The 72,089-nt window shown below is 38.0% G+C and overlaps 4 protein-coding genes, 2 long non-coding RNA genes and 1 pseudogene across 7 annotated transcripts in view; 3 read left to right on the top strand and 4 right to left on the bottom strand.

Moving 5' to 3' along the window:
- LOC147518294 (glutamate receptor 3.1 pseudogene) overlaps positions 1 to 50 on the bottom strand; it is a 4,343-nt pseudogene extending 4,293 nt beyond the window's left edge. Inside the window, exon 1 of the transcript XR_015213112.1 lies at positions 1 to 50. This exon is cut by the window's left edge and continues 88 nt beyond it. The product of XR_015213112.1 is annotated as a glutamate receptor 3.1 pseudogene (transcript).
- A 15,181-nt stretch (positions 51 to 15,231) lies between these two features.
- Positions 15,232 to 15,879, top strand: LOC147518293 (protein FAR-RED IMPAIRED RESPONSE 1-like). Its single transcript, XM_086593883.1, has one exon. The coding sequence runs from the start codon at positions 15,232 to 15,234 to the stop codon at positions 15,877 to 15,879; it is 648 nt and encodes a 215-aa protein (XP_086450009.1).
- A 4,153-nt stretch (positions 15,880 to 20,032) lies between these two features.
- LOC147518292 (protein FAR1-RELATED SEQUENCE 5-like) lies at positions 20,033 to 20,785 on the top strand. The gene has a single exon (XM_086593881.1). It carries the CDS (start codon positions 20,033 to 20,035, stop codon positions 20,783 to 20,785), a length of 753 nt encoding a protein of 250 aa, XP_086450007.1.
- Positions 20,786 to 36,826: 16,041 nt separating this feature from the next.
- LOC147518291 (uncharacterized) lies at positions 36,827 to 37,997 on the bottom strand. The gene is made up of 3 exons (XR_015214030.1): positions 37,966 to 37,997; positions 37,710 to 37,829; positions 36,827 to 37,139 (listed from the first exon to the last, which is right to left on the bottom strand). It is a non-coding gene; the product is annotated as an uncharacterized LOC147518291 (long non-coding RNA).
- A 3,393-nt stretch (positions 37,998 to 41,390) lies between these two features.
- On the bottom strand, positions 41,391 to 45,940 carry LOC147518290 (uncharacterized). Its single transcript, XR_015214029.1, has 3 exons — positions 45,808 to 45,940; positions 45,638 to 45,718; positions 41,391 to 41,449 (listed from the first exon to the last, which is right to left on the bottom strand). It is a non-coding gene; the product is annotated as an uncharacterized LOC147518290 (long non-coding RNA).
- A 5,185-nt stretch (positions 45,941 to 51,125) lies between these two features.
- LOC147518289 (uncharacterized) lies at positions 51,126 to 53,593 on the top strand. The gene is made up of 3 exons (XM_086593880.1): positions 51,126 to 51,795; positions 51,897 to 52,576; positions 53,477 to 53,593. Exons 1-3 carry the CDS (start codon positions 51,126 to 51,128, stop codon positions 53,591 to 53,593), a joined length of 1,467 nt encoding a protein of 488 aa, XP_086450006.1.
- Positions 53,594 to 67,811: 14,218 nt separating this feature from the next.
- LOC147518288 (uncharacterized) lies at positions 67,812 to 68,736 on the bottom strand. Its single transcript, XM_086593879.1, has 2 exons — positions 68,369 to 68,736; positions 67,812 to 68,283 (listed from the first exon to the last, which is right to left on the bottom strand). The coding sequence occupies exons 1-2, from the start codon at positions 68,734 to 68,736 to the stop codon at positions 67,812 to 67,814; spliced, it is 840 nt and encodes a 279-aa protein (XP_086450005.1).
- Between the last annotated feature and the right edge of the window lie 3,353 nt (positions 68,737 to 72,089).

Raw genomic sequence — 72,089 nt, 5'->3', positions numbered from 1 at the left:
TACATCATTAACAGCAGCTTCCATAGTGATTTTTGAAACTTGTCCATTGATTGTACTTGTCACAGTCCAAATTTCTAAACAATTAAAAAAAATGAATATTTGAAATATAAATATCTCAAACATCACTTGGTTCAATTGTCTAAAAACTCAGGCTATGACGGGGGTGGATACAACACATGTCAAAACCTAAAACCCACATCATAAAGAATCTTAACAACAAAAATAATCTCCAAAATTCTCTTAATTACTTTATAAAAAGTCTATCTTCCGTCCCAATAAAACATCAAACCACTCTAAGAATAACAAGTCTTCAACATCATATTTTCATGTCATATGAAAAGAAAACTACGTTATTACATACTTCCAAAAGATCAGACCTAATAAAAGAACTAACGGACTGCTCTAGATCAAATCCAAATCAAACGCCGCGGTTCCACTGCATTCCACCTATGTTCCCAAGAACACACCCACGTTGCCAAAACAAAGCAAACATGAGTCAGCAAAAATGAAATTTGCTGGTATGAGTAGACTAACCATATGTAAACCATTATCATACTTTGATTATCCAAACAATCACTTTATATTTTCCCATAACTTAATCATTCTCAGCTTGGAAGACAGGTAGTTCCGTCATTTCAACCGGCATAGTTTCTTCCCAAGCAAAACTTCCATTATATTAACTCATTCTAATAACTCGTTTTAATATCTAAACCATTGAATTTAAAACTTACCGATATCCACTGCTGTATAAGGGTAGGACCGCGTCCCTGCACAAAATATTATTAAGTCCTACCCTCATGCAAAAGAAAGTTAGAACTTCTATATAACATATGTAGATATTATATTAGGTATTCAAAAGTAAACCCAAACACTCGCATAATCAAAGAATACAACTAACCCGCAAGACGAATACCTTAGTTCCTCTCTAGGGCAGTCCAAACAATCTGGTCATTCATGGCACATTCAATGAATACCCAGGTCATTCATGACACATTCAATGAATACCTCTATATAACGCTAACGGGCCATTTATGGCACATTCAATAAATACCCACCTAACATATGACATCAACAGTCATAAAACTCAATTCCAAAACTTGAGGCGTGAAAAGTTCTAAAAGAGGTGGTAAATTGGTTTACGCATTATTGAACTTTATTGTATATATCATTTCAGAGAACGAAAAAGTATCTTGATTCATGTATTTGGTTTATGCGTTATTAATTAGATTAATGTCTAAGTGTCATAACGTTACATATCATAAAAATTGAAATATCACATAGTAGTTAATACACATACACACGTATATATAACGGTCTTAGCCTAAAGCTAAACATGCTAATAGCCCTAGACCTATCCTAATAACCCAAATCATAATTCGAGTTAAAAGGTCAAATTGGGTCAACTGGTCAAAGTCAACCCTGGTCAAAAGTCAACTATGGTCCTAAACCGATTAGCTAAACTGACCAGGTTAAATAACTTAAGCCTTAACCCGGCCCATAAACTGGTTAGGCCCACCTTGAAATATCTATCATCAAAACGGATACTATGGACCCGACCAATTAAAACTTAAAATCGGCCCAAAACAAAAGTTGAATTTCGGCCCAACAAAAAAATGAACAGGACGTTCTCCTTCTTCTTCTTCCTCACCGCTCGTCAACTCCACCTATTTGGCCATCACAAACCACCAACCTAACTTCAATTTAAAACCCACGGTTTCACTCCTTAGAAAAAACCCAAACTGCCGATACCTTAAATTCTCAATTTCGTTATACTGTAAAAATCTCGATCGACGCCATTAATGTCTGTAAAAGCTTCCTTTCACACTCTCCACTACCCAATCTCCCTTCAACAATCAACAATCAAAGCTACAGCCTAACCTTACAACAAAACCAACAAACCAAATTATTCAAACAATCAAAATCATGACGATTTGGTTTTGTTTAGACGCCATTACTGCTCCTCCGGAGCTTCAAATGTTCCATATATCAGCGACAACAACAAATCATCACCGATAGACCACCAACACTTTCCAATCAAAACAAAAAGGAGTTCAAACTAAAACAATTTTCGACAATTTACTTCTGTTGGCTTGACGACGCCATTAATAGCCTCGTCCGAGCTTTAACAGAGTAAACTTCCTAGTTTCACTAGTCAACTTCTAACAGTGCACTTTAAAATCTCAGAGTTCAACAAGGTTAACAATTCACTTCAGAGTTAACAAACACTTCACTTTCAAAGTTTCACGGTTTAATATCAATCGAGCAATATCCTAGCATTTAACAAGTTTTAACGATACAACGACAGTAACAAGGATAATAGCAGAATGGCAGTAAAATGCGTAGAAACTATAGACAGCAAAATTATTTCTTTATACATGTCAAAACTCTAGATTCAGTGAAATAGAAAAACTACTCACTGTTTATAAACCGAACAACGAGAAAAATCCTGAAAGACCGAAGTCAACTGTTGCGCGAAAGGACGATCTTCCTTGTTCAACACCTTTTCTTCTTTCAGTAAAACTCCATTTTTTTTTCTAAAACTCTCGCTGTGTTTTTCCCCAAAAACTCTATTCTGTTTCCTTTCTGTTAAAAACAAAACCCCCGAAATAGGGAAGAAAGTTTATCCCATAAACCCACGTCTCCTATTTCCATTAACACTTATCCTATTTTATTTTATCTATTATCTATTATTATTATTAGGAAAATAAAAGAAATAAAACACGGGGTGTTATAGTACTAAGGGTGAAAATAGCTCCAATGTTAACAACAACAGGTCTTGAAGCCCCATTTGAGAACTCCCCAAATGAGAGTATTGATAATGCTAAAAGCCACCAAAATGGATTCATTGCAAAGGGCAGAGCTATGCTGCCTCATATAAAATTTGTTTCAATTCATTATTTGAAAACCCATCCTATAAAATTTCAAGTGAAAGCTAACTAACCAAGATTTCCCTATAAACTTAACATACCAACCAAACTTAGAGCCCCAGAAATTGTACTATCAGCAGAACTTAATAATAAAAGTATACGACTTACTCTGAAAGCAAATTAACTACTTATTAAACATGAAAGAAAAATAAATTTTCTTCAAGTAAAATATGGACATAAACTACCATCCCACAATAAAATATGCAATATGACGCAAAACTTAACACTTATCATATGATCCTAACGTTAACAACACAATCATCACATTGCATCCGCAACAACCCACTAGCACTAATGGATTATGGTGGACTTGAACCACCATCTCTTAAGATGTAGTGGAGATCCACTAGCATTCTCAAACGCTCTACTGTTTGAGCTAAATTCCATAACACACAGGACCAAAAATATCCAAATAACGAAAATTATGTGTTGATACGTGAACTCGTCACCCTTAAGTTCAACACCAAAACTATATAGTACAAAGTATAAAAATTTCTAGACACTAACCGTCACAGGCTCTCTTGGATTAATAAACTCAACTGAAGCCACCCCCATAGGTGTCTGAATTTCCCCAGTTACAATATGCTAGAAACAATTAAACATTAAAAATGTAAGTCCCAAGTCCAAACAAATAACAATATAAAACATTTGACCCATGACACGAATGAACAAAATTTATCAACTCACCAGCCAAATAGAGCACTCTCACCCACGACCCACGACACACTAAGAAGTTTGATAGTTTGTTCTTATTCTCTTCAGCCATTATACCAACTTGTTCAAAACTCACAGAAGTAGATATTCTACTACAGAAGCAAAACAAAGCTTAAAAATTAGCAGAAACAGAGAAATCGAACCCATTTCATTAAAATCGAAAATAAAAAATTCAAAATCAACAAAATACATACCTTCTTCCAATTTGTGCTTGATTTTCTCAATTTGGAGAAAGGAGAAGGGCAAATCTAGCTTTTCGGTTTGAATTTGGGGTGTTTTGGTGTTGAATTTGGAGGTGTTGGGTTTGGATTCAGAGAAAATTGGAGACAGGAATAGGAGAGAGAAAACCCTTCGTGAAAGGTGTTTAGATATATTTTGGTGTTTTGATTTTTTTTATTTAAACGTGATCCAACGGTTTAATTTTGATCTGATTTGTTTTGATCCAATGACCAAAATTTTGTTGTCTACCTACAACCAATATATATATATATATAACGTCGACATACAAAATTGACATACTAAATTCACATACGCATTCCAAAAGCAGATTTGCATATTGAACTAAGGGCGGATTTTTTGGTAGAGATGACTTACCTACTATGGATAGTATCTCGACAAAAAATCACCTCAATCGGATATGTCTAGTCTTGTCAAAAGAGTGTTAAAATTCTGGACCGTTAGATAAATTTCTAATTTGAACTCAATTTTTGGTAGGATTTGAAATGTTCAAAGGAGTTGATTTTTTGTGGAGATGATCTCCATGTTCTAGAGATCACATCCCCAGAAAATAAGTTTTTAGTTCATCATGTAGATATGTAGGATTGTGTATGTCAATTTAGTATGTCGATGTAGCGACGAGCCCGTATATATACGGGCTCGCTCTTAGAAGTACATACTTATTTTAAAGTTAAAATAGTACGTAAGTAAAACATTACCTAAAAAAAATGAATTCAACTCTAAATTTTTGTGGGTATTACCTACATACCATAAAGATCATCTCCACAAAATTTGAGCTCATTTGAAAACCTCTAACCTAGCTAAAAATTATTGTCATCTTTAAAAAGAAATCTAAATGTCTAGAAAATAGTATTTTTGCAATCATCTTTTGCCTAAGTTAGAGATTTCCAAATGAGTTGAAATTTTGTAGAGATGATGTTTATGGTGAGTAGATGATATCCACAAAAAATTAGGTTTGAATTTATTTTTTAGGTGAAGTTTTACTTACGTACTTGGTTATATACAGGCCGGATCTTAGAAGTGCATACTTATTTAAAGTTAAAATAAGTACAATTCATCTTTTATATGCGTATAATACTGAAAAAAATCGGATATATTAGGTTGCATTACAGTTTTGAAGGTAATTTTTCATTTATATTTATTTGCTAACACTTTAATTCTTTGATATTCTTTAGGTATGAAAGGTTCTAACTTAAGTGGATTTTCAAAACCTTCTATTTTGAAGTCGCATCATACCTTTTATAAGTATGTTTTTTTCATTTAAAAAATACAAATTTTATTATTCGGCAATTATAAGTCTGGATCATAAAATTCATATATTAATCCCTAGGTTGGAACGTTCGCCTTATTATTCATATTATACGTAAAAATGTATAAACAGTGTATAAAACTAGTATTAAACATGAATTTACTATCTATGCAATGAACATCATCTGCAATGGCATATAGGTCCTCCCATCTTTAATGACCACATTTAAAACTTTGTTCTAACAAATAAAATAAAATGAGAAGTTGTAATCGTTCTTGTTGTGGACCACTTTTTCATGCCTATACAGTTAACTTGGTTAGATATTCTTCAGCTAAGGATAGTGTCGGTTCGTCCATAAGGTGAGTTAGGCGGTTGCCTAAGGCCACGAATTAGGAAAGGCCTCAGAGTTTCTAAATTAGCCTCAGTTTGTCCATTAATTTCTATTTTCAAAGTGTTAAATCAAGTAATAACAAAAGATATAAATGTCATTTATGGAAACTAACTAAATCCTTTTTCACTCCACGCACTAGATTTCGGAGATAATTAATTACCCATGGGTACACAATCTAGTGGTCTTCTATCAAATGCTAATCTCGAAGTTTATCAATAATCCAATGATCAAAAGTAAATCATTGGCTTAGTATGTTGTGAGTGTGTCCTTAGTTAATCAAAATTCTTTCTCCAAAAAAAAATGAGAAGAAAGAAGAACAAACCAAAGAGTCCACGTTCAATTCTTCACCAATCTCCATATTCCCCATAGCTCTTCTTCACTTCTCTCCTCTCTTTCTATAATCCTTCGTCTCTTTGTACTATCGTTCACTTTCATTCTCCATATTTTGAGTTCATATGATCATTTTCAAACAAGTAAAATAGTTTTTTGTATAATATTTCTTTTTGGATCTAATCTTATATGGTAGATTCCGTGTTTTATTTTCATCTATATATAACCATTAGAAAGTTGGAGCTAGTTATTTGGTAATTCAAATGTTTATATAATGAAATATGGTATTTTTCTCTATTTAAGGCCACACCTTTTGTTTTCGCCTAAGACCTCACTTTGCCTTGAGCTGGCCCTGAATAACGAGTAATGAATTAATGACATTGCAATTGCAAGGGGCTCCACAATTCTACAATAAAATTCGCTTATTGCATGGAGGGGAAAGATGCTAGAGAGTTGCAACAATGTTTCAAGTGACAACTAAAGTGGTTTTAGTGTCAAATAAGTTAACTAGACGTCCAATTGCCAAAAAATTGTTATGCATGTTTGCTATACATGGCAATAGAGAAATAAATAAGAGTCCAGAGGACCAATTTTGAGACAAAGTAACTCTACAGGACACAATTTTTTTTAGTAACTCACAAAGACAAATTCCAACATTAAGTAATAACCCAAAAACTAACAATTTCAATTTTAGTAACCCTCAAGGACAAACTAAGTTGGCCCAACCTTTTATTTTTTTTAAAAATACCAGTTTTACCCCTCTGTGTTATTATAGATATAAAACATAATTTTTTTTATTTTTTTCAAATACAAGTTTCACCCCTCTGTGTTATGTTTACAAAACAAAGAAATTTAGTGATTGTTCATATCCAAATAGGTGAACATACCTCATACACTATGTTGATGATACCCCAAATATGTATGAACATTGATTGTTCATACTTTAATAGATATTTTTACTAATCATATATTATATTGAGGTATGAACAGTGATTGTGTATAACTCATGTTTGAAGTATGAACAGTGTTGATGTATGAACAATAATTGTTCATACCCTAAATAGGTGTTCTTACTGATAATACATTATGTTGGAGTATGAATAATAATTGTTCACAACTCATGTTGAGGCATGAACAGTGATTGTGCATAACTCATGTTGAAGTATGAACAATGACTGTTCATACGAGTTCATGTTCATAGCTCATGTTTGATGTATGAACAGTATTGATGTATAAACAGTAATTGTACATACCCCAAATAGGTGTTCTTATTGATCATACATTATGTTGATGTATGAACAGTGATTGTGTATAGTTCATATTGAAGTATGAACAGTGTTGATGTATGAATAGTGATTGTTCATACTCCAATAAGTATTCTTACTGATCATACATTATGTTGAGGTATGAACAATGATTATTCATAATTTATGTTGAGGTATGAACAATGATACACCGGATCGTTTCGGTTAGGTCGGGTCGTTTATTATTTCGCGTTAGCGGTATACTTGACATTTCATCTACCCGAATCATTTTTTATTTCGCATCAATAGTATACTTGACCTTTCATCTATTCAGTTACTGTGAGCAATTTAAAAAGAAAAAGTGGTGATGAGAGTTACTTTTTCGCATTTTGCTCTTGAGTGTCACTCCCTCAATAACATTTTCCATTTATCCATCATTAGTTTCACTCGACCAAGAAATTGAAATTCGTTCAGAAACTTTTTTGAGGGCCGAGCAGATTTGTCATCACCCAAAACTGTCGAATGTAGGATCGTTCTTTGGCTGGCTCTATATATATAGTTCTCTTTTTGTCCATTTGTTCTAGAATTGCGAATAAAGCAGCCATGTGAGTAAAAGTTTGTCTAGAGGATCTATAATTTGAAGAGGATCTGTTTGCCGAGACAATCATGCCTACTCAAATCACGTGGGCATAAAGTGGAGCTGACGCTCAATTCCAAAACCAGGTCTAAAAAGGCTGGCAAAAAGAAATCACTCGGAAGTCACAAGAACCAAACAAGGCCTACTATTATTTTCGAAAGAAAAAGCTACTGCTAAAATACCTACACTTCAGGGAAATATGAGCATTTGAAATTTCGGGTCTCCTTGGGGAGTTGGGGGATATATTCGCTCAGCGAGACGGGCTCGGGTGCCTTATTTCTGAACTGTACGTCTATTTTGAAAGTCAAATATGACAAAATGTAGGTATTGGACCCTTACTCACCAGATCGTTGTGCGAGAGCGAGAGTGAAAATAGGAGCGCAAAAACGCTCAAGTTGAGAAGCTCCGTGATTGCAAAAGCGCCCAAATTGAGAAGTTTTATGATCTAGAGCGTCCGCGGAGCGGCATTTAATTTGTATAAAAATATATATTTTTTACATCAAACATATATATTTTTGTCCAAAAAATAATACAATAATAAAACTTTACCAATAAATGAATAAACCTTTTGAATCCTAATTCCCATATAATCCAAATGGAAGCAAACAACAAAGTTTAGATGGGTACATCAAGTAATTACAAAGTAAAATCCATTGGTCTGAACCAAAACCACTTTCTCAATTGATCAAAACCCTGCAGCTCTTTCTTCAATTCAATTGCTCAAATGATTCAACCCGTAGTAGATCGCAATGTCATCAACCTTACTAATGCTTAACTTTTTAATCGTTAGTACTAATTCTGTCTTTGCAATCTTAGAACAATGAGGATATGGGGTTATGTTATTGTTTTTCTTGTGGTTAATCAACAGACAACATATTTCACTTGATTAATTTTGCTTTTTGAACAGTCTACACCATTTTGATGGTTGAATCTTTAAACTTTCCGTGCCAAATCTATCTTGACAAGACTGCAAAGACAAGAGTTAGGTTTGCAAAGGTAGTTTGATCAAGATTATTTTAGAACAAATTTCGAGAGCGTGGTTTTGAAAAATGAAGATCGCGGTTTTATAAAGTTTTCGCTTCAAAACCGCAAAAGCGCAGTTTGAGATCGGAAAACGGAAGGGGTAGACCACAGTTTGGGTGACTAAGACTCGACCATGAAAAAAGGTTAACAAATGTCATCTGAATCATATTTCCGTTTCAGGTGTAGTAGCAACCACCACCCCTGTTTCTTAATGACTTCAAAAAGTTTAGTACACTTGCTTTGCTTTTGATTGCTGAGAGTTATGTGCAAGACCATAGAGGCAAGGGTGTGAACTGATCAACTGAAGGAGAATCTCCAACCTAAATCAACTTTATTGCAGTCAAAATATCTGAAAAGACACGGTATGATTAACTGAAAAGACCATAGAGGCAAGGGTGTGAACTGATCAACTGAAGGAGAATCTCCAACCTAAATCAACTTTATTGCAGTCAAAATATCTCTTTACAATGGGTAGATGGATACACCAGGCATGGACTGGGACATGTAAAGTGAATGCGTCCCACAGAATGGGCCATTACCAGAGAAGATTGCACTGGTTTATTGACGTTGTATGATTCATGAGTATTTATTTGGAAGTATGGATAGATAGATGGAATAAATGAAATGGGCCAGCACGAGCTCTATAGTCAAACTAGATTTTTGGATCCATTCAACGAACGGAGACCCATTTTATAAATTTTATTATTATGTATCAAAAATGTTATTTCCAAAGTATATTGAAACTCATTTAGTAAATTTATTGATAAAAATATTATTTTCAAAGTATATTGAAACTCATACAGTAAATTTATTTATCATAGACTAAAATGATGTTTTTTTTATTCAATAGGTCTTATAGTGTATTAAGATGTCCAAATTTTGTAGTGTATTTTAATTTTAATTTTTTTAATTCTTAGTCCATTAGTATACTTAACACATGTTGTCACTTTAACCACTTGCATCTCTAATTTCCACATGTGTATTCTCACTCTTATTTTTTTAAGATATCAAATGGGTTAATCTATCTCTTGAGTATTCTTCTTCAATTGACTTTAGTGAATAAATAAATTTAGTCGCTTTTAAAAGTGTTGATTTTCTGTTTGGGATTTACAGAATAAAATTTACGTGATGTAACCAATTCGTACCCGTTCGCTGAACGGGTGCCGGTAAATGAAATAACTTTGCCATCTAAAATTTTGCTATCATTTGTATTTAACATAGACTCTAATAATTAAACATAGCGTGAATAAGATTATTCTTCTTTTGAAAGGCAGTGAATCTCTTTTTGATAATCAAAATTAATCGTCTTCTCTTCTTTGATAAAACACACCTAAAAATAAATAATCAAGATGAAACCACAATGATACAACTATGGTTGATGAGTGAAAAGAAATAGCTAATCTAACTTAACATAATTAGTATATACCACATTTCTTACTTTCCATTAGTTTACACTTTACAACACACGCAACTTGTGCAATTTTTTATCTTGCAATCAATAAAGCTTTTCTTGAGTTAACTATTTTCTGGTAGCCCATTTGATAGAAAAATATTTAGTATAACACTCCTAAAAATATGATGGTTTCTGTTGCAACCTGACAAAGCAATCCCCACCGCAATCAGAGAAATAACAGACTCCCTGGGAGTAGTTTTCTATACCTACATAGCCACCACCACTCCAGTTATTGAAAAGCAAAAGCAAGAAGGCAATATTACATAAAATATCCCATCAAAAGTGTAATATGTCGTTTAAGGGAGTAAATTTCCATCAAATCAAAATACAAACTTTATTTTAAATAATAAAACTAATAATTGTTGTTATAGTTCGTTTCTAACCAAAATGATACAGAATATATATATATATATATATATTCTTTTAAATGTAGGTACTTAAGATAATAACTAACGGAGTAAACCTCACAAGATATCCCACGAGATTTAGTCAATTCTAAAATTAAAAAACCCCACTCGTATCTCTCTTTCTCTTTTTCTCTTTGTAACGCCCGTATTTAAAATACGTATTTATCTATTAATTAATTAATTTATTTAAAATTGTCTGGATTTGGATTTGGGATATGTGGGCCTGATTTATGGGCCCGAGTCTGTGTTGGGCTTGGGTTTCAAACCCAACTATATAATCACATTGTTCTAGAGAATAGGGTTCTTAGATAATAAAAAAAAAATAATAAAAATGGAGGCGGCTTGTTTGCTCGAGTATTGGAGTGCGACGACTCGGACTAGGAGGAATTCGTAGGAGCTGTTAATACAGGTGAGTAGATTAATTTTATATTTTACGGTCTAATTATACTGTCCAAGGTTTACACTCATGTTTTCTATGCATTCTTTTGTCGATATTATTATTGTAAATGTCGTGGTTAAAACTTGTTAAATGGTAGCATTACTAAAACACTGGAGGTTGATTTGTTGAAACTGTTCGAACTCTAGAGGTTGTGAATGGCGGCACTAAGAACTCGCCAGTAACCATTTATGGGTGGACTGTTATTGTTGTTTTTTGTTGATTGAAGATTGGTGGTAGGAAGGGGATGAATGTTGGGTTTAGAATCGTTGATGGGTGCTGTTGGAAGCTTGAAGCTTTGACAAGCGGTAATGGCGTCGCCAGACTGAAATAGAGAAAACGTCTTGATTGTTTGGTTATAACTTTTTGTTGTGATGGTTAGGATGTTGTTGCGTTGGGTTGGATTTATGTTTGGTGCTGTGGGGAGCTTTTGAAGGGTGTTAATGGTGCTGTCGAAGCTCCCAATTGGTTAGTTAATGGCGGTGACCAGAAATCGCCCAGTTTAAATTAAACTTTGTTGTTTGGGTATTTGAATGGGTTGTTGGTGATGGGATTAGGAGGATTGATTGAGGGGATGAGGGCTACGAATGAGGGCTGTGGGGAGCTTGAATAGCCGGCAATGGCGGTCGAGATCTGTTGGAGAGTGATCTCGACAGTTGCCAAAAATCGTGTTGGTGTTAATTAAAGGTGTTGGGTTTTTCAAAATGAGTCAAACCGATGTGATGAAGTTGGAGGAGGAGAACTCGGTGGTGGCTGGTGGTGGAGGCTGCTGGAGGAAGAAGATGACCGGTTTGGGCCTGGGGCTTGGGCCTTAGATGGTTGCTGGGTTGAATTCTATTTTAGTTGGTTTGGGCCATTTTCATTTTAAGTCTTTGGGCCAATTTTCTTTTAAGTCTTTGGGCTGGAACTTAGATTGTTTTGGTTGGGCCGGTTCTGATTTCCGTTTTTGGGCCTAAACACTAATTAGTGGTTGGGCCGGATTAATCTTGAGTTTTGGACCAGTTTAGTTTAAGTTTGGGCCGGAACTAACTAGTGTTTTCTTTGGGCCAGTTTCTATTTTGTTTGGGATATGTTGGTCCGTATAACTTAAGATAGATCTAAATGGGTCTTTCAACTTTTAGACTTTTGGGTTCTAAGGTTTGGGTTTGGGCTTGGCTAGTGGGTCCGAACCATGACCTTAGCAATGAGCCCATGAACCATGCACCTTTGCCCTTAGCCATGAACCATGGCTATGACCCTGAATCCCGAACATGAAATATGGAAATGACAGTTTGACTTTGACAATGACGGTTGACTTTGACTTTGACCGTTGACCGTTGGTTTTTTTTGTTCACGCTTTTTCTTTTTTTTTTCCATATTTAAGAATATAGACAAATGTAGTAATAAAATATTGTCGAATCTTGTATAAATTTGGTTGTCAGTATCTAGGAAAGATTTGACGTTGATATTGTGTATATTTTGACACGTGACGAGATAGAAACTTTAGGAGATATAATATTCCTAAAACGCTATAAAAATGTTATGCGATATGTTTGAAGCTATTGTGACATTATATAATATGTTGGGATATATATATTAAATGCAATAGTTTTGGAGGAATAAATGGATATAAACGCTCCATTATTATATATGTGAGATGCTACTATGAGGTAGTATAGTATGTGTGGATATTTTTCCACGGGATTGTGGCTTAGTGCAATAATATATTGGCACGTGAAAGAATTAAAATTGTTATGAGATGTATTGAGATAATTTCTAAATATTGTGGCTTAGTGCAATAATATATTGGCACGTGAAAGAATTAAAATTGTTATGAGATGTATTGAGATAATTTCTAAATATTGTGGCTTAGTGCAATAAGGTATTTGACCTGTACGTGATATAGTGGAATTATTATGAGTCATAAATGTAAGACACTTGAATAAACTACGTAATAAAAATCCTAGAACCTAGCTACCACAACTCATGTGATTTGGCCTTAGTCATGGGCGTATGTGATATGATTGGCCCTTCGGGCGTTTCAGTGAATCTGAATGACCCTTCTGGCGTAAGTAATGTGATTGGCCCTTCTAGCGTTTCAGTGAAGCTGAATGGCCTTTCTGGCGTAGTTGAATAGTGGCTTGATTATTCCATTCGCAAAATTAGAACGAGACGCGCGATATTTTTATGCCGAATAGTGGCTCACATAATGACTTTCGTGTGAGGGTTACCTGGTATGCAATATCCCGTTTAGGGTAACTACGCACGGAGTGGTTCATTATGTGAGGGGAGGTATGTGGATGTACATATTCGGCGTTGGGAAGCGATTGTGGTAGCCAGGGAAACTAGGTAAGATATAGATACGACGTGATTTTAGGGACATGCAAAGAAAGCCTTAATTAATATAATTATGGTAATATGTTGGTTAAAAATATATCTTTAGATAGAGGATTATATATGGTTTTGCATAAAGGTGGGTCAAACTAATTACTTGTGCAGAGACGACCCACTCTGTAATTGAGCATGAAATGCAGTAAGTATAGAATATGTTTGACTGGTTATTAGTTTAGTTAGAACCTAAGGCGCCTCGTGGAGGAACTAAATGCCTTTGTATTATTGTCGGGAAGTTAAGGCGCCTCAGTGGAGGAACTACCTGCTTAAATTATGGTACTTAAGGATGTTGTATTATTCGTTGGATGTTAAGGCGCCTCGGTGGAGGAACTAATTGCCTTATTTAGCGTGTAAATATATGTATAAATCTATATTGTATTTTAGGGCTACTCACACCAGCATTGTTTATAATGCTGACCCGATTTGCATATTTGCTTATCGGGTGTGTTCATTAAATGAACATAGTTGATAAGTCTTGACATGTTTAGTGTTGAAGAAGGTTGGTTGTTGCTTGTGGTTGGCGTTAGCGTTGCATTTCAAGATAGATTTTGTTTTCCCTTGAGGTGATATAGATTTTCAGTTGAGACAATGTTATTTGTATTTTTATTTGTAATTTTAAATAAAGAGTTATTGAAAAGAGATTTGTAACCTAATCTTATTTGTAAATTTTTGTAATGAAGAGGACTTTTGTTTAAGTTAAAATTTTATTGGTTTTTAATTATCCGCATATTTAAACTGTTTATGGGTTTTTGGGAGTTGAGAGTTCGTCACACCTCGAAGATCGAGGAGTCGGGAACAAATATTGTTTTTCCGAATTCTGTTGAAATTCGGGGTGTGACACTCTTTTTCTCTCCCTATTTTCTCTCTCCCATTTCATGAATCTCTCCTTCTCTCTTTCCCTCCCTATTTTCTCTCTCCCATTCCGTGAATCTCTTCCCCTCCAACTTTTCTCTCTCACAGTTCTCCCTCGTTTCTCTCATGTTTCTCTCTCTTCCAACAAAAAAAAACCCATTCATATCTCTCTCCATTACTTTTTCTAGGAGAAATTTTTTCTTTACTATTTAAAAGTATGAGTTACTACTTATGCCTCATTAACAATATTATATTGAAGTGGCACTAGAATATTTTGTCTATAGAATGTAGGGTATTTCTATTTGTTGTATGACTTGTTTTAGTTTAATATTCCGTTGGTTTTAACTATTTTGGTTTGAAGGGAGTCTGCAACAAATATAATTATTCATTGTTTTGCTAATTGAAGAATGGTGTCATGTCATTTATCTACTAACTCTGCTGAATTTTTTTAACATATTTAAAAGATACAATACAGACAGATGGAAATATATAACCATAGGAGTAATTTATGTAGAGTAGCTACAACTTTCCCAAAGTACTTGAGCAGCAGAAAGAGTTGCTTGTTCATGAGAATATACTTTGTGGTGCGTTGCCTCATGTTTTAGAGTCTAGAAAGAGTGCTCAAACCATTATCTCTTCCTTTGAAATATGTATTAAAATAAGAAATACATTGACAGACTTAGTATTTTTTTCAATCTGAAGTCTAACAAAAGTCGACAAGTCAAGTAAACTTACTTAAAGATAAAGCTTGTGTGATAATTAAGGGATCATTCTGTTCAATTCCTTTAACCCCATGCTCTTCAATTGCATTAATTAAGGGATCATTATGTTCAATTAGGTTTTGTAGTTCCTTAATTTTATAGTTATTAGTAGGTGCTATACTAAAAGAAATAATTAATTATTACTATATGGTGTTTTTTGGTAATAAGTTTAATATTTTCTTATGTGTTAGGTTATAGTGATGGAGAATTCGGAACTCGATGGAGAGAGTGGGAGCTTAGGTGCTGAAAATTGTGAGATCTATACTCCTCAAGAATCAAATGACGTGAAGCCAAAAGTAGGTCAAGAATTTGAATCATTGGATGACGTTTACAACTTTTACAACTTTTACAACGCATATGCAAAAATAGCTGGATTTAGTATACGTAGTTGGACTCAACAGAAGAAGGATGGTGTAACAGTAAGAAAGGAATATGTTTGCTATAAACAAGGAAAAAGTTTACTAGTAGCCGTTGTTGGGCAAAAAAGGCGTCGGGGTAAAATAAAAGAAGATTGTAAAGCAAAAGTAGCAGTGACGAAGACAAAATCCGGTGCATTTGTAGTTAGTATGTTCATTGAGGGGAATACTCACTCGTTGTCAACTCCAAGTAGAGTACACTTTTTGAGATCTCACAGTGGCTTTTCTAATGCCCAAAAATGTTCAACACAACAACTTAGCATGGTTAATATACCACAACATCAACAATTCAGCTTGCTTGGAGTGCAGTCAGGTGGGATAGAAAACATTGGTTTTATACAGAAGGATTTATATAACCAGAAAAGGAACAAGCGTAATGAGATGAAGGGCCACGATGGAGATATGTTTCACGAGTATTTAAAATTGGAATAAAGAAAGAATCCTTTTTTCACTTTTAAAATTGAGGCTGATGCTAAACAAAGAATTACTCGTTGTTTTTGGACAGATGCAATGTAACGCCCGTATTTTGTAAATACGTATTTTTCTATTTATTAATTAATTAAATTATTTATTTTCAAAATTCGTCGGATTGGACTCGGGATACGTGGGCCTGGTTTCTGGGCCCGAGTCTGTGTTGGGCTTGGGTTTCGGACCCAAGTATATAAACACATTGTTCTGGAAAATAGGGTTCAGAGAAAAAATAAAATAATGAAAATGGAGGCAGAGATTGAAGCTTGTTTGCTCGAGCGTTGGAGCGCGACGATTCGGACTACGAGGAATTCATCGAGCTGTTAGTTAAAGTGAGTAGCTATTTTGCTATTTCACCGGATTTGTAGTTTACATATATCGGCGTATACTGTGTTTCTGGTTTTTTTTTATACTACTCATTTTTCCTGTTGTATTGGACTTCGTGCCATTTGTAGTTATTAAACTTTGTTAAATTCGGATTGGTATTAAACTGTCGAAACTTTGTTGATTTGGGTAAACTGTTCGAACTCTGGAGGTTTTAATGGCGGCGCTGAGAACTCGCCAGTAACCCTTTATGGGTGGACTGTTAGTGTTGGAATAACGAACTTAGTTGGTTGTTGGGGTTGGAGTGGTGGTGGTGGGGCTTTGGGAGCCTTGAATAGGCGTCAATGGCTATAACGCGTCTTGCCATCTTGTGGTTGGAACTTTTGAAATTTTGTTTGTTTGGTTTTGTTGGTTTGAGGAATCGTTGGTGGTGGTTGTTTGATTGAGTGTTTAGGAGTGGTGGTCGATCTTTGCCAAAGCTTGGTTTGGAGGCGTTAATGGCGGTGGACGAACCGGGTGGTTGGGCTGTTTTTGGTTTTAAATTGGTTGTTGTGTTTTGTGGTGATGTGTTGTGAGGTTGGTTAGTGGTGTTTGAGTGTGTGTGAGGGGCTGAAAATGTTTGTCGATTGGAGCTTGAAACAAGCTTTAATGGAGGTCGAATTTTAGATCTAGGTTGATATATAAATGGGGATTGAATGATTGGAGTTTTTGTTTTCATTAAAGTTGGTTGGGTTTGGATGGGGAGTCTAACCGACTTAATGGAATGGGAGTGGGTGGCCGGCGCATTTTGGTGGCTGGTGGAGGAGAAAATTTGGGGAAGAAGATGCACTGTAGCTGTGGTTGGGCCTTGGGCCGAATCCACTTGCTATATGGGCCGACCTTGTTTTGTTTGCTTGGGCCGAGTTCAGTTTTTGGGGCCTTGGTAATTAGTTGGGCCCGATTATGTTCTAAAGTGTTGGGCCAGTTCATTTCTATTTTGTTTGGGCCCTTTTTCTATTAGTTGTTAACTTGTTATGGGCCAGTTCTAATTTTTGTAATTGTGGGCCGGTTTTCTCTTATTTTGTGGACCTGTTTAATTTAAAGTTTTCGGGCCGAACTCAGTTGTGTTTTGGGCGATTCGAGATAAGTTTTGGGCCCGTTTCTAATATTGCTTGGGGCATCCATAGGACTTAAAATAGATCTAATTAGGTCTTTAAATGTTTGGACTTTTCGGTTATAAGGTTTGGGCTTGGCGGTTGGGTCCGAACCATGACTTTGGTCATGAGCCCATGAGCCATGCACCTTTGACCTTAGCCATGAACCAGGGCTATGACCCTGAACATGTTGAACGTGGAAACGATAGTTTGACCTTGACCATGACGTGTTGACTTTGACTTTGACTGTGGAATGTTGACTTTTCCCGTTTTTCAGATATTTGATTATATGGATAAATATAGTAATAATATATTGTCGAACATTATATAACATTATTTGTCATTATCTAATTAAGATTTGACGTGAGTAGTGTGTAAAACATATATATATTGGGCTTTGATTGTGGACTGTGGACTGTTTAATTGTGCTGCATTTTATGTTGTAAATTGTATAAATTTGGTGGTCATTATCTAATTAAGATTTGACGTGGATATTGTAATATGTTGGGATATATATATATATATATATATATATATATATATATATATATATATATATATATATATATATATATATATATATATATAGTGCAATATGTTTGGGAGAAATAAATGTATAAACACTCCATTAGTATATATGTGAGATGCTACTATGAGGTAATAATATTGGTGAATATTTGCCCACGGGAGTGTGGCATAGTGCAATAATATATTGGTACGTGAAAGAATGAAAGTGGTTATGAGATATAATTGAGATATTTTCTAAATATTGTGGTTTAGTGCAATAAGGTATTTGACCTGCATGTGATATAGTGGAATGTTTATGAGTCATTAATGTATGACACCTGAATAAATTACATAATGAAAATCCTAGAACCTGACTACCACAACTCATGTAATTGGCCCTTCTGGCGTTTCAATTAATCTGAATGGCCTTCGGGCGTAAGTAATGTGATTGGCCCTTCTGGCGTTTCAGTTAATCTGAATGGCCTTCGGGCGTAAGTAATGTGATTGGCCCTTCCGGGCGTTTCAGTTAATCCAAATGGCCTTCGGCGTAAGTAATGTGATTGGCCCTCCGGCGTTTCATAAAATTTGAATGGCCCTTCGCATAGCCGAATAGTGGCTTGATTATTCCGTTCGCAAAATAGAACGATGACGCGATATTTTATGCCGAATAGTGGCGATTTACATAGATTTGGCTTCCGTGTGAGGATTTACGGTGTCGCGCATCCCGCCGGGGTAGTTACGCATGGAGTGGCTCATTATGTAAGGGGAGGCATGTGGATGTACATGTTCGGCGTTGGGTAGCGATTGTGGTAGCCAGGGAAACTAGGTAAGACATAGATACGACGTGAATTTTAGGGACACGCAAAGAAAGCCTGAAATAATCTAATTATGGTAATATGCTTGGTTGGTTATTTGTTTAGTTAGAACCTAAGGCGCCTCGATGGAGAAACTACATGCCTTATTTATGATGCGTATAGTTTGTTGTGTGGTTAGTGGGAAGTTAAGGCGCCTCAATGGAGGAACTACCTGCCTTAATTATTGTACTTGAGTATGTCATATTAGTCGTTGAAAGTTAAGGCGCCTCGGTGGAGGAACTAAGCGTCATTATGGATTATGTATATATTTGTATAAGTATATGTTGTTTTTAGAGCTACTCACACCAAAGCATTTTATAATGTCAACCCGATTTGCATGTTTGCTTATCGGGTGTGTTCATTCAATGAACATAGTTGATAAGTTTTGACAGTTTAGTGTTGAAGAAGAGTGGTTGCTTTGCTTGTGGTTTTGCGTTAAGCGTTGCATCTCGTGATTTTGTTTTGTTTTCCTCGAGGTGATATAGATTTTTAGTTGAGACAAAGTTATTTGTATTTTCATTTGTAATTTTAAATAAAGAGTTATTGGAAAGAGATTTGTAACTTAATCTTATTTGTGAAGTTTTGTAATGAAGAGGACATTTGTATAATACAAATTTTTATTGGTTTTTAATTATCCGCATATTTTAAACTGTTTATGGGTTTTTGGAAGTGGAGAGTGCGTCACACCTCGGAGATCGAAGAGTCGGGGACAAATAATGTTTTTCCGAATTCTGTCGAAATTCGGGGTGTGACATGCAACCTCTAGGCGAGCATACAAGTTTTTTTGGAGATGTGGTTATTTTTGATACTACCTATAATACCAATCGATATGGATTGATTTTTGCACCATTATTTGGGGTTAATAATCATGGCCAGACTATTTTATTTGCTTGTGCTTTTTTATGTGATGAGACCACAGTGTCGTTTTGTTGGTTATTCGACCAATTTTAAGAAGCTATGCCAAGCGATGCGCCGAAGAAGATTATATTAGATCAGGATCCAGCAATGACAAAAGCCATTTCTCAAGTTCTTTCAACTACTTATCACATGTATTGTATTTTTTTTTTTTTTTTTTTTTTTTAGCATACTAAAGATTTGGGTACTCATCCACGTGTAATCTTGCTTGTTGTTGGCACATATTCACGAAATTTTCCGAGATTAGATATAGTTAAGTATACTGAGTACTATGGTGAGTTTTCAAGTTGCATATGGAGATGTGAGACGAAGGACGAGTTTGACTCCAAATGGAATGATCTTATTCAAAGGAGTGGTTTACGTGAAAACAAATGGCTACAGTCAATGTACGATATCCGTTCACAGTGGGTGCCTGCATATGTGAATCATATTTTCTCTGCTGGTATGTCAAGTAGCCAGCGAGCGGAAAGTGCTCATTCATTCTACAAGAGGTATGTTTCAAAGAAAAATTCTTTAGTAGATTTTATGATTCAATTTGGTAGGGGAATTATGCACCAACGCCATGAAGACTTAATGGCTAATAACAAAGGTATGATTGAGAAGCCTAAATTGAAAGTGCCCCATAAGTTTTTGGTACATATGGCTGATGTTTATACACTTGAGTTGTTTTTTAAATTTCAAGATGAGTTGTGGGAGAGCTTGAACTATAGATTTGAGCTTCTTAGTGACGATGACAATTGTTGTGTTTATAAAGTTGAATGGAAAATCTTGGGGAAGAAAGTGGTGGAAACGTATAGAGTACGGAAAGTTCATTATAAAAAAGATTTGGATTTGGCTTCATGTAGTTGCAAAATGTTTGAAAGCGCGGGGGTCATTTTTAGACATATTTTGGCATATTTGAACAAGATGCATGATTTTGATAAATTGCCGAACCAATACATTTTAAAGAGATGGTGTAAAACTGCAAAATTAGAGACATTCATTGATGATTATGGAATGGAGATAAAAGATAATCAATTATACCTTTTGATGAGAAATGAACTGATTCAAATGTCTACAGTTGTAGTTGATGAAGCTCTTAGAAGTAAAGAAGCAGCAATTAAATTGTATACAGATGCTTTTATGCAGTGCACTTGAAGAGATTAAGAAGTTAGTTGATTGTGGTACAAGTGTCGCAGCAACAGGCGATAAAAATATTTTTCCTATAAATAAGAGTTCTAATCTGGAAAATAATTATATTAAACCGAGTCAAGCAAGGTCAAAAGGTTGTGGAAAAAGGCTTAAGAGAGGAAAAAAGAAGGCACTCAGAAAGGGGAAGCAAAGTAAAGGCAGGCGGTGCAATGGTTGTAATAAGGTTGGAGTATCTCATGACAAAAGGAATTGTCCAATACTTAACAATGGGTAAGAAATGCCAATTTATTATTTCTTCATTTTTAATCCTAAAAGTGCATTTCACATATTCTTTGTTATGTTAATTTCCTTGCAGCGAACAAGCTTCACAAATTTTTTCATGTGACGAGGAGGATGAAACTAATACAAATTCTAATAGTGATGATGATTCTTATTCTGCCTCGGGTACACTTATTTTTTGTATTATTTTTTTACCTTTTAGATAGTATTGTATTGCTTTTACTCTTTGTTGTATTGAATTTTTGCTTGATATTAGGTGATGGAGCTTTGCATTGATATGCATAAAGTACATGGCAAAGGGATTTGGTCTTAGCTGCTTGTGTCATACACAATCATATTAGACGCGAAGAGAAACATGATTGGTTATTCTATGCCAGACAGAGTAAAGCTTTAGAAGAATTGCATGATCTTGATGATCAACTTGAGGCTCAATGCACTTTTATGATGCAAGATCAGACTGCATATTTGCTACGTAACTCAATTGCTGGATCAATGTGGAATAACTTTATGAATGAATGGGAGACATGGTAATTAGATATTGTCAGTGTTTGAGCTCATTGTAGAGACTTGTGTATGTCAGCATAGAGAATGATCTTTTTCTTTTCAGACGATCAATATTTTGTCAACATTTTTAGCTTTTACTTTATTCTGCATTAAATTGACATTTGTGGTTTAGTTGTTGTTGGTGGTACCATGATTGAATTACATTGAATCCTCAAATCACTTGACCGGCAAAAATGTTCTAAGTGTGTAGTAACTTTTTTTTTTTGGATAGTGAAGCATTTGTACTCTAAGGGCACAAGTGTGTAGTAACTAAGTGAATGGCAGGGAGCTCAATTACTCTTTTGCGATGGCTATTGCGCGCTTGAACTGCATTGTTATCTTCCTTTACTTTTGCTTCATGCTGATTGCTGTCTTGAGGTAAATTTACTCTGATATGTCCCCGAATTGACAAGATATTATCTTTGAGCCACTTGAGCTCATAAACTTTTCTATCGAAACCCACCTAAATAATGCATCTAACAGTATGGTCCTAGAAACTAGAAGCAGACTTGTTAAAGATAAACTAGAAGCAGATTTATTAAGATTAACTATGATGGGAGTAAATCCAATTTCGGTTTCATTTGCTTGCAGCTCTTAAGTGCAGTTAAGAGAGCTCATAATAAGCTTTCCAGTGGGTTCATGGACAACTCAGTTCAAGACCTCACTGTTCTCAATGCTTTTAGTGTCCAATGTAAACTCAGAAGAGTGCCAAAGATACTAGAATGCTACTGGAGCAGACCACCACTAGGAATCACAAAAGCTAATAGGGATGGTTCTTCAAGGGGAAACCTCACACGGTCATTACTTACAAAGGTCCTTACAGCCTTACTCACTGCACATCTCTGACAAAATTATCACTTAGCAACTGGTTCGTGATGACTGTGTGATGATTTTTCCTAATCTAGAAATACAAATATTTTGTTGATGATCAAAGAACAATGAGAAGTATTAGATCAAGAAGAAGAAGAGATGTAGAAGATGATGAGTTGAACCACGTTCTTTAATGGCTGCCTACGTATCCTGTCAATAGGAATCAAACTCAAAGCGTAGTTCAACTATTCTATTTATAAGAATAGATGAGGTTTCCCAATTAGTGTTTAACTAGGAGACCGTCTCTTGTTAAGTATCATCTTGATGAATAGATGAGGTTTCCCAATTAGTGTTTAACTAGGAGACTGTCTCTTGTTAAGTCTCATCTTGACTCTTCTAGAAGCCCATGTTTCCCAAGTCAAATAGGTCTCCTTTATTGACTTAAACAACAGAAAAACATGTTTAGGTTCGGAGTAGTAGTTAGAGCTCCGAGCCTAGTAGTTTAGTTCCGGATTTGGAGTTCATAGTTAGGAGTTGGTTATACGAACCTACTACTCCAACTAGTTCCAAAGCCCATGAACCTGCTCCGAACCTAGTAGTTGAGTTCCGGATTTGGAGTTCATAGTTAGGAGTTGGTTATACGAACCTACAACTCCAACTAGTTCCAAAGCCCACGAACCTGTTCCGGACCTAGTAGTTGAGTTCCGGATTTGGAGTTCATAGTTAGGAGTTGGTTATACGGACCTACTACTCCAACTAGTTCCAAAGCCCACGAATCTCCTCTTCTTATCTCACTTCCGAACCTAGGAAGTGTCTTACTTCCGAACCTAGGAAGTAAGAGGATTTGGACTTGAGATATGTTCTGGTACTTTCTACCCATACCAAGACCGTATCCGAGACTTAAGAAGATACTGCCACGTGTTGCATATCTATTTGCTAAAATATGGACACACAGATGCCCCCCTTTTTTTATTCATGGGTTGTGAATCAAACCCTTAAGGAAAAAGGCCCGGTAAAAATGGACGCGACGTCTTATGCGTCGACTTTCTCTGTGGAATGTATCGGCAAAATTTCGCATTACTTCAGTACATGGAATTGTAAATTTGGACCTGCCCTGACCATGCCCCGAACCTTGTATATTAAGCCGAACTTGCTGAAAACTGGTCCTGCCATGCATTGTGATGGTCCGGATTTGGACATGAGGAACCTGGTGAAATCCGGACATGCAATATATTGTGATGATCCGGACGTGGTCAGATCAACCCGACCCATGTTTCACAAAGATCGGGACTTCTTGGTAGTACATTCCGGAACTAAATTCTGTGAAAGCCGGACTTGACATCACCATGCCCCGAACCTTGTATATTAGGCCGAACCTAGTATATGAGGAGCTAAGCACAAGGAATCGAAATTTGTCAAGTCTGGACATCCCAGGTATTATAAAGATCCGGACTTAGATAGATTTGAACCAAATCACCTTGACTCGGAAGTGCAACCCGGAACTTTAAGTGATCCGGAATTGGGCCTGGCGGAACTTGAAATGGGCCTTGCGAAATTGAGCTGTTGAACATAACCCAAAAAGATACCCTTCGCTACCTAATTGCTTGAAACCCTTTCTTCTTCCTTCTTCCAAAATTCAAGATTCAAAATTGTTCCAACATCTCTTCTAAAATTCAAGATTCAAAATTGTTCCAACAGCTCCAACAGCTCCCACAGCACCCACAGATTCAAAATTCCTATTTTCTTTCGGGTTCATGGAATTGAACACAGAATTCACAGCTTCAAAACCAACAAAGCATTGATCAGTAATACCACCAACTACTGACAGTTCATGAAACGATCAACCGCAAGGTATCCGGCAACCGTAACCTCGAACAAACTTCACCAAAACGTGCTTCTAAAATCAAACAAATCTGTTTCTCAAACATTGATCGCCATTGACAAGATTGAAGAGTTGTGAGATATCAAAAGAAGGTAAGTAAACCGTCGGTTCTTTTTATTTACTTTGATTGAAACCCAAAATTTACTTTCAACTGTTTGCTTAGTTTAAATTATCTTATTTTATTTTCAGCAGTCAATTCCGATTTCCATCAGTTCTGGTGTTGGTTGTTGGTTGGTATTGTTGTATCGGGTTTTCTAGCGAGGCTACACCTCCAGGTTGATCAAGTCAGTATCGCGTGTTGCTACTGCGTATACTATGTCTCATCAATCACTGCTGAGTTCCATAAGTAGTGAGGCGTTGTCGGATCTGATACCCACCACCGTAGTTCCGGATGATTCAGGTTGTTGAAGCAATAACGATCTTGGTTCTGAGCAGTTATAGATGCTACACCTCGGTTGTGCCCAAAGCTAAAATTCCCACAATAGATTGGAACGCTATTCCTTTTGGGGATATATCTAACTTAGAAAAGATCCGTAATGCATTTTCAATTCCGGAGGAAATCAACATCGTATATCCACAAACTACTGACCTTGGGACTGATGAACATCCCTTAATATATCTTGGATTATTGAAAGCTGGACTCCGTCTCCCATTGCCTTCGTTTATGGCAGATGCCCTCGAGTATTTCCAAGTCTCAATCAACAGAGTAATACCGTGGTTCGTTCGTAATGTCACGTATATGCACATATTTGGCCGAAAACACAATATAGCTGTGACTTGTGGGGTTATTGCCCACTTTTTTAAACTGTTGAGTTATAATAATGGAGATGCTATTCTTTCTGCTAAACCCGGAGGTGAACGTATCATATGTTACGAAGGTAAAAATAATGATGACCACTGGCGGAAATATGCTATCCGCGTGACTGGAGGCGAGTGGAGTAATGTTACCCTTGATGATAGTCGAAAGATAATCCGGTCTGGCTTTATATTATCAAAAGATAGAGTTGATGTTGAACTGCCGTCTCTAACTACTGAAGAGCTAAATGCCGTGACGGTTCTTATTGCACTCCCAATCTCTATGAAACGTCCTGCTTCCATAGTTCCAGATCCGTTGTTAATCTCTGAGTACCTTACTATGTCCCCAACGGAGTTGCGAACGTTGGAACCCGGAGTTGGGTATATGGGAGGGAATCCCGGAACTGCTATTACTTTGTACCCAAAGGAGGCCCTTGTGCCAAAGGAGATCCTTGCTCTTATGTCCAAGCCCGATCCGAACTTGAAGAAGAGAGCTCCGAAAAAACCCAATAAACCCCCTCTTGAAGTTGTCAGGTATGCAAGAGTTAGTAAGCCGAAGGTGACTGAGGCTACGAAAAAGCGTCTCACTGCAAGAGAAAGGGTAGGAGAAGTTCCAGGAACTGGGGGGTCTTCTGATGCGATCATTATATACGAAGGTGAAGACCTCAATGGGACTAAAAGTCTAGACGGTATTCCATCCTCAAGAACCAAGATTACGATGGAGACACCCAATTTGCAACTTCCTCTTCATGAGCCTGATGTGGAAACGGGCATTGACACCACGGGGGAAGAGAATAATGATATTTTTCTCTTGACCGATATTGAGAGTTTGGACCTCGTGCAATCCGATCCGGTTGAAAGTATGATATCTAATGCCAATCAAGGTCCGTCCATGAAGTCAAACAAAAGGAGGGATCCAATTACTCAAGATGTTGACGTTCGGGTGGGGAAAAAGAGCAAAACAACATCTTCCAACACTGGAACAGGTCCAAAACCATTCGTTCCAGTTCCTAGAGTACTGGGATTATCAGATCATCCATTGATTACTGACCAAGATACGCTTAAGGATCCTGGCGTTGCTATAGGATTGATTGAATTGATGACGCTACCCAAAGAGAAAGCTAAACATAAAAGAATACTCCGCGCAACAGCGGGCCTGGAACGAATGTGTCGGCATATGATGAAGGTAATTCACAATAACTCTTCATTGTCTGTTTCCGCATCCATATGCGAGTTCCGGATACTAACTATAGTATTCTCAACACTGCAGGCTAGCATGGATGTATCTACAACTTTTGCTCTGGTGCGTAAGAACCAAGATGAAATGGATAAATTCACAAAAGAGAAAGCTGACCTGACCAAGGAACTCCTCATTTCTAAACAAACGATTAAAAGATTGGAGTGTGATAATGATATTATGAAGAGCAAGAATGAGAGTCAAGCCAATGAAATTGCACAGGTCAGAGCTGTCGAGAAAGAGATGAGGAAGACCAGATATAAGAACAAGAGTCTCGCAGAAGACCTCGAATTTACTAAACTCGAACACCAGGAGGTCCTTAAAGTAAAAAACAATCTGATTGAATGAGCTGCCCATTTCGATGGTCTCCGCGAGGCATGGCAATCTGACCGAAGTCGTTTGAACGGTGAGATTGCTACGTTGAAGAATCTAAAGATGCATTATGAGGACAAAGCCACAGCCTTGCAAGGAGAAATGAACCCTCTGAAGTTCGAACTATCCGAAGCTTGTAAAAAGGTAGCATTGGCAGAATTGGAGCTGACCCACTCTCGATTGGTGAATACGGAGTTAGGAGAATCACTTAATCAAGCGAATGCGGAGTTGGAGCTGTTGAGAGCTCGACTTCCCTCATCCTCCAAATCTGTGACTGCTCTAGTGCCGATTCCCGAAGCTCCTGAAGGGAGTGCGAAGGAGATAACCGAGTTTTACACCGAACTAGTTGATGTAGTCAGTACCGAAGCATACAAGAATGGCATCTCTTCCGCCTGTCGCGTGTTTGACATTCCTGAATTAGAATATGACAAGCGGTATGATGAAAAACTTGGAAAAGCTTGGGCATCCGGAACCATCTCTCCTGATGATGACGTTTTGTATCCCAATCTGGAGGTAGATGTCGACGTATTGTAGGTGAAGTTGGAGAACGATCTAGCCTTGCAAAAGTATCAACAAGGGTCGGAAGTGGAAGGTTCAGAAGGGGAAGGTCCGGGAGAGGAACATGGTGTTGAAGCATATGGAGAGGAGGAATTGGCAGAGGTATCAGGAACTGTAGTGCCGTCCTTGGCAACACTCGGATCAACACCCGAAGGAGTAGCTCCTGAAGACACGTGATTCGTTCCTTGTAACTCCTTAAAATGCCATTTGAGTTGTAATCAGCTTATCTGTCAGTACTAGACCTTTGATTAGCTATACTTGAGTGTTTATTTTTTAATCAAATTATGCTAAATTCGATGAAAAAACAATCAAGTATGTGTGCCACGAGATTTTTTTTTTTTTTTTTCAAACGTAACTCATAACTCTAATGCCCCAAGTTTATATGGGACAACAAAGAGAAATCGTGTAGGAAAGTAGGGTATACCCCTGTATCTGTTCCTGTGAAGACTGTAATGTTTGAAAAACTAATGCATAAATCGACAGTTATAGACATAAGGCATTAGAACTGCGCTTAGCTAGATAAAATCTAAGCTAAGTGTAAACTTTCATAAGCACATACATGGAGCAACATATGAGATCTTTCACTCATTATCCAAAGAAAGCTTTCTTAAGGTTCTGATACAAGTTTGACCAACATGTGGGATCTTGCACCCAACATCCAAAAAGTATCCCAGTATAAAAATGATAAAAGAAACAACACTCTAAAAAGAGAAAAATAATTTCTATTAAAAATACTTGCGGAAATTCGCAATGTTCCATGGGTAACACTCTAAAAAAAAGAGAAAGATAACTACTATTGAAAATACTTGCGCAAGTTTGCAGTATTCCAAGGTTTAACAAAAACTTCACCATCCATGGATTTAAGATAGTAACTACCATTGCCAACTATCCTATCAACGATATACGGACCTTCCCAATTAGCTCCTAACTTCTTAGGTGCGGGGTCCATACGGAGGACCAAATCCCCTTCCTTGAAAGATCGAGGTCGTACTCTTTTATCAAAAGACCTTTTCACCGGTGGTCGATAAGATGCCACCGTAAAGGCTGCAGATTCTCTTTTTCATCCAACAAGTCCAATTCCGACAAAGAATTTCCTCATTGTCGAGGTGAGTACTAAATCTGACTTCGGGTAGTGACCCTCATCTCGATGGGAAGGACGACTTCGGTACCATAAGTGAGAGTGAAAGGTGATTCTCCAAATGAACGTCGAGGAGTTGTTCGGTAGGCCCAAAGTACTTTAGGCAACTCCTTAACCCACAATCCACTTCTCTCCACGAGTTTCCGTTTTAAATTATCCAAAATAACGCGGTTAGAGGCTTCCACCTGACCGTTACCTTGAGGATATCCAGGAGAAGAGAAAAGTTGCACAATGCCCCAATCTCGGCAAAAAGCGTGTGTTTTGGTGCCCCGAAATTGTGTCCCATTATCAGAAAGAATGACTTTAGGTAATCCAAACCTGCAAATGATATTGTTCCAGATGAACTTCGTGACATCAACCTCCCTGATATTCGCTAAAGGAACTGCCTCTATCCACTTAGTAAAATAATCTGTTGCAACTAAAAGGAACTTCATGTTACCAGGAGCTATAGGTAGAGGACCAACAATGTCCATTCCCCATTGAGTGAATGGCCACGGAGATGCCATAGGATGGAGTTTTTCGGCTGGAACATGGATGTAGTTAGCATGTCTTTGGCAAGCATCACACTTCCGGACATAAGCGTCCGCATCTTTAAGCATATAAGGCCAAAAGTACCCCTGCCGAGTATCTTGAGTACCAAAGATCTGCCCCCAGCATGATTTCCACATTCGCCCGAGTGTATCTCTTCAAGTAAAGTATGAGCCTCGGCATGAGTAACACATCGCAGGTGAGGTCCTAAGTAAGACTTCTTATACAAGTTCTCACCAACAAGTAAATAACGTCCCACTTTGGCTAACAACTTCTGTGCTTCTGTCTTCTCTGCCGGAAGAGTGCCATCTAAAAGATAAGAACGATACGGATCCATCCAGGTCCCCACTGGAGCTTGCAAAATTGGAGCCACAAGACAAACTAATTCTTTTTCAATACTAGGCGCTGACTGATATTCGACGGGAATGGAACGAGCTTCAATATCCCCAAGCAAAGAAGCTAAGTAGGCAAGTGAATCGGCATGCCTGTTGTCCAGTCTAGGCAAATTAATGAAATTTAGATCTTCAAAATGAGAAGTAAGAGATCTAACCAACTCCAAGTATTGAGCCATACGAGGGTCTCGAGCTTCGTAACCACCCTCAATCTGTTGCACAACTAATTGAGAGTCGCTGAATACTGTGAGATGTCGTACTCCTAAGTTTAATGTCATAGACAAGCCCGCTAGCATAGCTTCGTACTTAGTTTCGTTGTTAGATGCCTTGAACCCCAAATGCACTGATTTTTCTAACTTAGTGTTATCTGGAGTCAAGAGTACCGCACTAATACCTGCTCCTTGGTCATTGGAAGATCCATCTACGAACAACTTCCAACCTGGGATATGACTCCAAGGTCGAACCTGACTATGAGGAAGTGAGTTAGGTTTGTCTAACTCCATAAAAGCAGGAGGTGACTTTTCCCGACTGCTACGTTCGAAATTTGAGGTATCTAGAGGAAAATCGATCAAGAACTCAGCCAAAGCTTGCCCCTTCTCGAAATTCTCGGCACATAAATAATTTCAAATTCCCCTAATTGAATGGACCATTTCAAGAGACGCGTCCGCCCTATCCGGTCTTGCCAAGACCGACTTCAAAGGATACTCGGTGATGACTCGATGGTGTGTGCTTGGAAGTATGGTCGTAGCTTCTTCTCGAAGAAAAGATTAGAGCTAGAGCTATTCTCTCAATCTTCGGATATCGTGTTTCGCATCCGGGAGGGCTCTACTAACAAAGTAGACAGGGCTTTTCTATATTCCTCTCATCAATTGCATTACTAATACACAATGATGCCATGCTCGGAAGAGGCTAAGTATAACCCTAAAACGTCTCCTTGCTTCGGGGTAGTGAGCACGGGAGGGGAGGACAAATAATTTTTTAAGTCCTTAAAAGCCATCTCACATTTGTCGGTCCAATCAAAGCATATATTCTTCCTTCACTACAAGAAAAAAGGTTTTATATCACTGTTAAAAATAGTGACAAAAAGTCTTTTGTGACGGTTTTTATTTTCCAAAACCGTGACGGAGTGAGAGTCATTTATTTTTTTTCCCAAAACCGTCACAAATATTTGTTCCAGACTAGCCTCTCTCTACCATAAAAACGGTAACAACCGCCAAAACCGTCACAACAAAATCATATCATTTGTGACGGTTTCAAATAAACGGTTATGCATTCATCATTTTTAACGGTCACAAAATCATAAAAACGGTAACAACTGCTCAAAACCGTCACAACAAATCATATCATTTGTGACAGTTTCAAATAAAATGTGTTATTCATTCATCTTTTTACATACCATAAAAAGTATCATTAGTCATGATTTGTTTGGGTAAAACAGTGATATGTATATATAAATATATATTTTTTTATTAAAAATAAAAATAAAACGTGAATATATATAAAAACCCCCAAAATTGAGGACCTGCAATAAACTACACACCTGAATAAACTACATATCTGAATATGATCCATTAAATTTCAAATAACACTCATATATATTGCTAATTTCATTGAAACATTCCAATCCCATTAGATAACCAATATATATTTGTACTTAATCCTAAAACGTAATGAAATAAATAACACATTTCCAATCTAATTCATATAAATATAATCAGCCTAATCCAAATCCAAATCCAAATGAAAAATAATCTAATCTCGTCAAATTCGATCACCCACATATATGTCTCTTCAGCCTTATGGTCCATCTTCATCTTGAGGATAGTTCATAATACATTCTTGGATGAACATAACAAAATCCATTCGAACTTCATTTATTTCCTTGTCGGTGAAGGCCTTTTTATTGCTAAGATTTTTATCCGAATATAAGAAACAAGTTTAATATTTTGCAAAATAGACAATAAAAAAAAGTTAAAAACACAGTTGCTAAAGATATCAAAAGCATAAATTAAGTTAAAATGTGAGAGGTATTTTATTTACTTTCAATGACAAAGGAGAAGGATCGCTCATTATGTCTCGCATAAAGCGCATTGCATGAATACCACATTGTTTACCGTCTGGTTGCAGAGGGCCCTACAAAAATATCAAATTATCAAATTGAATCAAGAGGCAAATTACTTATTAGGGGCAAAATTGTATTTTCAAAACAAATTAGTTCTAAATAGAAAAAATGCAATTGGAGGCAAGGGTTTCACAATAAGAATTGCAAATATCAATCAACCAATTGTTTGTAACGTATATATTAGGGTCCCACGATGACGATGTCGAATATTGTCATTGTTAAAATGATAACCACACAGGATAGGAACATTGTTAAATTAGTTTCCAGAGTACAAAAGTTACATTATTTATACAAATGGAAAATCTAATAGTAAAAGAAAAGAAACGAGGTGAATTGCTGCTTCACTTCACTTAACCCTGGAAAGAACAGATGACAGAGAGACTACGCACCAAATATATTGTTAGCAATACAGTTGCATCAAGTAATAAAACTACGAACTATAGCAACATAGATCCATCACAAAGGAGAAGACTGAGTGAGCCTGACACTCATCCACGTGCTCAAGCTGCTCTAAGGCAGTGGTGTTTATCTCAAAGCCGCATGAACATGTGGTGAGGTGTTTTGTGGAACCACAGGAACTTGCTGGGGAGGGTTATCACTTTGTTAATCAGTGAAGGGCTCTTACATAGGTATTTTCTTTGACTAAATATGAGAAAGTTCTCAAAATTTCCACACGGTGCACTTGCAACTTGTAACGTGATATTCAAGAAAAGGGGACGATTCACGATAGAGCCCTTCCCGTCGATAGCTCGTTGAGTATGCCAAGAAGTAACACATCAAACGTCTAACACATTGAGACCTCTAATATTTTGTGAGGTCTCCATTCATTGAAAAATGTACAAGAGAAATTCAGGACTTCATTGGAATCTAGCTTTTATACCACTCTTTACCAACAAAGTCATTTAAAACTTTAAATACTTGAATTCAGTTTACTAAAAAGCTTTTCCGCAAAACCCAAACGCTTACTCGGTTCTTACCATACCTCTATGGCCCGTGGGATGAATGTCGCTTTCTTATCGGTGGCAATGGATTATGAAGTATACCAGCCATAAAAAATTGAATGCTACTTTTGCATCCAATCCTATTGTCACTCTTTTCTTGAGGAAATCATCATGAGTAGTACCTCCAAACAAGTCAGCTCTAGATAACAACATTGAGATCAATTATACACACTAATGAAAAGGGTGATGTCTTTTAAGTGAAGTAGCGGAACTAGGTATATCCGAAAGTACATTATCCAAATTCGAACCGCAATCCCACGTATCAATATAAGAGGGACCAATGCGGACTAGAGACTGAAGCACATACAAAAAAATCCGTTTCATAGATGTGAGCGGATCACCTAATTGACCTAATCTATTATTTAGAATTAGTCATACGCTTAGTAAAACAGAACCACATCATCACTTTGAACAAAGACCAACTATTTAAAAATAGAGGGAGAATTCACTTCGGCTGGTCGGGTAACAATCTTCTAACATGTTAACTGTTAATATCCTGATGACATTGAAAGGGTCCTACGCATCGATTTTGACCGGTGGTCTATGTAATGTAGATCGGATGGATTAGTTTCCTCTCGTTTTGAGAGGTGTATTCCACAGGTGTCAAAGTGCGTTGATCGGATATTGGTTTGACGCTTAGGCAGGAACTCTTGTCATCATTTTGGTAAGGAAGAACCCCTGCTGAATTGCAGATGTATTTGGTGTTAAGACACACAGCCGGGTTGTGCAGGTCCCTTTCCCTGGTAGGTCCGATTGGATGAATATCTCATGCCGAGGTATGAAACTACTAGGGGATATCTCACTACTGTGGAAAAGGCTGCTATAGTTCGAGAACGCAGAGGTGATGAGCCGAGAAGCTCCACACAAGTAGCTGTTAAAGGCGATGCTCGGTACAAATGAACCACTCATTCAATCTACTGTGAGTTGCGGAGTTGACCTTGTTCAGTCAAGTACCTGAGGGCAGTCGTCCTAGCTTAGAAGAGATGGTGTGCTTTCCAGCTTGGGTATGGAGAGCATATGTGGTAAAGGGGAAGCTGTGAGTCCTTATTCTGTAAGGCCCTTGGTCTTCTAGTGTAGTCTCTTCAGTCTTGGGCTAGTTGGTTGTCAGGTTTCCGTGTCCAGTTCTTCCAAGTTCTAAGGAAGCCGGTGAGTGAGGGAGGTCTCTTTCAAGGCGCAAATCCGACTCAACTAAGCGTGTGTTTTCCTTGAGGGAAGAATAAGTTGGGCATTGACTCCAAACATCTTTTTGGTGGGACAAATTTGTTGGAAATGTGGATTTTAATAATGCCAAGTCAAAGAATTCAGGTTGTAACATGGATCACGAAGATATTTCATAAAAGCCAAGTCTCATGCATGATATCATAGTTTGTTTGATAAGATCAACATGAAGTCGGAAAGGGTGAAGGTTTCAAGCGTCTTCAACTTCTTATTGTGGAGCTTATAGAATTGCAGGGGCCTGTATCAAGGGCTAAAGCTAGCTAAACAATACAACATAAGAAGAATGGAGGCAAGGACAGGACTCTACAAATGTTATCTCCTTCACTAAAAACAGGAGCAACACCCGTGGCAAGCAAGGAAGCTTACGATGCATTGGAACTTATGGGTCAAATGGAAATGTTTTCTATAAGACATGTTTATAGAGAATGTAATAAATTAGTTGATGCTTTAGCAAGTAATGTACCCGATGTAAGATACATAGAAGTTATCCCTAGCTCATTTTCTGTGGATATAAAGAAAATAGTCTATGATGATGCTATGGGGAAAGTGTATGTCGAGGATGTAATACAATTTTACAATTATTAATGAAAAAGGGTAGGGGACCTCTCAAACAACCTAAACTTGCTTATAAAAAAAAAATAGTAACTGTAATCGTTTACCTTGATGTGGTGCCAACATGGTTTTTGAGAACTTCTATTCACTTGGATCTCTTTTAAAGCTATCAACGCACTTCAAGTTAAAAATTTAAGCAATTAATGTCAATATAAGAAATAAAAAGTCTACATATATAATAAAAAAAAAGTATACCAATAAATGCATTATGGAAATAGTTACGCGACGTGTTGATAATGATTTTCATGTCACCGTGCATTTACCATGTAACTAATCCAACCAATAAACATCCATACTAGACAAGTCAATGACAATCACAATCCAATGGAAGCTAAAACCAAACAAGTTATTAACTAGCATTTAATATGTACTTGTAACCAAATATGAGTTCAACAAAACCAATATAATATATGTCCATACCATGGGTTGTAAGGAATGAAAACAATTTCATTCATGTTTGCTTCCCTCGATCTATCAAGAACAAGTTTAGTTTTTCTTTTGAATCCACAACACTAAAGACAGCCGGGTTGACAAACAAATATCCATCTCTAGAACAAACAAATTTCTCATACAAGCATCTGAAATGTGAAAACACAACTCATTTATAAAAGCGCGAAAAACATTCAATAAAATAGTTAGTAACAACGTAAGTTTTATCACCTCATATATGCAACCATACAAGGAGACTCGACAGATTCAAGATTACAAACATCCTTCCGCCATTTGTCTCTATGTATGAAAAAACTCTATGTTATCTTGAATAATTCTTGTCCATATGGAAACTTAAAATCGACCACTTTGAATAATTGTACCAATCATGGCACCAAAGGAAGTGCATAGATCGCTTCCTTTGCTATGGCCAACTGACTTAGTTTTTTCGCCTTTACTTTTACTCGGTTGCCCTATTTTATCCTGATTCAGAAACCGAAAAATAAAAGATAAGCATAAAAAATTATAATGTCATGTCTAGCAAGGGTGGCCGCAACATGGCCTATGTGTACATGGGCTGGAAGTGGTCTGTAGGTATCTGGCAGTGGCTTGAAGTGTCCTGCAGTGGGCTGTGTTATGGCCTATGTGTATGTGGAGCGGAAGTGCCAGATGCACATCTACACAAATTGGAGGTGGAATGTTGAGTTGTGTAAGAATCATGAGGTGGATTAGAAGGAAGAAATGTATAAATAGAGGGAGCTAGACAGAGAAAGGGAGAGGTCCGATCCTAAAGTGGGATTCTTATAAATTTACAATCATCGATATTTTTACCTGGTTGGCTTTCACCACTAATTCCCTGGGGCCAAGCAACGTGATCCAATAGCTGTCTTCCACAAATTTCAACTTATCACCAACCGGTACGGGGAAGAAGAGCTTGTTCTTTACCTTCCAAAATCTTCCCAACTGCTACATGTGAGTTGTATTGCCCTAAGGGAACATTGTGCAACTTAGTTTCCGGTCCAAGCTCCTCGTAGACTATACCCTTAGCAACAACATTGGATTTGAAATCCAATAGCCAAACTCAACTCCGCCCTAAGATGAATTGTAAAGTCATAATGGGTTAATTGCAAATACAACATAAAACAGGGATTCAAGCACTAGTATTCACCTTTCCAAGATCCCATGTATGATTTCAGATCTTGGTGCGACTTGTTACTTCAAAGCATTTTCCTTTTTAGAATTTTTGGTGGTATCGAGAATTAGCCTTTTTGGTCTTCAACAAATTTTAGGTGAGAATATTTAGAACTAAAAAAAAAAAAAAAAAAAAAAAACTAGACACACACAAAAAATATTTTAAAGTACTTCAAAATAAATTAAAACTTAATGAAATTACCTCAATGCCTTTCAATACTAAGTGCTTTGGCCAAGCAACTTGTGATCCAAGAGCATCTTTCAAAATTACCAAATTTCATCGCGAACTGGTATAGGAAGAGCAACATGATCTTTACCTTCCAAAATCTTATCAACTGATACGCGTGCATTGTTTGGCCCTAAGGGAACATTGTGCAACTTAGTCTCTGGTCCAAGCTCCACGTAAACCTTACCCTTAGCAACAATATTGGACTTGGAACCCACAGCCAAACTGCAACTCAGGTCCTAATTGTATACAGAGTTTTTAGTAATTAACAATATGAAAATAACGAAGTGGATTAGAAGACTGTGGTGCTAATCAGATTCAGAACCTATCTATTATATTAAGTAAAATGTGATACTGCAAGGATTGTGACAACGATACCTTTCCAAGAGGAAGCATAGGATTTGGAAGTGGGGAATGACTTGTTCCCTTAGCATGTACCTTCCTAAAATCAGGTTCAGAGTTTGTTTCCGACAGACGACTCTTCTCTTCCTTGTTCTTCGGCTATATATGTTAGAGAATATTTACAAAATAAAAAGCGAAATAGGAAACAAAAACACCCAATTCTAAAGTAGTGTAAACAATATTTAAAAGCTTACTTTTCTGCTTGCTATGTGCACCACCTAAAGGGGGGATATGGTCTCTATTGTCACTTTTTGTGGCTATTCAAGCAATTTTTCCGGCCGCGGAGAGAAGTGAGGCGATCATTAAATTTTGCTTCTAACTCCTTATATTTATTCTTCAATTCTTTTCTTTTTTTCCGTTCTTCCTTTCCCTTTTCTTCTGCCTTTTTTCTTTTTTGTTCTTCCTTTTTTCTTTTTTCCTCTTCCTCGCGAGCTTTCGACTCCAATGCACGCACATGTTTCTTAGATCCACGCTTTATTAGGTGAAAGTACTGTGTGGTGGTGACTCCATCTCCTACGCCTCTAACACGACCACCGTGTTCCGGAGTACCCAATGCCAGAGTCAGTACGTCTTTAGTACCCTCAACCTCTAAAGTTCCTTCCTTGACCTGCGTTTGATAATCATCCTACAAGATAATGAGAGTGTGGATGTAGACTTATCAGTCACCCAAAACCACAGAAGCAGAAAACAGTGCAAGATTTGAATTAATAAGAGGGTTGGTCACAACCATAATCTACACCTTGTTTATTGTTTCTAAGCAAGTATCTCGAGCAACCCATCAAAAGTTTCTCAAAAGTGTTGTCACCCTCTCAGTTGAACTTTGATTCATACAGTGGACTTAATAATCACACAAATGTTTCTCAAAATAAAAAGGAGTTTTATGACACCCTTCCTCAAGTGGTTTTGAACCCTCCCCCCCCAGATATCCATTCTAGTTGTGCGTGCATGGGGGCAAAGATGAAAAGGAGTGCAAGTGGGTAACTTATATTCTTAAAATTTTCCATGTACCATTCAAGAACTGCCCCTTAGTATGATAAGCTAAGCAACATGATCAAATATAGAAAGTAAAACAAGAGAAGCAAATCATCACCTTGGTCAATGTGGCACCTTTCTAACGCCTCTATATTGTAACCTTATTATTACTATTAATATAACATTCACACTATACTAGGAAGTATACTAGACTGAAACGTACTATTCTCTCTGCAACTTCCTTGGTAGCATCATTTGCATAGTTACCATCTTTGCCTTGGAGGGAAAGTTGCCACCCATAAGACCTGTCCTTTCCAATAAATGATGCGCCCTCCTCTTGTCTCTATTTTGAAGTATATAGCACATCAAATAATAACAAATTAGAGGAATGCAATATTACATAAATAATAACAAATTAAAGGAATGCTATATTACATATCAAATAACAAATTAGAGGAATGCTATATACATTTACTTACCTTTTTCTCCACGCGATTATCAATACTCATCCCCCTTTGTTAGGTGGTTAAACTTCTTTTGCTTTTAAGCCACAGATTGCACTTCGCTAAGATTCTTACAAATTAAAAAAAAAAATAAATACGTTATGTACTAGAGCTGTTTAAAACCATTTCTTGAAATAATACTTTAGCGGAAGTAGTTTTGAATGAGAAAAACATTCCTATAGGCCCTTAAAGTGATTAACTCAAGAAGATAACTTCGTCGTCTATAGGAACAATTACTGATATGGGATTGTAAAATGGCGATGGGTTATACACTCGAAAAACCTCAATATCCAGCAGACATCCCGAAAACCTCAAGGTAATAGCATAGTGAGATCGTGAATCGCGGTATATAGCAAATAAAGAGAACAAGCATAACAGCCTAACGTGAATGCGACGATAGCTTTCTTGTTCTCTCTCGTCCCCTAGTAGCTAGTTTTGAGTTCCCTTCCTCTAGTAGCTAGGCTGCTTCTAGTAGCTAGATTGTTTTGGTTTGGAGTGGGGTGGGACGATGTGATACTCAAGTATTCCCTGACTTGGTACTCTATCCCCGATCAAACGGGGAGCGACCCCAAGAATGACAAATATGAAGATAGAGGGAAAGAGTACCGCCAAGAAGGTACTTGCCGGGGGTCCATCCAGCTCGGCTGCTGCTTAGGGCTGAATGGGGCCCCAAATCGACCTCTGAGACCCGATCTTTGGGTAGCTCCTTATATTGGGGATACTCCGAGCTTCATTAGTTCACAACATGGAGGCCACGTAGGCAAATGCATCGGGGGTGCCTATTGTCAAGTCGGGGAAGCTGGAATATCCTGAACTGTTGGAAGTGGGTAGAGAGCCCCTTAATCTGGTCAAGGTGGGTAGCCATTCGTTCGTCCTTGTACCTACCCCCAAGTTTGTTGACAATGAGCTGGGAGTCACTGAAGACAGTTAGACTTCGAGATCTTAGAGCTCCGAGCCATGTTAAGCCCAGAAGACTTTGTAATTATTCTGATCGTGTGTGCGTAGAAGTAAGGCCTAAGCTTCTTAACTGAGAACACTAATGCAAGGGTAGACAAGTCGATCTAGGAGTACCTCGTCTCTGCGTCGAGCAGAGTTCGGCTGACGAAGTACACCTGATGTTGTTCTCTTGGGTAGTAATTCAATGTATTGTCAGAAACCATATAAAACAGCATAAAACATTATCAGCATAAAACAACACTACCATTTGGAGGGAGGGAAACTTCAGTGCTGATGCTTTGGCTAAGGCAGGAGCATCTCTACAACCGAATGAAGCTACCTGGACAAATGGTAGACCTACATGGTTGGTTGCAGAAGTAGGAAGCACCTTTTGATAGGCTTTTTAGATTTGATTAATTGTATCCTACCCTATAGATATAAATAGTAGTAGATGCAGTTTAGCTTGAATCCTAGCAGGGTGCATTGACCCTGCTAATCTCTTGTACTCAATGTACATTTCACTTTCATTTTTAACAGAATTTATACTTACAAAGCATAAAAAAAAAAAGGGTTAACTCCCCCTAGTGTCTAAAAGTCTATCTCTAGAGATGATCATAATTAACCTTGACCTATATCAAATTTCAAGCACTTATGAAACCCACTGCTAGTCGACCATTTCATTTTGGCCTCATATTTTCATGCACTAGTAGTAACCCCTATTCAAGTATTCAACTAAAAAATCCCAAACGCAAACAAACACGAAAATATCGATTTGCTGATGTTATTGGTCTCCATCCATGCAAAAACAAGAAAAAAAGGTGGCAAATATCGTTGGGTATTTCACTTCAGTCCTCCACTTACACAAGTTTCAATACTCCCTATTTTAACTTTTTGAAAATCAGTCGACCGTTGAAGCTAGCTGCGTAAAAAAAGTTGAGTCATGGTGGCAACAACCGAGGAAGAGACAACGACTTTTAGAACAAACACCGAAAGTTCTAAACAAATCAAACACAACAGCCGTAAGGGACATCAATCTCAATCTACCAAAACATCTAATGATGCTTCTGGCCTTCTGGGTATACTTCCTAGTATAGTGTGAATACAAACTCCCACAGAATTCTAATCATCTAGACATAGATTTAGTTATTATAAATTTAGATCTAATATCATTTTGTCACATTCTCGCACAATTTCAGTCATTGCAGCCCTTGAACTTCGGTAAGCATGATTAAACAATGGCAGACTTGAGCGTGAATACAAAGGGCGGCGGCAGAGAAACTCGACAAAAAGGAATACAAAGGGCAGCAGCAATGAATGAAGACGAACCCAAACCAAATGACAAATCTAAAGTAGAAGCATAGAGATAAAGCGAGACTTTTATTGTTGCGAAGATGGAGATAACAGGTTTAAACACTTAGTCATGCCAACCCGATAACTTCGGAAGGGGAGACTACAACAGACTAAGGATGACATGCAACCAAGAACAGATGATGCAAGGGAATCCACCTAGAATCTTACAAGATAAATTCTCATAAGCTCTCTTGTATAATCAACCCTACTGAATCTAAAAAAAAAGGAAACCACAAATCAACAAAATCCACTCAAACTAAACTTGGCCTTCTCGCCACAAGTCCAACCTCCCCCAGTGCCACGACCTCTTTGCTTGGAATCCACCAAGATTACATGGATACTAGCCTCTTTAGGACTTTCAAGAAACTAAGACGGTAAAACAATAGCTTGCATGCATGTACAAACAAAAGCAAAATAAAATTAAGAGAAATACGTGCGAGAAATTCAGGTGTAAGTCTACTTTTTACAAAAGTATCCCAATCTTCTTGGTGATTACTTTTCTATACAACTTTGGTATTTTCTTGAGTCTCTTGGGTTTATTCTTAAAAGGTAAGATGTACCGTCTAGTAAGACGAGACTTGAATGCTTTCCACAACCTGCCCATCGCACTTGTACGAATAGATCTTTCGTTTGTGTCCAACTTAAATTTTTCCTATTTGTAGGTAGCATATTAGTTAATCATGTAAACAAAATGAAATTAGCTTATAAAGCATTAGATTAATGTACCTTCAAAGAGATCCACAAATTTTTCTTCAATGTTGGTGATACATCTTTTCAATTAGTTATTGTAATCCTTACTCTTGCCCTCACCAAGTAGCCTCCATAACTACCGATGTCAGTTCCACCTTGACCAATTGGTTGCCCAGATTCATTATAAACAACTCCTTGATATTCACCCTTTTTCAATTTTTTTATTTTTACACACTTTGCCGCTCTTCTAACTTTCCTTTTTTTGCTTGAACCTTTTGCTACTGCCTCGTCAACTTCCATATCTTTTGAGCCCAACCGCTTCTCTGAGTCTGAATGGTCTTCAAAGCCATCTTCCGAGTTTGAATGCCCTTGTGAACCATCTTTGGAGTTGAATGATCTTCTCGAGCCATCTTCCGAAGTCTGAATTCTCTTGAATTTGAATACTCTTGTGATTCTGAATGCTCTTCTGGATCCATGAGTGTACCTGTAAAGACCATTTTTGTTTATATATATATATATATATATATATATATATATATATATATATATAAAAGCTTCCATATATAAAGCTTCCACCAAGTAGGTCTTTAATTGTTTAGAAATGTAAACATGCAAATGTAAACAAAGACTAGTCATCTCAGTTTAGGCTGTAAGTTTAACACAAAAACTTGAAACATTCTTAAAACCCGATAAAAAACAACAAAAAAAAAAAGAAAAAAGAAAAGAAAAGTCCCATAATGACTAGTAAGAAGTCTTATTTAACTTAAAGAAAAACTCATTCGGCTCGACCCAAATCCCTTCACAATTTTCACGAGCATAAGGCAATGGCAATTCATTAGCTAAATCAAAGGAGTCAATAGTTGGCGGCATTTGTATGCGTAATGGAATCATCATCAAACCCAAATCATCGTTCTTATTGCGATAGTCTCTTTTCAGGAGTTGCAAGGACAACTCACCATCCCATATTTAGTTGGTCACTCACATAAAAACTTGCTTGGCTTGGGGCGCTAAAAATAAAAGGGTCGAACTTGTGGCCAACTTTACCAAGTTGCACAGATGTGAAACCCAATTCATCAACCTTAATGCCTCTCTTGCTGTCAACCCAGTCACACTTGAAAATAGGAATCTCGAAGGTCAAGTAATCCAACACCCATACTTCAGTAAGCACACCATAAAAGCACATATCCGAAATTACAGGATTCTTGTCCTTGGCACTAGAAATCTGCATTACTGAGGCCACTACACTGACTCCACTATTTTGGTTGACTAGTTTAGCTTCTCGGTCCTTTGTGTGATAGCGAAAACCCTTAACTTCATATCCGGAATATTTTAGCACATCTAGACTAGGTCCCATGGCCAAAAACTGCAACGTTTCGGAGACTTTGTTATTTGGTATGTCTTGCTCTTCCTCAACCTGGTTCTCAAACAATATTAAGAACAGTGTTTTAATTTTTTAAGTAACAATAGAGTGTTAACAAAACATACCTTTTGGCGAAGCCAATTAATAAAGGTGCGATTATGCTCAGCTTTTATCCATTTTACACCCTTGCGATGATTTTGAAGCTTTAGGTAGTCCATATGCTCCCTTTTATGTTAATAATTAAAAGAATACAAGTATTAACTACCAGCTCCCTTATGGAAACGTTGGAGATAAACATCTAGTTAAATTGAACTATTGTGCGTTTATCTACTTACTTGATATAAGGCTGAACTTCTTTCATGTTTTCCAACACATAAAGATGTGCTTGTTGCCAGGACTTCTCATCAACTTCAACAACATGCGAACCCCCAATCGGTCTTCCACTGCAAATTGTATCTCCATCTTCCAAATCATTGTCTGTCATGTTTCTTGTGGAAGGAACTCCAATTGCATCTACTTCACTCAAGAATTCATCACAAAACTCAACGACTTCTTACGCAATATAATTCTCCGCCATACATCCTTCTGGACGGTTTTGATTCCTAACATATCCCTTTAACACCATCATGTACCTAGAAAGTTTTTTAAAGCTTTAAACCTTTGATACGTGCATTATGAGACATTTAATAAATAAATTAAAAAAATCATTCACTTACCTCTCAAAGGGATACATCCATCGGAAAAAACTGGACCACATAGCTCGACCTCCCTTACAAGATGAACTATCAAAATGCACCATGATGTCGAAGAATGATGGTGGGAAAAACTTTTCTAACAAACACAAAGTTACCACCAAATCTTTCTGAATATTATCCAATTTCGACACATCCGCTATTTTTGTGCAAAGAGCATTAAAGAAGAAGCATAACCGAATAATGGTATACCTCACATGCTTTGGCAACACCGATCGTATCGCCACGGGGAAGAAGTTGTTGCATTAGTCGATGGCAATCATGAGATTTAAGACCATATAATTTCAAATCTTTCATTGAAACACAAGATTTGAAATTAGAACAATATCCATCCGGGACCTTCCGGTTCAAAATGTGTGTTGCAAACTTCCTCTTTCTCTTCTCTAGATAATGTATAACATGTTTGGCGGTAGGTAGAATCTTGTCCCTCTCTTCTCGGTGCTAGTTCTTCCCTTAAGTGCATCTCTACAAGGTCAAGTCGGCTTTGAAGTGAATCCTTTGTTTTCAATGGAATGTTAAGCAAAGTCCCAATGATGCTATCACGCACATTTTTCTCAATATGCATGACATCCAAGTTATGTCTCAAAAGCAAATGTCTCCGAAGGCAACTCAAAAATATAGATCTCTTTTTCCAAATGACCTTCCTCATGATTTTTGTGTACACCATCAGTTTTCCTCCGCTTTGGTGTTTCAGATCCTTAGAACTTATTTGCTCCTTTCCCCTTTTTCTTTTCTTTGAACCTTTGGACCTAATTCGCGCCTTCTCCTTCTTTGATTTTTTTGACTTTCTAGCACTTTCTGGTGGCTTTCCCCATGAGTTTTTGAAATGCTCAACTTTTGTGAAGATTTGCACCCGCTCAATGATTCTGGACTTGATCGCAGCTCTTGCTTACCATTAAATGGTCTTTTCTCCTTTCGGTACGGATGGTTTTCTGGAAGCCATCTCCTGTGTGCCTGGTATACATTCTTCTTGCCGTGTTTCAATCTAATAGAATCTGTATTTTCCCGCATCTTGGACAAGCAAGATACCCCTTGGACAATCTGACCGACTAAGTTTCCAAAGGCGGGAAAATCACTGATTGTCCACAATAGCACAGCCCTAAGTATAAAGGATTCTTGCTTATAGGCATCATATACCTCAACACCGGGCTGCCATAACAACTGAAGATCTTCAATCAAAGGTGCAAGATAAACATCAATGTTGTTACCAGGTTGGTGCGGACCTGATATCAACAATGTTAACATTAAGAACTTTCTCTTCATGCACAGCCATGGTGGCAGGTTGTAAGTCGCCAATATAACAGGCCAACAACTATGTCTGCTGCTAAGAGAACTGTGTGGATTAAAGCCATCGGTTGAAAGTGCAAACCGAAGACTTCTCGAATTAGTTGCAAACTCTGGCCAAGATTGATCGACGTGTCTCCATGCTTGGGAATCAGCTTGGGTGACTCATTTGACCATCAACTACCTCTCTTTCATTCGCATGCCATACCAAATTCTTCGCCGTTTCAACAGATTGAAACATTTTTTTAAGTCTAGGGATTATTGGGAAATACCATAGTACTTTTGCTGGAACACTATAATTTTGGTCGGGTTATTCTTTTTCACCTTATACCTTGACGCCCACATGTAGGACAAGTAGTTCTATCCTTGTTTATTAAACCTCTATAGAGAATACAATCATTGGGACATCGCGTGAATCTTCTCATGCTTTATTCCAAAAACGCACACGTTTCCTTCGCCTCTCTCATGGTCAAAAAGGCAGCTCATTGCAATCTGGGAGCATATCCTTAAACAGAGCCAACACCATAGAGAAGCTTTTATCGGACCACCCACTCATTGCCTTCACATTGAAAAAGCTTAACCAGAGATGATAACTTGGTGTATTTTTTTACACCCGTCGTCATAAAAGGTAAATCAGCTTCTTCAATCAGTTCACAAAGTTTTTCAGGGTTCCCCATGAAAGTCTCCTAAGTGGCCTCAAACATTTTTGCGATGTTTGCGGCCTCATCTAGTCCACCCTCATCAAAACCTTCCTCTGACTCCTACTCGATGCTGACTCCTTTGGAGCATCTTCCCCATGCCACACCCATGTGCAATACGTTTGTTCAATCCTTTTCGTTCTCAGATGACGTCCCACCTCCACTATATCAAATTCGTACATATTCCCACATTCAATGCATGGACAGGGTATACAATTCTTACGTTTTGCATTATCAAAAGCAAATGTAAGAAACTGATTAACGCCTTCTACATATTCAGTAGAAAATATATCTCTCGACATCCATGACTTGTCCATCTCAGGCTACCAAAACAAAATACGATAAGTCCTTATCGTCGACAAACAAGCAAATACGAAAATAGAGTTAACTGAAAAATATAGTCTAGTTTAAAATTAAAAAACAAAAAATCATGTTAGATAACCATTTGTGAAACCTTCGTTTATAGCCCCTAAAGTAAACCTTCGTTTCATAAACAAAAAAAAACACTAACGACCACCTTAAATCAGGAATAAAGCACAAATTGTAAAAAAAAATCCAAATCAAATGAAAACCCATACCTTACTTGATTTAACTGGATATTGTTGTTCGAGAGAGCTGTGAACACGTAGAAATCCTAATCACAATCAATTGAAATTCCCCTGTTCCAAAAAAAATATTGGTATAGAACTCAAAAACCAAAACTTTTTACTGCAACAAATTCAAAATCGAATAGAGATAAAGAACTAACCTTGTCTGTCTTCAATTACCGAACTGAATTTTGGAGAGGTAATCAATTTTAGATGGAGAATGAGTGAAGAGAGAGTCGTGAGGAATTGATTTAGGTTGAGAGAGTGAAGATAGAGTCGCGAAGTGTGTTTAGACTTTGAGTTTGAAGGAAGCTCGCGAAAGTGTTTCTGTTTTTCGTGTTTGTATGATTACAGAATTTGAAGAGTTTCAACTAAAGCGGGAGTTGAGCGAACGTGGGTGTGTCGTGTTTTTTTGTTTTTAGTGGAGCTGTGGGCGTAGACCAAAAACTACCTAGGTCATATAATGGGTCAAACGGTCACTTAAGAGTCGGATAATACGTAACTATTTTAGTGAAATAGTCACAAATAGTTCTCCACACATATACACCTTCTTTAGAAAAAAAAAAACCATTTGTGACCGTTTCGAAAACGCACGTCACTAAAAACTTTTTAAAACAGTCACAAAAACCCTTTTATGCCATTTGTGACCGTTTCGAATAGAACAGTCACAAATACCATTTTAAAACAGTCACAAAAAGCCTTTTTTCTACTAGTGCTTAGTAACTTGTACAGAACCTGACACTTATCCGAACTTCTACTAATGAACCTGTTAAGTGCGGCAAGACGCCTACCAACCAACTGCATTACCTCTTTCTTTCGAGACCTTGGAGAAAGCATATCAAGAATAGCTTTGATGGTCCGGGTTAGCTTCAATTCCACGTTTAGTAACCAGATGTCCTAAGAATTTCCCGGAGGTAACACCGAAGGTACATTTAGCTGGGTTAAGTTTCATCCGATACTTCCTCAGGATCTGGAAAGACGCACAAAGGTGTGCAAGATGATCAGACTTCTATTTACTTTTGATCAGGAGGTCGTTAACATAGACTTTGACAAAATCACCGATATGATCTTTGAACATCGTTGTGACCAAGCGTTGGTACGTTGCCCCTGCATTTTTTAAAACAAAAGGCATAACCCGATAACAATATGTTCCCTGTGCCGTGATGAAAGTAGTATGCTCTTGATCAGGAGGGTACATAAGTCACTACTACATAAATGCTCATTAGCCACGGTAGGTCAAAGTGCATATACCACTGTTTCTCTAATAACAGTGGCTAATAGGCATATGCCACGGTAAGAAAAACTTTTCTAATTTCGGTACAAGCAAAAGCCACTAGTCTCGTAAAACAGTGGTATATAGTATGTCATATACCACGGAACAAACCAATATCGCCTAATTTGTATTTTGATGTTCATATACCCCACGATGTGAACAAAAAAGGTGGCTAATGTCTGCAAAAAACTTAAGCATACCGTGGACAAAGTCTACCAAAACCCCACGCGAAAAATTATTAGAAAGTAGGGCCAAAAACCGTCTCGCGCTCAAACTTAGGTCTTTTCAACTTCCAAAACTCTCTCTAAACTTCTAACTTCAGACTCTCTAACCTTCTCTCGGTCTCTCTTTTTTCTTCAACTTCTATCCTCCATTCTTCTTCAACTTCTATCGGTCTCTCATCGTCACCAGTAAAGCAGCAGAATACAGCTCTCCCAAATTTCGGCTATCAGGTATTGTTTTTTGCTCTATTTAAATTCAATTTTGGCTGTAAAGTAATTGTTTTTGCTTTATATCATTGGTAGCTGTTGATAGAGTTCACAAAAAAATAAGAAATTGCAATTTTTCTTTGCAAAATTTGGGGATTTTAGTGTAAAAGGAAACTCTGTATTTGTTCGATGAGGCTAGATATCAAATTTTTCTTGGCCGCAACTCAAGGTGGTGGAATCTAATTTTTTAGCACGTTGATCATGATTGGAAAGAACTCTTAGTTGGCAGCCTAGATCCCAACCTCCACAGTCACATGATCCGCCCGATCTCCATCTGTCGAGCAGAGGTGAAGGTAATCCCGTAGGTGACAAGCCATGAACACCACTAGGAAGTACAGCTAGAATGCTAGAAAGGCTTTGACTTCCAAAAAAAGGTCCATTCATTACATATTCAATAGAAGAGAGTTTCTTATCAAGTGATTTCTCTCGCAGTCTCATGCCCAGTAAGTCTTCACGGTTATCAATTTGTTGCCTATCATCACTGTTTAGACTTGCTTCCGTCTCTTTCGGAACCTTGATAACAATGGCTGCAAGCTCCACATTTGTTAGGAAACTTGATGTTTCTTGATCTGCCTTTCTAGGTTCAACCTCGAACAAAACAAACTCTCTCACCATTAGTTGATTTTCTGAATCAGATCTGGCGGACTTGGTGCACTGAGAACCATTCACTTTCATTTGACCGACAATGTTAGGAACATAGTCGAGACTTTTAGCTTTACTTCCATGGCTCATCCAACCACCACTTTTTTTTCTTACCTTTGCGGAAGGAGTAAAATGTGTATATCCAGCTGCAGTCATACTTCTCGGATGAATTAGTTTTCCTCATTGTAGCGGCAAGAATGTCACCGTTATTGTCGACCGCAAATGTAAACCAAGGAAGTCCATTCTTAACGGTGACCTGCAAAAGCGCTTTTGCACCATATTGCTTTCCTTAAGAAGCAAGAGAGAAAGAAAGAGAAGGAAGCCGAAGTTGAACATAAGATAGAGTTTTAGTTCCGTGAAAGCCCCTACTCCTAACAAGTTGGAAAGTGAAGTTCAAGTCAAAGATAAGTTTCTTATTTCTGATTTTTTTTCTTTTGTTCACCATGGGCTGTTAACCCGATTGGTCATAGCTTGAAGTTGCCTTTCAGCTTTCCACGTGGTAATCAAGGTACGGAATCGACCGAGTGGGCAAACACATAAGCCTTAGATGAGTCTCACCGAGAGTAGTACAGAAAGTCCCCTGCAAGATTAAATAAACTCTTTCTCCCTTTGCGAATAGGTTCCCTCCCTAAATTTGATTTCCTCCTCTACAGGTGCATCCCCCCCTGCTATGAGTTCTCATCGAATTGAGCCAAGCTAGCTTCTCCACATGAGCTAGGTGCCTAATGGTACATAATCACACTCACATCACCACTTGCACACACTCACACACTAGCTAGCTAGCGGTAGTACCGATCACCAGTCCACTGCACTACCAATCACACCACTACACCACCAGTCCACCACCACACACTGCACACCAACAATCCACATACACACTGCACCACCAGTCCACACAATGCAAACCACCACACACTTTACACCACCAGTTCACACACTGCACCACCAGTCCACACAATGCAAACCACGTCACTAGTCCCCTAAACCCATGCCTTCAAAGTTCGAGTGAATAGAGATTCTAAGAACTAACCAACGGACATGAATAAAAGTCATTACCTCAAGCTCGCGAAGCTTTGCTTCAAGTTTCAATTGGTTCTCTAGTTTCTTCTGCCTAATCCGGCCCTCGGCTACCATAAATTGTTGACAAGCTCTAATCTGGCCTTGTATTTCGCTCCATGAATGGATATAACTTAGAGCTGTTGATGCTTGTTTTGTAACTGCATAAGCTTCAGTTAGAAACTCGAGAACTCCAAAACTTATTCTGCTACCCAAGAAACAGAGCCGCTCCAAAAAATCCAAAACGAAATCCATCCAGAACTAAACAAACACCACTCAGAATACCCAACCATACAAAAAAGAAACAATTTCTATAAGCAAATAAGAAAAAAATAAATCAACTGCAAAACTTGTTCAAACTTTTCCGCACAAAATGAAAAAAATCCTCCATCCAATAACACGAAAGTAAACATAAATTGACCGAATTCAATCAATCACGATGACAACAAAGTTACAATTTTTTCACACCAAACATTAATGTATTCAAACTAGATTACACTAGAATAACGAACTAAGTAAATTAGAAATTTCAATACCCTAACTTGATTTCAAATTAATCACAAACTTTTATGGCGTCGAGACCTTTCTCCATTAAATCAATCGCATCTTCGAGCTCCTTCTTCAGCGTCTTTGCCTTCTCGGATACTTCAATCGTTTAATGGCTTGACAAGAAAGAAATTTCAAGCTTTAGATCTAAATACTTCAATCGTTTCCGCGGTGACCGACCAACCCATCATTTCTAGATTTACGTACACGGAAGTCGGTTTCTCCATTTGTGATATTCAAACAAAAATTAACCTTGAACAAAATCATCTCAAGGAACAAGAATTTATACTTTAACGCCTATATGCCGTCACTATTTTTTTAATATTTAACTTGGTTTTAAATATCATCTCAAGGAACCAAATAAGTAAAAGAACAACCTTTTTTATCTTATTTGGTTTTAATATTTTATTAGCTAAAATATTTATACTTTAACGCCTATATGCCGTCACTATTTTTTCCCGAATTATCTAAAGAAAAATAAAATAACTTTTTGATTTATTGTGACGTTAAAAACCGAATATCTCGACGCCTAATTACCGTCACAAAAAATTTCGACGCCATTTTGGCATCACAAATCCTCAAAACCTCATCACAAAAAATCCAGTTATGGTGTAGTGTATGTTCATTTGTGGTTCCACTACTACATAAATTTGAGCTTAATCATTCAATAGATTTTGTATCACACTGCTTTGCCGTGTGTTTAGTGCTTTTCTTCCCCAATATAGTAGGTGCATTGATCGTGTTTGCATTCCTCAAATTATAATTCACTGAACTGCTTGGGGATATTTTTCATTGAATTCCATGTGAGGTCCCAAAATTATATGAAATCCCATAGCACCGTCTCGATCGTCAAAATGTGGTCCAATGAAAGGTTTAGCAAGGTTTTAGCTCTCACCAAATACTTGCCTTTTAGTAGCCCGGTAAAACTTGTAATGGCACGGTGATGGCATGTAGTTGCCTATATAGTGGCCCCGCAGCTACAATTTTTCTTAGTGGCTTAAGTTGTTTGACTAAAAGAATAAGATATGGAGACTATTTTCGGTACATAAACCGGTTTTAGAAACTTATGCCCGTTGTTTTATTTTTATTTTTAGTTTGCAAGTTTGCTTATTGTTAATTGATATATTGGCCTAGTGATGGCATGTAGTTGCTTGTATAGTGGCTTGGCGTTCATGTTTACGGTTTTTGTTAGTGGCTTAAGGTGTTTGACCGAATGAGTAAGAGATAGAGACCAAGTATCGCACATAAACTGATTTTAGAAGCTCTTATGCCTGTTGTTTTACTATTAGTTTGCAAGTTTGCTTATTGTTGATTGATATATTGGGCGAGAACGCTGGGTCGATCGTGGATTTGCATGATTTTATCTTGCTTAATCACCTTTTTTTTTTCATGTGTATGTAGTACTTGTGTATTGAATTTCGACATTGAGTATGGATAAGCCTTGGATGACTATGGATAGACTTTCCGATGAATAATGGAAGGGGTCAAGTATTTTATAGAATGTGCTGGAGAGCATGCAGGCCCAGACAATCTTAATTTCATAAGATGCCCATGCCTTAATTGTGGGAACCACTTGCATCAGAGTTTGGACGATATCAAGGATTATCTGTTTCGTGTTGGTTTTGAAAAAAGTTACAGAACGTGGATATGGCATGGGGAAAAGCCTCACAGTGGAAAGTCCCGAAGTGTCGACACGCATGAACCTCCATGTCAAGACTTTGATATGGAAACCCCATGTGATTTTGGGGACACGGTTAGAATGGTTAATGATGCATATGAGAGTTTCACGGGGAATCCTGAAAAGCTTTGTAAATTGCTTGAAGATGCTGAGAAACCTTTGTACAAAGGTTGCAAAAGCTATACAAAGTTATCATCCCTTGTGGAATTGTTCAACTTGAAAGCCAATAGTGGGTGGTCAGACACGAGTTTTACCAAGCTATTGAAGGTGTTGGGAAAAATGTTGCCGGATAATAACGAAGTGCCACAATCCATGACCAAAGCTAGAAATGTTTTGTCTACGTTTGGAATGGAAGTTCAAAAAATACATGCATGTCCCAATGATTGCATACTTTACAGAGGAGATGAGTACAAGGATTTAACTAGTTGTCCAACTTGTGGAACATCGAGATATCAGGAAAAGAAGGGTAAAAGCGCTGCGAAAGTTTTGTGGTACTTTCCGCCTCTCCCAAGGTTTGCAAAGATGTTTCAATCCGCCGGACATCAAAGGATTTGGTATGGCATGCAGATAGAAGAGTAGAAGTTGATGGTCAAATCGTCATCCAAAGAGATTCTCCAAATGGAAAGAGGTTGATAAAAGGTGGCCGAGTTCACCAAGATCCAAGAAATCTGCGACTTGCTCTTTCGACAGATGGGATTAATCCACATAGTAATCTCAGCTCTAGGCATAGTTGCTGGCCGGTTATGTTGATCACTTACAATCTTCCTCCATGGTTATGTATGAAGAGAAAATTTCTGATGCTGACAATGTTGATATCAGGTCCCCGGCAACCTGGTAATGATATTGATGTTTACCTTAGACCTTTAATTGAAGATTTACAGGCTCTTTGGAATCCTGGTGTGGAGGTTTATGATGCCTACAAGCAAGAATCTTTTACATTAAGGGCTGTTCTACTGTGGACGATCAATGATTTTCCTGCTCTTGGAAATTTAGCTGGGTGTAGTGTCAAGGGATATCTTGCTTGTCCAATATGTGGTGAGAAAACTGATTCTACAAGATTGAAACACTCGAATAAAAACATATATCAGTCCCATAGAAAGTTCCTTCCAAAAAATCATCGTTATCGAAGGCAAAGGAAGGCATTTAATGGTCAGCAAGAGTTAAGATCACATCCAGACCCGTTAACTGGAGAGGTGATTTCAGAGAAGCTCAAAGGGATGAAAGTTAGATGGGGGAAACCAAAGCTGGTGATTCCAAAGCCAAAAACATCAAGAAAGAAGTCAAAGGCATCCAATGAAGAGTCACAAACACGAGAAGCGACCTAGCACTTCGATGAGAATGAAAGTGGTAAATATTGGAAGAAGAAGAGATCCATATTTTTTGACCTTGAATATTGGGAATTCTTGCTTGTGCGACACAACTTGGATGTCATGCATATTGAGAAAAATATTTGTGATAGCATCATCGGCACACTACTTAACATTAAGTACAAGACAAAAGATGACCTCAAAAGTCGCCTAGACCTCTTAGAAATGGACATGAGGAAGGAACTAGCACCAGAGAAAAGGGGAAATAGGACTTATCTTCCACCAAAGATGTCATAATGCTATCTAGAGAGCTGAGAAAGTAACAGTTTGCAACACTTTGCGTGAACTCAAAGTGCCAGATGGATATTCTTCACATTTTAGACACCGCGTGTCAATGCAAGATCTAAAAGTGTATGGTCTCAAGTCTCATGACTGTCACATATTGATGCAAAGAACTTCTTCCCCGTGGGGCAATACGATCGGTGTTACAAAGCACGGAGGTATACCATCACTCGGTTGTGTTTCTTTTTCAACTCTCTTTGCACCAAAGTAGTGGATGTGTCAAAATTAAAGGAAATTCAAGACAATTTGGTCCTCACTTTATGTCTACTGGAAATGTACTTTCCACCATCGTTCTTTGATGTCATGGTGCATCTATCTGTTCATCTTATAAGGGAGGTTGAGCTTTGTGGGCGGATTCTTTAGTTGGATGTATCCATTTGAGAGGCAAGTACACGTAAAATTGAATTAACTACTTTCAATAATTTAGTAAAGCTTCATCAATTTGATTGTTTGTTTGTTTGTATTTTCTCTTTTTTTGTTACTTTTTTTGAATATTAGGTTCATGAAAATACTAAAGGGCTACGTCTGAATCGAAATCGTCCGTATGATGCATTGCTGAAAATTATATCCTTGAAGAAGTCTTTGAGTTTCTTAGCGAAGTACTTATCCGAGTGAATGCTTTGTGGGAGTCCCATCAGTTAGAAACATGGATACTAATGATACGGAGAAAGAAAATACAATTTCTAAGGGAAAGCCTCTTGGTGGTATGAATGTTGTTGAAGTCGACGAGAAGACTTGGGAGCAAGCTTCATCAATGTGTTTTGGCAAACACTAATGACGCTCAACCTTATATCGAAAGTAATGTTAGTATAGGATTTTGTTTTTCCTTATTTCACCTAGACAGATAATGGTGACCAAGCTTTTTCTTAACTTGATAGGAAGCATATGGAACACCTAAAGCTTACTTATCCCTCGTAAGTCACCAAATGGTATCAAGATGAGCACACTCGCACATTCATTTATTGGATTCGGCAAAAGGGTAAGATTATCTGAAATTATTTTACATCTAATACAACTTTGCTAAATTTGACTAAGATTCTTGGATAACTTGGATAATCAGGTTAAGGAGGAGGCAGCAGTTACCGGTAACAAACTTTCAAACACCCTGAAAGTTATAGCTCAAGGACCTCGTCGAGACGTTCTAAAGTGTTCAGGCTATGTTATTGGTGGATACCGCTTTCATAATGAAGGATCATGAAGCTTCACTAGTAAACCAAAATAGTGGTGTGGGTTTAATGGCGACAACAAAGGTAAATTTCAAGTGCCAAGGATAAGAACCCCGTTGTTTCAGAAATGGGTTACTACGGTGTTATAACCGAGATATGGTCGCGCCGACTATCCGGTACTCAAAGTCCCAAGATTTAAGTGTGACCGGGTTGACAAAGAAATGGCATCAAAGTAGACGATTTGGGTTTCACTTCATTGACCTTGGTAGAATTGGACATAAGGAAGACCCTTTTGTGATGGCCTCTCGTGCCAAGCAAGTCTTTTATGTACCGACCAACTCGATCCAAAATGGTCAATAGCTTTGAGGACTCCCCGAAAAGAGACTACCTTGAGGAAGGGAATGAGGATGAGCTAGATCATACAAGTAGTAAAGTCTTTCCGATGTCGACTTCCTTAGTTCAGTGCATCAAGATCATCTTATCTTGTGTAGATTGTGAGGGGACTTATGTCGACCCTACCTCAAACGATTAAGTTAGAGCATGTTATGATTTTTTCCTTTCTATGGAGATGTTTGAACAAGTTTGTTCCTTTATTATTTGACTATTGAATATTGTTATTAAATGTGAATTCGTACCTACTTTGATATTTATATTTGCCTTAATACTTTAATTCATGTTATGGATGATCATTTGTCTTATTATTGTTTAATTAATATTGTCCAAGTTATTGATACCTAGCTTATTTCATATGTTGTTATTGGTTCAAGTCTTCATGTCTATACTTGGTATATAGGAAATCAGCATGGATCCAGGAGAGAATTCTGATTCCGATTCAGATATGGGAGTTGACGAGACTTCCGATACACCAATGGAAGTTAACAATACACAAGCTTCAAGTGTAGAAAGGACAGGAAGAGGAGCAGTTCAATGCAAAAAGATAACAAAAATGAGAGAGGGTGAACTATTGAATGTTCAATACAATGAAGATGGTCAACGTATAGGGGAAGGCGGAAAGGATTTGGCAAGCTACTCAGGTTTGTTAGCGGAGTCCCGAATCTCTATTGTTGATTATGAAAATTGGCATGCTGTCGGAGATGAAGTGAGAGACTTGTTATGGGATAGTATAAAGGTAAATAGCTCCAGTTGTAATACTAATTGTCTAATTAGTCTTAGTTTATTGTAACTTTATAGCTTATTCTTATTTTATAGGCCAAATTCAGCTTGACAGTAAGAGAAAAAGAAGGGTGTCGCCTCGGATATTGGTGAGAAATGGAAAGAATTCAAGAGTCGGTTGACTAGGTACTATATCACTCCCTACAAAGACCAACCTGAAATGCTTTTGAAGCCGCCTAAAAACACGAAAAAATATTAGACAGAAGATTGGGAAAGATTTGTGAAGTCAAGACTGACACCAAAATTTCAGGTTAGGATAACTTATTTTTCTTAGTTTGATTGGTTTTGGATAATTGTATTCATTTCTGGTTAACAAGCATTCTATCTTCTGATACTTCCTACTGCCTTCATCCCTAAAATCTCAGCCCATGTGCTATTACTTTATGCTGGATTTTCTACTGGGTGTGGGTGTGGGTAGTAATTTGGTAGTCTCTTTAGTCATAGTCTGGGGGCGAGTCTCACGAGTCTAGACGCTTGCTAGATAGCAGCTGCTACTTCCTCTCTAAAACAGGTGCTGCTAGTTAAGGAGGTTTTCCTAAATAGTAGCCAACTTTTAGAATAGTATAGAACATTGATACCTTGTACTTTTTAAAAAGATTAAGCATTTACGGGCATATCTGATTTAGTGTTGGTCTTTGTCTCTCATTCCCCTACTATTGATATGAATTGCCATACTTGCCTTACGCTATTGGCCTTGAATTGGATTATGAGTATTTTCTTAGAATGGCCAGAGGTGCCCCTTCCTTAGCTGATATGAGTATTTTCTTCAGTATGCATCTTAAATTGGATTTTCTATTATTGATACTAGTTGATTCATATAAAAATGACAACCATGCAAATTGTGTCTATACTTCGGTACCGGTGTTCACTTGGGGTGGTGTATTGTCCGGTGATAGTGGCTGATTGTGAAGTATTGTCGCGATTCCTTAGATTGTGAAGTATCCGTGATACTTCGGTACCATTCCTTAGACCGATTGTGAAAGAGTATTTGACAATGGATAATCCAAGATCAAGAGTATAGATTGCACATTCTAACAAGTGCCCGAAAAGTTTGTAACTCCTAATGAGAATTTGTAAGTCCATAGGAACTAGCAACCACTAGCATATAAAGACTCTGACTTGAACCATGACCTCCTAGGTTCTAGACAGCATGAACAATCCCCTACGATAAAGATGGATGATATACTTTTGGGTGTAAATTGTGCGAGTCCATGCGTCAATCACAATTGTAGTAGAAGTTCTTATTAGAACCCGCTTTAAAAGTAAAACAAACGTAAGGTTCTCACTGCTATAATGAAAAAAGAAAATGGTTTGTTGCAACTGTGTGGAGGGTGTGTTATGTTCAGGAGACACAGTTTGTTGCAACTGTGTCTATACTGTGACAGAACACAGTTTGTTGCAACTGTGTCTATACTGTGACAGAACTGTGTATATCTCGACTAGCCGGGATATGGGGCCATTCGTAAGCCAAGGACTGCCTTCCTTGCTTTGGTTGCTGCTTCATCAACAGAATCTGCTTCAACTAGAGCGACTGATGAAACTAGATCAACTGCTGAAACTCGCTCTATTGCATCTTCTCCGAACCGCTGAAACCTATCGCATTCTTTTTTTAAGGCTAGCGACCACGGCTAGTTCTAGTAAAAATCTCTTCTTGTCTTTGGCACCTTGGCTGAAATCCATGTTCTTTCAAGGGTTCCAGCTTTGGTAGCTTTGGGCAAGGCAAGACCTTCCATAGCCCCAAAAAGGCGAAGGAAGAAATACATTGAGAGGAAGTGAGCGAGGGATACAATGTGTTTTCACTTCCGAAATCACCTTAGTTCTTGATATGTTATGGAGGGTGTGTTATGTTCAGAGACACAGTTTGTTGCAACCGTGGTTCTATACCGCGGATTTAACCGGGTTTGTTGCACCTTGATATGTTATGGGCCATGACCAACTAGGTGCTAGGCCGTGAATATAGCAGCTTTTAAGTCTTTTGATCTCTATCCCTTTAGAAACAGATAATGATTAGTTGAGGAGTTATCATATTATCAAGCAAAAAAAAAAAAATTAGTTTTGGAAAATAAAGTTAGAACTAGAACTAAAGTACAAAATAAGAGAATCCATCCACATGTTTGGGCTGCGAAAAGGCGAAAGCTTCGAATACTGAGATAACCCAAAACTGTAGTCGACTAGCCGGGATATGGGGCCATTCGTAAAGCAAGGACTGCCTTCCTTGCTTTGGTTGTTTGCTTCATCAACGTAATCTGCTTCAACTAGAGCGACCGATGAAACTAGATCAACCAATGAAACTCGCTCTATTGCATCTCCCCGAATCGCTAAACCTATCGCATTCTTTTTTAAGGCTAGCGACCACGACTCTGTAGTCCCTTCGGGTCAAGTGGCGTTTCTATCCTTCCCTTTTAGTCGAGTAGTAAAAACCCCTCTCGTGGTGGTTCGACCAACCCAATATGCAAATAGGTGCCCCTTTGGCTGCTCCTCTGATTCCGAAAAAACAAAATACTAACCGGAAACAGAAAAGAATACGGGTCGTGTCTTTGTTCGGATGCTAAGCCCGAAAGCCCTTAGAGTCTGATTTTTATGCCATTATGGAATGCAGGGTTTTAGCTCACCCTTGCTTCTTTGGATGCCAATCGTCTCTTTTGTTTCAAATTACGATTCTCGCTACGGATGAAGATTTGGATACGAGGCATCTTTCTACCATAAAAACGAGGGTTTATCACCGCCGTAAATGAGGCTAGAGTTATGATTCTCAGCTTGAAGATCGGTCTTCTCAAGGGAGTCTTTTATGCTGTCCGAAATCCCTGTTTTCAATCTGTATATCCAACCCAAGAGTGTACCGGAGCGAGCACTAAATGAAAGGGTGTCAATCCTCTATACTACGGGGATACCGCCTTCTATGAATCTATCTGCGGATAGATATGTATGAGTGACTATGCCGATCCTTATATGTTTTGGTCCAACTGATCAAGCAACTAGTCGCACCTAAATCCTTAACACACCGGAACGCAAAAGGAGGAGTTTTACTCGAACTAACACACCGTAATAAATTACTACTCACGCCAAAAAACAAAGAGACCGGGGCAGGAAACCACCGCGAGCTTCCCTCGCTTAAAAAGAGGACTCGATAGCTACTAGCTTTTGAAAAAGACCTATACAAGGCTTTTCTCGCAAGATTTCTTAACTCACAACGGATAATCCACAATCTAGCGAGGTATTTCAACAGCCTTCTTCGGTTTAAGAAAAATAGAAAAAAAAGCTTGAAACTCAAACTTTTTTTTTCTTTTTTCTATTTCGCGATCCATTTTGCAACTTCTTTTTATTGTAAAATAGTTGTAGCTGCAAATGAGAGTCACACGAAGTGATTATCCTTTATGAGGGGAAGCTTATTAGTAGGGGCTTAAACGGCTTTAGTCAGTCCGCTTTACTTAAGCCGGTAGGTCTCGCTTCAAAAGCCACTTTAGTTGATGTGTCCCAATCAATGTGCTCGGTAATGATGTTGTCATCGCTGATGCTAAGTTGTCGAAGTTTATTTTCGGTGTCTTCAGAAATTAGGAGTTCCAATTTCAACTCCAAAATATCTGATTTCCTTAATCGGGTGCATTTGAGTTTGCTAAAGCTTTTAGCGCCAAGGGTGGACGGGTGGATTTATCCGCCATGTCCGCCGTTGTTTGCTTGCTTACCATCATCCATATGGTCCGATGGCTATATGTAAAAAATATCCATTCATTACGAAGGTTCTCTACCTTAGTAAGGATAGGTGGTGGAGGTTATAGGGTCCTTGCCAAACTCGGTCATACAAGATCTCGCCACTTTGAGCGGGTTCTTGCTATGTACACCAAGCCTCGGTCGGGTCACAATGACTATCCATTAGAATTGTGGCTTGGCAAAGTGAGCTTTCGCTTTCCTTATCTTCGAGGTTTCATTATCTCCTTCCTTCTTAAAGAGATGAAACCTTCGGATTTTTGGTGGCTCCCCGATGAATTATTTCCAACAAAAAGAGTCCGGACTCCCTTGAGTGGTCTTTGCTCAGAACCGGATGAAGGATTGGCTTCGCACGTCCATTGGTACCGGAGTGTCGCTAATTCACCGGATGTTTCCTTAAGTGACTTCTTTTTCTGCATCGAGTCTATGAGAAAGAATGGAGGATCGACGCTTTAATCGAGTGAGCTCATTCGCTTTGGTCTTCTCTGGAAGATCTATGATTTGGTAGCAGAGAAGGGTGTAGCTTGGAGCCCGCCATGTCTTCAAGAACACCTCCCCGGATTTCGGGATGGTTACTAGGAGGAGTCTCGTGCATGGATTTCTTAGTCGAGCCCGATGGTTTAACCCAACCTAGGGCTTTGAAAGGGATCATCATAAGACTTTAGGCGAATCTCCGGGAAGGACTACATATAAGCAATTAATAAACGATACCAATTAACCGATAAAGAGACAAAACTAACAACTACCGTGAATGAACCTAAACTAAAGACGGAAAGAGTCACTCACTGAATACCTATTTATTAAAGAAGACCGAAGTTAGTCCTAAAGCCGAAAAGACGGCGGCAAAGAAAGCCGAAAAGGAACAAGGATTGTTTGTTACACGACTTATCCATTTCACCGGCTAGCCGAGGCTAGCCCGCACTCAATGTAAGGTCGAAATGAGACAGCTACTAGTGGCGAAGGAAAGAAAGAAAGAACAAACAGAGGGAAGCAAGCCTATGACAGCCGGGTTAGGAAGGTGGGTCAAGGTTTAAGGAGCCCGACGGTCGACCAATCACTGCGTCTAGGGCCTTCCTCGGTCGCAACTCTTTCCTCGTCAACAATCCCAATCACTTGCTGACACAAGCTATCCTCCTATTTCATCTTCGCTTCCGGTTGATGTCTATTATGCTCTTTTTACTTCTTAGACTCGTCTTCCAGCTCAAACTAGCCAAGACTCCTATTCCGGGTAGTGTTTTTTATAGTCCTTTGCTCTTTACAAACCCCTGACTCGTTCATTCACTCGCTTGGATTCAGTCTCGTTCGGTTGTTGATTAGTTCATCGGTAGTCTGATGAAGAATAAGAAAGAGAGAACGATGCCGAGGCTGAAGTTGAAACCTAAGTCAAAGTTCAAGCTAAAGCAGGTGCCTAAGTCGATGCCTAAGCCGGTGTTGATGTCTTAGAATAGGGAACACCAAGTGAAAGATGCCATCCGGAACTTGAGAAGGGGGACGAACAAGCAACGGATGAGCGTACTACCGCGAAAGCCGTTGCTTGTTCCCCAACGACTTGTTCACAACTTCAGTCTGGACTTGAAGGATGCGCCGCTGCTTTGTAGGCTTTAGATAAAAAGTGCCTCTTTGGCGCCGGTAGATTGAATACCGTGTCGTCTTGATGGCAGCTTAATACCGGGCGAAAATTATTAGTTAGCATTAAAAGGATTTACCTAAAATCATGCTTTACCTAAGGATTTCCATAGTTCGATACCTTTTCTTGAGGTCAACGCTTATTTGGTTCCCATAGGTAGATTGGTCCCTCGCTCCGCTATTCCGCCTACTTGGCTCAGCTCTAACCGCTTCCCCTTCTATTGGCTCCGTAGGATGGAGTACTTATTTCCTTGAGTTCATCCCCCTAAAGCTTAAGCCGCTAGCAGTAGCTTCCTTCCGGTTCGCTATCTTTCCGCTTTGGGTGGCCAAGGCAATCAATAAAGACATCATCTATTTCGCTTTTAACTCCTTTTGTTAGCTCTCCCGAACAAAAAGAAAGCCAAACCCGAAGAGAAAAAAATCAGAATAAGCAAGCTAACCCGAAGAGAAAAAATCAGAATAATAAGCCTCTTACTACGCATAAATACAGATTAGAGAAGATACAAGAAGAGATACTATACCGTGCCTAAAGAGACTACCAAATTACAAGTGGTCACACCTCAAGATACTAATCCTAAAGATACAACAAATATACCAAAGTGCCTAAAGATACAACAAATATACCTAAGCAAGGGCTAGCTAACCCGGATTAGAGAAACCAAAGGCCTAAAGATACTAATCCTATGATCAAGACAAAACTACAATACCTATGCAAGGATTAGAGAAACAACAAGAGATACCAGTGCCTAAAGAAACGAATCATATGACTAAAGATACGTTGGAGCAACCTACTATATACAATCACAAAACTAAAGCTATGAATAAGAAATGCAAGAATCAAAGAAGAAACAAAAAGAGAAAGAAAACAAAACCTCCAGATTAAGAAACAATGAGTGTTGACTTAAGAGGCAAAAGGGCTATGGACTGTGCGGTAAGGCTTTTTTAAGCCTTGAGAAGGAAAGCAAGAGAGGATTGGGATTGCTATTCCGAATGTTTGACTAAGAATCCTCCCTACTAGTGACTCAGGTGGTTTGCTACTTTTATTCCATCCTCCATTGGCCGATCGAAAGCAGGCTGCAAAGTGGATGGCTTAACGAAGTCTTTTCTCGTCTTCCGATTAATGAACTTGCCCTCAGATTGCCTCTCCGACAATCAACAATAAAGATTCCCTTGTAGAGCTTCCAATCGATCATTAATCCTTCTTTCCATCCCATATCCTTTAAAGCCGGCTCAAGGCTTACTAGTACTAGTAAACTATTAGATTGGCCACCGCTTACCGACTCGGATCTACGGATAGCCTTTCTAGTGATGAGAGCGATGGGATACGGTGGTTTCATTCCCCGTGGTGGCGCTTAGAAGAATGGGACATTCAAGAAGGCTTGAGGCTAGAAAAGAGTTCGTTAGACCAACCCAATATCTCGTGGTGGTTCGACCAACCCAATACATGGACAACAACATTACATGTTCATTCCCCACGATCTTGCATTCCTGCTCCAAGAGTTATTATCGACTTTTTTTTTTTCTCATGAGGTCTTTAGTCCTCGCTTTGGTCATCATAGCAGCAGTTTTGCTAAATTTAGATTTAAACTGCGTCTCATTTAGTGTTTATAGTTTATATTGAAGTCAAGAAACTCTGTTACATGGTTAATAAATATGTGGATTGCTTCCAAAGATGACATTAGCATTCAAGGAGTGTCGCGGGGAGGAGGGATTCTCACAAATCTCTACTCATGCCACTCATTTATGAAGCGTAACTTCTACTACTCGGTGTTCTCCTTTAAACCCATATATTGTTTTTTATTCCTACCCATATATTGTTTTTTATTCCTAAAGACAACTAATTCCATGTTTTCCAGGAAATTAGCAAACTTAATTCACAGCGGGCGAAAGCAAAGAAAAAGTATATAATCACAGACGGGAAGACGGGATTTGCTGATATTGGAGAACAATTGGTGAGTACATTGTCTGTCTCGACATTTATACACGTAGGCACTTTGTTAATTTGTTTGGGTATGATAAACCTCTAAGAGTTTCGAAGACATGCACCGTATTAACCATGTCGCTTTTGCGATTATTTTGTAACCATAGAAAAAAAGAGTTGGGACCATCCTTTAATGGAAAAAATCAAGGCCTTCAATATGGAAAAGAGCTTACTCAAAAAAAAGGAAAATATATTGAAGTAGCTACGGAAAGAGTGGCTGAAAAGATTGTAAGTTTTCTAATCGCTTATTATTATGTTTTAATGTTAGACATGAATGCTTGTTGTGATTTGGATTTGCTAAATCCTTGTTTACTTCAAAACTTAATTGAAGGATGTCTTTGCGACTAAGGAAGTGGAGGAGGGAAAGGTAGTTATTGAAGGAAGTAAGGACATCTTAACTCTAGCATTGGGCACACCCGAAAGCATCCCGGTCGCTTTTCGAAAGCAGTTGGAAAGGGATCACTCCCACCACATATTTCCACGCTAACAAACGTGGCTCAAAGGAACATGTTATGAAGTTGGAATCGACAATTCAGAGCAACGGGACCAAAACTACTGTCTTCGAAGATGTTAGGTTGTTGTTGGATAGAGTCAAGGTTGGAGGACAAAGATAATTCCTTACCATCTGAAAAATCTCTTCAAACAAAGAATACGAAAGTGTCAATATTGATCATACGATACACTCATCTGGCAAACATCAATCTGGTAGATTAGTTAAAAATGCTCAGCAAGTAAGTTACTACTGTGAATGTTTCTTTTATTTTTTTTTATTGGTAACATGTCATCTATTTGCGCATCCTTCATCGTTGCATCTAGTGTTTGTGCAACAATAGTTTGACCCAACCATTTTATGCATTCCGACCTTCTAACTACAAATTTTATTTTTCTGACTAATAGTTGAAAAAAATTGGGAAGGCAGCCCAACCCCCATCAAAGCCCAAAGCAGATCATGGTAACAAAGCAAATAAGAAAACACAAGAAGGTCAAACACCATTTTCGAGGCCAACATCTGGTCTAGGACAGGCAAGTTGCATTTTACACGTGATATATATAATTTTAATAATGTTGCGTGGTTCTAAGATTATATTTCAATTGTAGGGCCTAGAGTGTAATTTGGCTCAATCTGATCGTGTGAACAAGACAAATAAGAATAAAACACGGGGTCAACCACCATTTCAGGGTCTAACATCTGGTCTAGGAGAGGTAAGTAGTATTTTACACGTTATATATATAATTTTAAAATGGTTCTAAGATTTATACTTCAATTGTAGGGCCTAGAGTGTAATTTGGCTCAATTTGATAATGTGAACAAGGCAAATAAGAAAACACGGGTCAAACATTTGGTCTAGGGAGGTAAATTGTAGTTTATAATAATATGTTATTAAAATATAATGCCGCAGTGCTTATTATGATACTTAGACATTTATATAGGAAAAAGAATGTTATTTGGCTGCGGTTTGGCCGATCAAATATTGTTGTTGAAGGCTTGGTATCTGAGGGAAATAAACGAAAAAGAAATTCACGGTTACCCTTTGGGACTCGATAATGTTCGTGTTGCGGTTGTATCGCTTGTTTCAAGAAGTCGGCCGCCTTGCTCTTCCTATACAAGTGAATGAGGAGCTTAGATATGTCGCAGATGCTCTTGGCACAAGTTCCTTGGCCAAAGGACCATGTCTATTATAAAGACGACATTGAGGTAAATAACAAGATTCTTTTATATGAAGTTATATGATAGATTTCTGAATTTGGCTTCTCTTTTAATAATTGGTTGTTCTGAATTTTTAATTTAGGGAAGTAAAAATCAAACTAGTGATGGTCATAATCAAGGTGCAATAGATTCGTTTGTGGGATTCCTCAATATGGAGCTTCCAGGGGACCAAGGTTCGATACATTTTCCAGTAGGAGGAGAATTGTTTGGAGATAATATGGGTAGTTTCATTATGGAGAAAAGCGATATAATGGATGTATGTAACATGGGTTGGTTAGATGCTGCTATTTTGGTGGTATACATGAGGTTAGAATATCTATAAAATTTCATTGTTGGTGTTATCGTAAATCTTAGATATTCATCTTTAGTTTTAGTAATTATGATTGTTTTATTTTTTTTTTTCTCTAGGATTCTTTATGACCTAATTTGTGAGTTGTCGGATGTCGCCGGATTTGTAAACCCTTTATCTTTCACAAGAGCTAATGGGAATGAGAAAACTCAAATTATCGTGGAGAGCTTGCGAATACAAGTGGTAAAAGAGTTGTTCTTATCCCTTATAATCCAGTAAGGATATTGTCTTATATTTTTAATACTATCCATGTTTTATCATTTTCATTGAAATGTATATTGTAGTTTTAATGTCTAATTTTTCTTTTTAACCACACATGCCTCCTGATCTTTTGTAGTGGACATTGGGTTTTGATTGCCATTAATTTATCGCGGATGACTTTTAATTGGTTGGATTCGATGCATAATCTGCCCTCTAATGATATGGATATCTATTTTAACAGGTTTGTCATGAGTGTGTATGTATATGAAATAATTAGATCATTACGTGCTTATCTTTTACTTGCTAATTAGGTTTTACATTGATCTTATTTTGAAGTGCGGTCATGAAAATAGAAAGACTTGAAGGAAAGGAAGTAAAGGTCCAAAGAAGTGGGAGAATATTATGGTAATAAACAAATTAAATTCTTATACATACATACCGTGTATTTTTGGAAAATATATACTTATGAATATTTTCCATGTTTGTACTTAGGGCCCGTACCAACCTAGTAGTAAAGAGTGTGGGTATTACGTAATGAAGTTTATGAGAGAAATAATAGAAGCTTGTTCAGATAATTCTTTTGAAAATAAGGTATAATTCGTCATACACTAGTATTCTATATTTTGTGTTACTCTTCCTTTTTTAGTTATTATATACTTTTTGATTTTTGATCGTGCAGATGACAAATCTATCTCTCAAAGCTACATACACACAAGAGGAACTTGATGTTGTTCGACTTGAAATTCTTAGATTCATCCAGCATAATGGAGTGTTTGAGCCAAGCGTCGAGTCTTAGCTAGGTTTTGACCCATTCCAGTTAAGGTGTGGTGCTTGGTCTCACCATTTTTTTTTTTATATTTTAGATAGAACAAATAGATTGTTTTTTTGATTGATGCAACAAGTTATGTCATTATTATTTTGATAGAACAAGTAAATTTGGATGTTTCTTTCATTATTGATGACTCAAAAAAGTTCAAAACTCTTTTAGCAATTCAATGTCTTCGTGTTGGACGTCTAAATTTATTTCTTTTGTTTGTGTTGCACTATGAATTGTTCATTTGAGCAATGTGTTTTTAAATCCAGTGTGGATATATATGGTGAAAATGGGCAGGTTGCAGGTTGAATGAATATGATTAGAATCAAATAATTAGGGGATTTTATTTAAAAAAAAAAAAGACTATAAACCACGGTTTATATCAAACCGTGGTATATATTATATTTATTTCCCACGGTTTGTAAACGTGGTATATATCAGTTTATATAACCCACGGTTTATATCCAACCGTGGTATATATCATATTTATTTCCCACGGTTTGCAACATATAACCCACGGTTTGTATCCAACCGTGGTATATATCATATTTATTTCCCACGGTTTGCAACATATAACCCACGGTTTGTATCCAACCGTGGTATATATCATCATATTTCCCACGGTTCACATCGAATATAGCGACTTTTCGGGCTATTAACCACGGTTTGTAAATTCTAATACCAATCGCTTTTACTAAAACCATGGTATATAAGAGATATTTTTCCCCACGGTTTTGTTAGAAGTATTTGTCACGGTGGTTGTTACCACGGTATGAAAACAGTGGCTAAAGGCTTTTTACCACTGTAAATAACAGTGGTATATGAGCTTTTTTGTAGTAGTGAGTATCTAGTTGTAACTCGAAAAGCCGTCACAGAAAGAGAAGATTTCATGTCCTGCAGTGGCATCGACCAATGTGTCAATACGAGGAAGAGGAAAACAATCCTTCTTACAGTGCTTGTTCACATCCGTGTAATCGACACACGTTCGCCAGTTCCCATTCTTTTTCTTGACAGCTACAACATTAGAGATCCAAGTAGGGTATGTGATCTTTCGTATGTACTTAGCCTTAAGCAATTTATCCACCTCTTTGTCGATAGCCTCAGTACGTTCGGGACCCATCTTTCTAAGTTTCTGCTTAACTGGCACGACGTTCGGATCCAAATTGAGCTTATGGCAGGCGATGGAGGGATCAATTCCAGGCATATCCTCATAACTCCAAGCAAATACATCTCGGAATTCTTGTAAGAAATTTATCAACTCTTCTCTAGTCTTCGGGTCCAACATGGTGCCAATTGAGACTCGTCGAGGTTCGGAACCATCTCCTATGTCGACTTCGTCAACTGGTTCTAATGTTGGGGGAGTCCTCCTCTCCTCCAGCCCTATAGAATCTAATGGAATTATATCCAAAGGTGCCAATACTATGTCTTGAGAGGGAGACTCGTTCTGTAATTGCTATTTGGCAGTGCACCTAACCTCGCCTCAAGTTATCGGGCGCCTCACGAACCATTTTTAGAAGAGCGCATAGCATCGCTTGGAAGCTTGTTGATCTCCTTTGATCACCACGATATTGCCTTGGTGAGGGAACTTCAAGGTTTGGTGATAAGTACTTGGAACCGCTTTCAAGCGATGAAGCCAACTCCTACCAAGAATAGCATTATATTGCGTAACTCCCCTAACAATCGTGAAGTTAACATTTAGAGCGACGTCAGCAGCTTTGACTGTCAATTCAATCTCTCCTACTGCATCGGCCATGTCACCATTAAATCCATACAAAGAAGATTTCACGGACGGTTCCGCTTTCTAGAATCGGCATTTGTTTGAAAGCATGATAGTAAAGTATATCTGCAGAACTCCCAGGGTCGATGAGGATCCTATGCATATCACACCCAGCAACTTCTAAGGACAAAACCAACGCATCCGAGTGTGGAAAGAAAATCCCTTTTGTGTCGTCATCAGTGAAAACAACTGAGGAGTTAGATTCCTTGGTCGGTTTGGAAGTGACATTGTTAATACTTCGCAAATGCTTCGCCTGTCTTTCCTGGTACCTTTGCCCTCTACTCAACTCTTCAAATGGGTGTTTAGAATTGCCCCCAGCGATCGTGTGAATCACTACCTTATCCGCTCCTCGCCTCGCATTGTGTACATTGGTGTCGTCGAATTGCGTAGTATTCTGAATCGAGTACCCTTATATTCATCTAGTAACCCTCGGTCTACGAGATCCTGAATTCCATGTTTAAGAAACCTACAATTCTTAGTTCCATGACCGGCCTGTTTATGGAACTTACAGTATACGTTTGTATTCCTAGCTCCAATAGCACCAGGTTTCATCTTTGGAGGGTTCTTTAACATGTTCTTGTTCTTGATGGCATCGAAGATGTCCTCGTAAGGATGAGTTAAAGTGGTAAAGTCCCTATCCAGCGGGGGTAGTTGCTCACTTCTTGACGTGTCACTAACCTTTTGCCTCTTGGACTTATCTTGATAGGAATTCCTGTCGAATGACTTGTGGTCCGACTGTGGTTCCTCGGACTTCCTATCATCATAATGACTATCAGAACTCCTACCAACAGGAGCGGAGGTGACACTGGTTATCACTCTTTTATGAGAAGAGTCCCTGTCCAATAGGTCTTCTTCCAGTTCGCGATACTTATCAATCCGAGCCCCGCAACTCTGTCATGTTCGTAGGCTTCTTTTTCTTCAAAGACGTGTATAGACCAGAAGCGGGATCTAATCCTTTTCTAAAGGCCACAATGGCGAGGGTCTCATCAACGTTGTCAACATGCAATTGAACCTCGTTAAATCTTTTGGTGAAATCCCTGATACGCTCGTCCTTTCGGATTTTCATATCAAATAGTGCATCAGCGGTTTTAATGTAGGGTCGGTTGCAACTGAATTTCACAATGAAATTTATGGATAGCACCTTAAACTCGTGAATGCTGCCCTTGGGTAGTTTCGTGTACCAGATGAGTGCCGAGTCTGTCAAACTTGAAGCAAAATACCGGCACAAATAATGATCTTTCGTAGAAAGACCCACCATTGCTTGATGATAACCGAGCACATGAGAGACCGGATCTCCTTTGCCATTAAATTTAGAGAACTTCGGTAGTTTATAATCCTGGGGGATGTATCCACTCATAACATGTCGTGAAAAAGGAGTTCCAATGTCACCCTAGATTGCGGACCGAACAACTGATTCATCCATCTTGGTTGGTTTCGAACCTCGTAGTTCCTCCAGTATTTGCGCCTTGAGCTGTGCAAGGGTAGTCGGTTCATTAATTGGAGTTTTCTCGTTGTTGTACCTCGGACCTGGACTCTCATAGTTCTCATCTTGATGATAACGTGGTTCCGGTTCCCGAGATCGAGTGGAGGAGTTTGCAAAACTGGATCGGGGAACGGAGGGATTCCGAGGCAATGAAGGTTCCCTTGAAACTGAAAGTCTTCTTCGTGCCGAGGTTGACCTCAATAGTTGTGGATTCCGGGCAAACACATTCAGATGTCCATCCCTAGTACCTTGAGAACTTGAATACCAAGAGAAGTCAGTTCCGTGTGAGCTCGAGTGTTGGGTTGGATCCAATTCCGGATTATAATCCGAATCTGGTTGGTCGCTATGATACCCAGCAAAGTAAGGTATATAAGGTGTAGGGACGTAACCCTTACCAGGGTCGAGACTTGGTGGCCGGAACTGCCCCCTCGTGTTTCCATCAGTAGGCAACACTCTTGGAGGTGAATGACCCTCCTGCGTGCGGTAGTAGTCTTGTAAAAAACGCAAACGAGCCTCCTGTCGACCATGTTCGGCCATCACAGCATCCATGATGGCTTGGTTGGTTATGGCAGATTGGGGAGTATCGTTGTTAGGCTCATTTTCTTCACGACCCTGTCCAAAACGACGATCTCCTCTACGTTCAGATTGTCTTTGAGAAGTAACATGTGGGTTATTGATCTCGTTATTCCCTCGTTACTTTGATTCGCATTTGCTCTTGTAGTAACCATGATTTTGAATCAAAGTGAAGAAAATATATATATATATATATATATATATATATATATATATATATATATATATATATATATATATATATATATATATATATATATATTTCCTAATTAGTGGATAGGTAGGAGAACCTAGAACCGAAAAAATTTCACCAAGAAATCAAATCAATTCTCAGATAGTTTCCCTACGCATCTAATTGTGTGATGATTTTTCCTAATCTAGAAACACAAATATTTTGTTGATGATCAAAGAACAATGAGAAGTATTGGATCAAGAAGAAGAAGAGATGTAGAAGATGATGAGTTGAACCACGTTCTTTAATGGCTGCCTACGTATCCTGTCAATAGGAATCAAACTCAAAGCGTAGTTCAACTATTATATTTATAAGAATAGATGAGGTTTCCCAATTAGTGTTTAACTAGGAGACCGTCTCTTGTTAAGTATCATCTTGATGAATAGATGAGGTTTCCCAATTAGTGTTTAACTAGGAGACTGTCTCTTGTTAAGTCTCATCTTGACTCTTCTAGAAGCCCATGTTTCCCAAGTCAAATAGGTCTCCTTTATTGACTTAAACCACAGAAAAACATGTTTAGGTTCGGAGTAGTAGTTAGAGCTCCGAGCCTAGTAGTTGAGTTCCGGATTTGGAGTTCATAGTTAGGAGTTGGTTATACGAACCTACTACTCCAACTAGTTCCAAAGCCCATGAACCTGCTCCGAACCTAGTAGTTGAGTTCCGGATTTGGAGTTCATAGTTAGGAGTTGGTTATACGAACCTACAACTCCAACTAGTTCCAAAGCCCACGAACCTGTTCCGGACCTAGTAGTTGAGTTCCGGATTTGGAGTTCATAGTTAGGAGTTGGTTATACAAACCTACTACTCCAACTAGTTCCAAAGCCCACGAACCTCCTCTTCTTATCTCACTTCCGAACCTAGGAAGTGTCTTACTTCCGAACCTAGGAAGTAAGAGGATTTGGACTTGAGATATGTTCTGGTACTTTCTACCCATACCAAGACCGTATCCGAGACTTAAGAAGATACTGCCACGTGTTGCATATCTATTTGCTAAAATATGCACACACCATGACAATGGGTGGCAATCTCCGAAAAGGAAAAACAGCTACAAAGCTAGAAACATAAGTGATGAGAGTGAAGGGAGGAATGAAGTGATCAGCGATGGCATGTACCCAGGAACAGAAGTATGCAGAGAAATTCTGACAAGGAATACAAAGGGCAGCAGCAGTGATGAAGGACCTAAATCTAGGCTATTTATACACCTTCATATCCATAAATGATTGATTGTGCTTGCTGGAAAATGACACTAAAGTGCATGTGCTTGTACAATCTTGAACCGAAATGAGGAAGGCTCACCAACAATATAGGATCTTGGTGGATTCGAACCGCCATATCTTTGGATAACCCCAAAGTGCTCTATCATTTGAGCTAAATATCTAATCCTTGTGAATGTGTTTATTGGCACTTTATAAAACCAGTAAACAATGTAGGCTGCTCACCATCTCATCAATTCTCCAAATAATACTCCACATCTCATTTCTCAAAGTGTATTATTTGATTACTGCTAAGCTTTTGCGACTTCTCTTCTTCGGCTCATAACCAAATCAGTAAGTCACTTGTCTTTTCTACTTTGAAAACTTAAGCCGATCTTGTCACTTGAACTTTTATGTTTTTTTTGTCCTGTTCTGCATTCCAATAGCAGAAAATAGAGAAACACAAGAGATATTATGTTTATGTTTGTCTGCAAACCAGACTAGGCAGTGTAGTTAATACTAATTAGCCATAGTACAAGATCAATACAATCAAATGACGTTCTTTTCCAATAGAAATTAAGTACTCCAATCCTAGATGCATTGGTGCTTGACAAACTAGTTTACTCCCTCACGCCAATTACCATTAGAAAGCCAACAACAAAACGTAAAACCAAATTCAACTTTAGCTTTACTAGATCATGCCCATTAACATACCTGTAAGACCTCTATTTTATTTTTACATTATTTTCGTAACAATATTTAGTATATTTTTGTATTTGATTTTATTTTTCTGGTCAACGTGCTAGTGTGTGGGTTTGACTTTTGATAGAAAGAGAAAGGAGGGAATACCAAATAGTAATTTCGAATAATGTTACTATAGGAAACTAGTATTTGAATTTTGAATGTTGGGTATAGATTATTCTTAATATTCGGAAAGTTTTATATAAAAAGGAAACAAGATATTAACATAAGGAACTTAATAGATATAGTACTTTTAATAGAAAATAAGATTTCCATAGTTAGGAATAAGGATATTTAGTAAAATTGGAAGTTAAGCAAAATATATGGTGTCTCCGGAGAAAGTAGGTTTTTCTCAAAAACACAAACATCACATTCAAGCAAAAAACGAA

The sequence above is a fragment of the Coptis chinensis genome, chromosome 2 (genome assembly GCF_015680905.1).
Source record: "Coptis chinensis isolate HL-2020 chromosome 2, ASM1568090v1, whole genome shotgun sequence".
NCBI lineage: Eukaryota > Viridiplantae > Streptophyta > Magnoliopsida > Ranunculales > Ranunculaceae > Coptis > Coptis chinensis.
The sequence above is the reverse complement of the archived record's forward strand: the minus strand, read 5'-3'. Positions and strand labels throughout refer to the sequence as shown.

Coding starts and splice junctions, on each gene's coding strand:
- LOC147518293 (XM_086593883.1), top strand. CDS start 15,232: ATGGAGAATTCGGAACTCGATGGAGAGAGTGGGAGCTTAGGTGCTGAA.
- LOC147518292 (XM_086593881.1), top strand. CDS start 20,033: ATGTACGATATCCGTTCACAGTGGGTGCCTGCATATGTGAATCATATT.
- LOC147518289 (XM_086593880.1), top strand. CDS start 51,126: ATGGAAGGGGTCAAGTATTTTATAGAATGTGCTGGAGAGCATGCAGGC. Junction 51,796..51,896: donor GAGATATCAGGAAAAGAAGG/GTAAAAGCGCTG, acceptor TATGGCATGCAG/ATAGAAGAGTAGAAGTTGAT. Junction 52,577..53,476: donor GATGGGGGAAACCAAAGCTG/GTGATTCCAAAG, acceptor TTTGAATATTAG/GTTCATGAAAATACTAAAGG.
- LOC147518288 (XM_086593879.1), bottom strand. CDS start 68,736: ATGGTGGGTCTTTCTACGAAAGATCATTATTTGTGCCGGTATTTTGCT. Junction 68,284..68,368: donor AAGCCTACGAACATGACAGA/GTTGCGGGGCTC, acceptor AGTGATAACCAG/TGTCACCTCCGCTCCTGTTG.